Below are 72,089 nucleotides of genomic sequence, written 5' to 3'. Positions count from 1 at the left end.
TCTCATGTGGCTGGCCACTCACAAGGCAGCTACTCACTGGCTCTCCCTCTTACATTCTGAGAACTAACTCTTAATCTCTGTGGGAGGGACTCCAAGGATTGCAGAGATATGGCTGGAGATTTGGTTGAAGACCAGCTGGACTTTCTGCCATGATTACAGGCCTCAAACACTTGGAAGATAGTTTGGTAGATTCTTCTTAAAAAACTAAACATACCACTACCATACAACCCAGCAACTGTGTTGGTATTTACCCAAATGAGCTGAAAACTTATGTTCACACAAAAACCTGCACATGGATGTTTTAGAAGCTTTCTTCACAATTTCCCACACTTGGAAGGAACAAAGATGTCCTTCAGCAGGTGAATGTGTAAACTGTGCTATATCCAGATGGTGGAATACTATATAGCACTGAAAAGAAATGAGCTATCTGGAGCACCTGGCTGGCTCAGTTTTCTGACTGCCCAACTTCGGCTCGGGTCACGATCTCACGGTTTGTGGGTTTGAGCCCCATATCCAGCTGGCTGCTGTCAGCCTGTCAGCGCAGAGCCCATTTCAGATCCTCTGTCCCCCTCTCTGCCCCTCCCCCACTTTCACTCTCTCAAAAAGAAATAAACATTTTTTAAAAAAAGGAAACGAGCTATCAAGCCATGAAAAGACACGGAGGAAACTTACGTACATATTAAGTGAAAGAAACCAATGTGAGAAGGCTATGTACTGTTTGATTCGAATTATATGACATTATAGAAAAGCCCAAACTGAAGACAGTAAAAAGATCAGTGGTGGCCAGGGATTGGGAGGAGGGAGAGATGAATGGGCAGAATACAGAGGATTTTTAGGGCAGTGAAAATACTCCGGTGGACACATGTCATTACAAACATTTGTCAAAACCGATAGAATGCACGATGCTGAGAGTGAACCCTAAGGTAAAGTGTGGACTTCGGGCGATTGTGACGTGTCAGTATAGGTTCATCTCTTTTAGCAAGCGTACCACCCAGGCAGGGGGTGTTGATAGTGGGGGAAGCCTGCGCATGGGTAGGGGCAGGAGGTATATGGGAAATCTCTGTATCTTGCACTCAGTTTTACAGTGAACCTAAAACTGTCTAAAACTAAAAACTATTAGAAAACATACTCAAACGATCCTTAAGCAAAGGCTAAGCCAGAGCCCCCAGGCTGGGCTGGAGCCAGGGCTGGGAGGGCTGGGGAGGTTTGATTCTCACTGGGCCTGGAGACCCGGAGGGAGATATCACCCAGACAGTCTGGGGTCTTCGTGCGTGGAAATTGCTCTCCTCTATCTTTCATTTGTGAGCGGAGTTGACCAACTCTGGATGGAGGACGTAGGGTCCACCCTCTCAGTGGGGGGGCATTGGAATGGGAAGCACACACTGGACCAGATAGATTTATAAGCAGAGAATGTGGCGGGAGAACTGGCTTTTGAGATTTTACTTTGCGGCTCCCCCCTGTTGCCTTCTTTTTCTGATTCCCCCGGATGCAGGCAGGCATTTTGGATTCCCATACCCCAAAATGTTTTGCAGGGGAGAATGCAGGAGCTGGCGAAGTCAGGATTCTGTTAGTTTTGTCAACTGCGGTTACTTAGTGAAGCCTGTGAAGTGTCCCGAGCAGAAGGGAAATTAGGGCAGAGCATGCAAGAACCAGCTGCACATGTGACCCCTGATTCTCGAAGGCAAAAGTCGCACCCACCTCGTGACAGCATCCGGGGCTGCCAGCTTGGGCACCATGGTGGTCCCTGGGTGCAGGGCGAGGCCCCCAAGGGATCACTGCATGGCATGCCTCAGAAAGCTGAGCTCTGCGTGGGGAAGAGCCCTCCACCCCAGTATGGGATGCGGGCAGCCGAGCCAGTAGACGTGAAGAGTCCAGGTGGGAATGGGACAAAGAATGCACGTTAGTCGTGCCCAGGGAGGAGTGCCTGAAATTCTAGGCCTTCTGTCGCACCCACTAGTAGCTGAGATTAAATAGACTCCACGTCAGATTTGCATAAACACACCGTTGACAGCACCCTAGAGGTTCTGTTTGCAGATTCCTGCTCACAACATCTGCCCATACCTTGGACAACCTTTTGTGAAGTGTGACACAGGGCAGTTCCCGAGCACGGCAGCCCTCAAATATCTCCATCGCAAGTGATGGTCTTTGCTAAGCACGCATAACCAACAGGCCCATTTCACTGGTTTGTTCAAGAAAAGGAACACCAAAGACCAGGTCTCCACGGCTTGCCATCGAGAAAACCGTTTTCAGCTTCTGCATGGGTTTTTCTTGCAAGTTTCTATTTTTCCCAACAAAGTTTTGAAGTCTTAGAGTATCGGCGCCGTCCGGAAATAATGACGTTAATCGTCACCGCGGTTACGCTCACGCGGCCGCCGTCTCATAAAACAAACACAACATAATAGAAGAGACGCGTCTCTCGTGCAGAGGAAGTCCCAATCATTTATGTGAACACATGGCCCTTAAGGAGGGGGAACATGATCCCCTACCCCTTAAATGTCCACAGTGGCTTCCTTTCAGGAAGCAAGGCTTTGAAAGGGGGAAAGAGAGTGACTTTCCAACGGTGAAAGTGGACAAGCACTATGTCAGCCATGTGAGCAGGTTAACATTAATACGGATAAATCACATCAATAGTATATACCCGTGGTATGGTGTGCTAACAATGTGACTTTACCTCTGTAATCTTCCTCCTAAAATCCTGTAACCCCAGTCTAATCGTGAGAAAAACATCAGCCAAATCCCAATTGAGGGACGTTCTACAAAATACCCGACCAGGCTTCCTCAAAACTGTCCAGGTCAACAAAAACAAGGAAAGACCGAGAAACTCACAGCCAAGAGGAGCCTAAAGAGACATGGGACTAACTGGATTTCAGGGGTTTCTTTCGCCGTTGTTGTTCACCCTCGTCTGCTATATCCTCAGCGCCCTGCACAGAGCTTCAGTATACTTAGCCCTCAAATCATGATCGAATACGTGAAAGAATAAAGAAAGGAAAGACTATAATGGCCTTTGAACTGGCCCTTCAGATATCTCTATATGTTTGGGTGATGACAAGTATATGAAAAATAGCAAAGTCCTCCTAGGAAAAAGTGACCTAACCAGTATCTGTATTAAAAAAAAAAAAAAATAGCAGAAATGGGGCATCCGGGTGGCTCAGTTGGTTAAGCATCTGACTCTCGATTTAGGCTCAGGTTATGATCTCAAGGTTCATGAGTCTGAGCCCCAGACGGGGCTCTCTACTGTCACCTGCTTCAGATCCTCGGCCCCCTGGCTCTCTGCCCCTCCCCCGCTCTCTCTCTGTCACAAAATAAATAAACATCGAAAACAAAAACAGTAGGAGAAATGGAAGGAGGAGTTATCTAAGCCTCAGGTGAAATTATTCCACAAAGGTAAAGAAAAATTTCCTTCCGCCGGCAGGGAAGAAAGCTGATCACCGTCTCCTAAAATGGGTGTTAGCCCACATTACGGCTGGACAAAGTAAGGCTCAGATAACTGTTTTGACAACAGTTAGGAAATGGCAGCACTGGAATGTGAGTCCCCATGTTTTCATCTGTAACAAATATTTTTGAGGCTCCATTCTGTGCCAGTGGGGTGCCAAGGCACTGCCGTGTACCCAACTGATGCCTTTTTCTCCAGGGCTAGACCCTCTAAACAGCACAAGCATTTGGGGACTATATCGCTTAAACTCATGTAGCATGGGGTGCCTGAGAAGAGGAAAGCTAAAATCGAATATTGGCATTTATTGCAAACCTGAGGAGTAACAATAGACCTGAAATGCAGTGATAGTGGAAGAAATGGGAAGGCCCGATAAGGGGGCCCTGCCATTCTAGGGAGGGCCTTCCCCACACCCTGTTGTGGAAGTCCTTTCTTCCGTAGGGAGCTCAGCAGCGTCTGGGGGCACATAAAAGCCGTTAAGAAGTATTAAGAAATGACAACTGTGTGAATGGTGTTTCACTGCATACTTTCCAGGTTTATTTGCTCACAGAATTCCTTAGCTTATTTACAGATCGCAATTTACCTTGCATAGCAAGAGTGATTTGTAGAGCACACTCTGGAAAGCATTCTTTGATCAAGGGGTTGCCAAATGCAGTTAGAATGGAGAGCGCGAACAGTGTTTCCAGCGCCTGGAACAGATGTCTGTGCACAGAGCTCAGGCACTAGTGAATAAATAAATGAATGAATGAATGTAAGAATTGTGAACACCTTGGCAGAGCTAATGGATGTAAGTGGCTCTGTTTTTGTTGCTTTGTTTGCTTATTTTGAAAGGGTCGGGAGCTCTCACAGAGCCCTTAAAATGACAATTACGCGGGATGCTTACTTTTCCTAGCGCCAGGACTCCTAGCGAACGAGATTAAATACCCCTTTGTTTAGTCACTTTTTTTTCTCAGACCTCAGAGGTGATTTCAGTTACCAAAATAAATAGGGACTTCTCTTTCCTTACCAAAAGATATTATGGGTTATCTGATTCTTACAACACTGCTTTTAAAAGTAGCTATCCCAAATGGATCAAATTTGGAAGGTGTTTTGTTTATCTGGCACGCGGAGCAGTGGCAGTCAGCAAGCCCATATAGCAGAAGATGAAGATCCCTTATCTGGATGGAATTTAATTAAAAATAAACAAGAAGATGGCTACTATTTTAGGAGAGCAGAGCCTCTTCCTATAATTTAATTTCCTTCCAAGAGAGAAGATGATGTGAAATCTTTTCGGATTCCAATGTATTAAGGCGTATTCTACATCACATTATTCCCAAGGGTAGTTTTTTTTTTTTCTTCCTCCCCAACCTTCAATTCTTTTTTTGTCAAGTAATTTTTCTTCAACACATGAGTTCCATTAGCTGATTCAGTTACATCCTGCCCAGTATCTCTATCTACTTAATTTTGACAACACCAAGAGCTGGAACTCTAAACCAACAATTCCAAAAATAGGTTCTTTGAAAACAAAGATGCAATCGCAAATAGATTGGATTGAAAAGTTCCCTGGATAATGTCTTATACGGTTCCTTTAAAAAAACAAATGTGACGAGCCGACTCATCCTACTGGAGGTCTCAAGAAGTAAACCACAAAAATGCATTTATCTCTTTTGTTGTATACTTAATGGAAGTTCTTAGCAGGGAGGCTTCATTTGGGTCTGCCTGTGTTGTGCATCTTGCCTGTCTTAGTAACGTTGGACTTAAAGGCGGTCTCCCAAAGGATAGTTTTCTCATTTCACGTCACTATATGAGTGATAAGTAACAGCCTTCTTTGAGAATAGGGCCTTTTGATCAAAGAAGGTTCTGTATGAATGTGAGAAGATACATGGCTGCTTTGTGGTCATCTTGAAAGCATTTGGGGGCACCCTCCTTTCTCCCTGTCAGTAATAATAGCAGACATTTACCTATTTGTGGAGTGTTTACTATGTGACAGGTATTGTGCTATGCATCTAACTTGTAGTGTATCATTTAGTCTTGGCTATGATCCTGTGAGGTAAGTGCTATCGTGTCCACTATTTTACAAATACAGAAGTGGTGTATGGAGGGATCATTGCCCAAGGTCATGGAGTCAGGGTTAGGGTTAGGAGTTAGGTGGCAAACTAAGATGAAACACTATCATAGAAAACAGAGCTGGACTCTAGAATTCAAGCCCCAGCTCTTCATGTAATACTGCTTTTATTCACCCTAGCGTTTGGGAGGAAACTTCTGCTCTCACTCCCTCCAATTTTTCTCTCTGATCCATACCCTCCACCATTCATACCTGTCCTTATCCCTGAACAAACCCTGATCGCAAGAAGCAAGAAAGTTCTCAATATCAAACCAAACAGAAGCCACAAATTAGATGTCATTTTGTGAAAGTGCCATTAGCCCCACCCCCAGCCGCCCAGAAGCACATGCGTTACATGCAAAATCACAACAAAAAAATCTCATCTATTTCCTAACATTAAACTAGGTTTTCATGAATAACTAGCATACAGGGAAAAAATTTAAACTATTTCTTATTTAATTTTGTTCTTGCCTAAGGTTTACTAGTGACACAATAGAAATGCTGCTTGATTTTTCAGTGAAGATGTGGGAACAAGGAGTGGAGAGAAGAAGTCCAGCAGGACAGGTTGGGATCACAATGTGTAGAACCTTGAATTCAGATTATCTGGTTAGACTTAACATTCACCGGCTAGCAAGACCACTAGCAGAAAATATGAATTAACTGACCTAATCCAGTTCCTGGTTGAAGAGAGGATACATTTTTCTTATCTGAAATTTCTTTTCAACATGATCATTTTTTTTGTATTTACTACTCAACTTTATAAAGAGTTTCCGAGGAAATAGGTAGGCTCGTCTCATTTGATGTAATAGGTGTGTTCTTGGAAAAGAAGCAATGGCCAACTGAAAATTTTGCTGAGGGCGATTTTCACATCAGAGAAAGTTAAACAGAAAAATGGTACAATATTGCATTATTTTCTATGAAAATAAATTAGTTAATAAAAACGATTCCTCTCACGAAGTGAATGTGAGAGGCTACTGGATGTCTATCAAAACAGTTGGGCTGCACGTCCCAGACTCCCTTATAGGTAGGTCTGGACTGGGACAGTTCCGGTTAATGGACTGAGACCTGAAGGGGTGTGTGCTACTGTGGGGTCTGGCTTCTAGAGACCTCCCATGCTCAGCGTTCGTGCTCTTTCCCCTTCTGCTGGCTGGAAGCAGATGACGATGAAGCCTGATGTCAGCAGAGCCACACTACTGAGGAGCTTAAGTCCTCAAAGAACAGGAAAGGAGAGAACCAACTCACTAAGCAGAACCAAATGAACAAGAAGCAAACTTCAGTCTGTGTGTAGGCTCAACTGGCACAGCACTTAGTCTACCTGAATCAGTAAAGCGTAAATTCATCCCCTTTCCAGTCACTCAGGTTCAAAATCCCGGTATGGTTATTTCTCTCCTTTTTTACTCTTACTTTTTCTGAAAAGTTTGTTTCTTTGTACTATTGCTCATTATGCTTTCCTCCTTTATATTCCCATTGCCGCCCCCAAATTCAGATGTTTACTCCCAATACTTTAAGTATTAAAGGGTATTTCCAAGCCATCTCTGTGCTTTAAGTTTCTTTAATCTACTCCATCCATCATCCTACAGGCACATGAAGCATTACTTTCCTCATTTCTTTTTTTTTTTTTTAATTTTTTTAAAAGTTTATTTATTTTTGAGCCAGAGAGAGACAGAGCATGTACGGGGGAGGGTCAGAGAGAGAGGGAGACACAGAATCTGAAACAGGCTCCAGGGTCTGAGCGGTCAGCCCAGAGCCCGATGCGGGGCTCAAACTCACGGACCGCGAGATCATGACCTGAGCCGAAGTTGGACGCTTAACCGACTGAGCCACCCAGGTGCCCCTCCTCATTTCTTATTGAGGTTCAGAATCTTCAAGGATTTCCTTTTTTTTTTTTTTATGTCCATTTGTTTTTGAGAAAGACAGAGAAAGAGACAGTGAGTGAGCAGGGCAGGTGCAGAGAGAGAGAGAGAGAGACAGAGGATCTTAAGGGGGCTCTGAGGTGACAGCAGAGAGCCGAATGCAGGACTCAAACCCACAAACAGCGAGATCATGACCTGAGCCAAAGTCGGACACTTAACCGACTGAGCCACTCAGGCACCACTTCAAGGATTTCCTTTTGTTGAAGGGACAAAAATTCAAATTCTTCAGTTAGAGACTTCATTTCCTAGAGCCAGCCCACCTTTCCAAACAGTTCCCATCAATCTCTAACAGAATCCTTCTGGTGCAGACACCGTTTTCCTCATGTGACAGACTTCTCCGCAACCACCTGTTTGTCCATACATTGTTGCTTCTACCTGAAAATTAATTTTCTTCTTTCACTTCTGAGAATCTTAGCTATCACTTACATTTCATCCCAGACCTGTGTTTTCCCATAGACTCTTTAAGCTGTCCCTTCTGGAAAATTATTTTTGCCCACTGAGCTCCCATGGGACAGATTATTTACACAGCCACAGTGTATTTGTAAAACATTCCCTTGGCTTGCTAATTTATCTTTCCTTTATTGTGAAAATAGGATTCAGTCTTCAAGGTAGGACTTTTTTTTTTTTTTTTTTTTGAGAGAGAGTATAAGTGAGGGAGGGGCAGAGAGAGAGAGAGAGAGAGAGACAGAGTCAGAGAGAGAGAATCTTAAGCAGGCTCCAAGCCCAGCAAGGAGCCCCAGGTGGGGCTCAGTCTCACCATTGTGAGATCATAACCTGAGCCAAAATCAAGAGTCAAATGCTTAACTGACTGAACCACTCAGGAGTCCCTTGGACTTTTGTTTTTTTTTTTAATTCTTTTTTTTTTTAATGTTTATTTATTTTTGAGACAGAGAGAGACAAAGCATGAACAGGGGAGGTTCAGGGAGAGGGAGACACAGAATCTGAAACAGGCTCCAGGCTCTGAGCTGTCAGCACAGAGGCCAACGCGGGGCTCAAACTCACGGACCGCGAGATCATGACCTGAGCCAAAGTTGGCCGCTCAACCAACTGAGCCACCCAGGCGCCCCTGTTCTTTTTTTTTTTTTTCTTTAACAGTGTAACTTATATACTTCAAGACAAACTCTCAATGTGCTTGAAGCTCATGAGTATAGTCATTTTCTCCAAGGTCCTCACAGTTGGCTTCTAAATGGCTGTTTTAAAAGGGATCCTAATATTAGTCCAAAGTTACTTCTCTCTCAGATAACCTAGATGTTGGGGTTGACTCTAGCCTACTTGTCCAAGATGCAGTAGTCAATGTGACATTTTCATTAACTCTCAGCATCAAAGAGAAAGCCTGAGTATAAATCCCTCTGGTTTTCCAAGACAATTTGTTGATTTCTCTTCATCGAACTCCAAGATAATATACTCAGAGCTCTGTGGGTGTGACAACAGGACCCCATCTGCCTAGGGAGTCTCGCTTCCCCATAATAATAGGTGTAAAAATTTAACATGTATGTATTCATTCATTTATATTTTCCCAAAATTAATGAAGTTGGCTCCAAAGAGATGGATGCTAGTATGTTTTTTAAGTAACATTTTCACAAATAAAACAAAACTTTCGTATCCACACTACATAAATCCACACACTCACAAACTCATTTAGATTTCATGCTTACTATCTACTTATTACTTTAAATTTATTAGTATCACATAAATCATACCTCCTCCTGTTTATTGAGCTCTGTTCCCCAGTTAGTTATATTTTATATATATGGTCTTTAATGTTTATTAAAACCCCTATAGGAGACACCATTATGTTCTTACTCAACAGCTATTTTCTAACCCACTTTTTCCTGACGATGAGACGCCAAATTTGTTTGGAGAGAAACTGTGGCCAAGTCCAGACAGTGAATCACCATTTCTTTGAACCCTCATAAGGATATAGTCAGTTTCTTTCTTTCCTAGTCTCCCTTCTTTCCAGAGGTGGCTTTCTAACACGGTTCTGGCTGAGAGGACAGCAACCGAAGTCTGCTGAGCATTTCTGGAAAAGGTTTTGGTTTACTGATAAAAGGGTACAGACCCTCTTTGCCTTCCTCTTCCCTTTTGGTTGACTTGAATGGAAATATAGTGGCCATTTTCCAACTGTGAGGCAACCTCATTAAGAAAAGATCAAAATAGGTGCAGAACTGTTAGCTATTGTGTCCTTGAATTCATGCCCATAGCCATCAACCTCCAGATTTGGAATGCTTCTTTAAACTAAGATCACTCAGGTTGTGTTACTTGCTGCTGAAAGCATTCCCCACTGATTCACCTTGTAAGGTGAATGCCGTTATCCCCTTTCACTGATGAGGAAACAGTGGTTCAGTGAACATTTTGTGAGAGTAAGATTTTGTTTTGTTTTTTTCATTTAAGATATAGACTTATAGGTCTACTGTGTTCTTGACGTTGTACCAGTTGCTAGGAACAGAAAAATAAGACCAAATCCCTACAAGCATGTAGATTTGAAATTTCACTTTCCCTCTTTTCACATCTTGCCAACCTAAAAATATCAGAATCGTCATTTCGTGTGACTTTAGAAGAGCAAAAGTTCCGAGGAAAATGAAACATTGAATATTTCTTTAAAAAAAATTTTTTTTTAATATATGAAGTTTATTGTCAAATTGGTTTCCATACAACATCCAGTGCTCATCCCAACAGGTGCCCTCCTCAATACTCATCACCCACCCTCCCCTCCCTCCCACCCCCCATCAACCCTCAGTTTGTTCTCAGTTTTTAAGAGTAAACATTGAGTATTTCTAAAAGTAAGGACCGCCTGGTTGGAAAGCGAGGTCATACAAGCGCGTTTAGTTGTAAAGCTTGTTAACCTAATTAGTGACACACTCTACTCCAAATTAAGGAAAGCAGTGGAGTTGTTTGACTTTGCTGGGTACCTACTTAAGCCACACAGATAAACTTGCTTCAAATCCTGTGTGATATGTTTTCTAGGCATAAGTGCCAAGCATGATGGCTCATATTTCTGAGTTTCAAAGCTTCCCTTTCTTGAACAGGAGACAAGCTGTTGCTTTATTTTTTAGCAAAGTAAAATCAGGTAAGAGTGTCTGGTCCCAACACAGAGAAAATGGTGTCCATAATCACAACTTATTTCCCCCTTTAAAAGGTGGACTTCTGGGGCACCTGGATGGCTCAGTCGGTTGAGCGTCCGACTTCGGCTCAGGTCATGATCTCGCAGTCCAGTGAGTTCAAGCCCCGTGTGGGGCTCTGTGCCGACAGCTCAGAGCCTGCTTCGGATTCTGTGTCTCCCTCTCTCTCTGCGCCTTCCCCACTCATGCTCTGTCTCTCTCTCTGTCAAAGATAAACATTAAGAAAACATTTAAAAGGTGGACTTCTGCCTGATATCTAAATGCTTTTATAACCTTTTAAGAAAATGGAGTTCTCAAAACTCAAGCTCATTGCAACTGGCATCTGAAGCTGGGGGCACTCACAGAGCTGGTTAATGTCAGCAGCCCTAGGATTGTCAGGAAAAATAGGCTGAAGCGACGCTGTTTCATTTTAAGTAGACTTGTAAGACATTCCAATTTTCAGCTCCTCAACCCAATGGACCAAACACCTCTGACTACCTCAAATGTGGCCTCGCTGAGTGCTTCCATATTCAGGGGTTATTAGAAAGGATTGAGCAAGTGACCTGTAACTGGGAAGGAATCAGGGCAGCCTCTGAACCTCTTCGGAGAGGTACTGTAATGAACTGGCCTCAGAAGGTCTTTGATGCTGCCTTTGCATCCTGTGTAGGAGCTTTCGGCTCAGTCATTTCCTCTGCACTTTGGTAGCACAGCATGAAGCCTGCTATTAGAAACAAGGTTTATTGCTGCCTTGCAAACATTTATTGGGTAGTATCTACAACATGGTGTCAAGTTATAGTAATGTGCTGTTCCGGGAACCTTTCTGAGAATTTTTAGTGTTTCAGAAAACGGTCCTCTGAGATTTCTTCTGTTTCAGAAATGAAAAGTAGTAGAGACTATACACACGCCTGCACACACACACACACACACACACTCACATACCCTCTGGTTTCATGGTGGAGAGGTACCATTTTTCTTTCAAGAGAAACATCTATTCCTAAAATAGATCATTCCTGGACTCTTTAAGTCGTGTGCCTCCGAGAGCAGATAACCAGATTTACCATTTGCCTGGAGATATTCTTTGCCTGTATTTATACAAGGTCAACAACATGACGCACAGTTTAATCCCCAAGAGGATTTATTCCGTGTTGCTACCTACTCAATCAAGCTCAAGCTTCTCTAGTTCATAAGAAAATAGTCGGATAGGAACTCAATGCAGATGGTTTTCGTGCTGCAAGAGAGGAAGAGTATGCACCTTTAATCATGGTGATGGAAATGTGTACTGTGACATCCAGCTGTGGCTGTGTGAGTCCTCTTTTCCTCCCCACAACATCTGGAGAGTGCGTTATATACAGGGTGCTGCTCAGGAAATGTCTGTTGATTGAATGGGAGATCATTAAAACAGGTGAATAAAAGGTAAAACGTGGTATTCATTTATGTATTTCCTGTTTGATGTTCAAAGATTTCCCCAACTGACATGAAGCTGTTTTCTATAAGCTATTTATAAAGCTCCATACTGGACGAAGTGGTGAAAAAGAACCGAAGGACTTATTCCCTGATGTCAAGGAGGACCTGTCGGAGTTAGGCTGAAAAACGAACAACCTAGGGAAGTGAATGCCATTCCAGCCCTTTTCCGATGTGGTAGCCCCTCCTCGACTTTCCCACTTGATCTGTCTCTCTGCCGAGAACCGCTCCATCTTTCTACCGCACGCTTGCTCCTGCCCACTCCTGTCACCCTCTCCCCCAGGCTCAGACTGCACCTGTTGTGGCCGTATTTACCTCCTCTTTCTCTTCCTTTCTTCTTTTCCCATCTTACCTTCCTAATTCCAGATTCTCAATTATCCTTCAGATCCCAACACCCAGATTTGGCTTTAATGTCCATTTTTTTTTCTTTTTTGGCGTCTTATCCGTAGTGCCCTATATTTATCTCTACTCAGGATCAGAACATTGTAAGGCTCCAGGGAAGTTGACTGTTATTATTATTATTATTATTATGCACATTATTATTCTCTACTATAAAAAATAAGTGGCTGTTTGAAGAGACCATCTTCCAGCACCAAAACATTTAAAGGTGATGAGGAATAAGACAGCGTTCTCTTTATTTACGAATGATATAGTTGAAAGGCCTATATTAACTCCATCCAGCCCTACCCCACCACCAAAAGGGATTGCTTGCTTGGACATTAGTTATATAATTAATATCTCAACTAAGTGTTATGGACCGAATTGGGTCCTTCAGACATTCATATGTTGAAGACCGCCCCGCCCCCCACCCCCGCCCCGTGTAATGGTATTTGGAGGTGGGGCTTTTGGCAGATCATTAGATTTAGATGAGGTGATAAGATGAGGTGATAGGATGGGGCTCTCATGATGCTGTACCGGACAACTCTCTCTCTTTCTGTGCTGTGTGAAGACAGAGGGAGAAGGCAACCACCTACAGGTGAGAAACCAATCATGTTGGTATCTTGATATTGGACTTCTAGCCTGTAGAACTGTAAGGAAATACATTTCTGTTACACCTCCCAGTCTAGGGTATTTTGTTATAGCAGCCCACACTGACTGAGACCTAGAGCTAAACAGATTCCTTTAAAGGTGTTTCCTGGTGGGCAGAGAGATTGTATTTTCAAATGAAAGACCTCATTTCATGGGAGAAACCCCATATTGAGGTTCTTAAATTTCAGACACCAGAAATAAAGGAATTAATTCAACACCCTCCTACCATCTCTGTGCTCCAGCTTGGCTATTTTCAACTATTCTCCGTGCATTATATGCAGAGGCATGTGCTGAATGGTAAATTTAGATGATATATATTCTACTTAAAACCCTTCACTTGTAATCAATTGCCTACAGTAATCCTTTTTTCCTCTGGACCATCAGATAGGTTATTTATTCCTCTTGGAATTCCAGTTCTCTGTTCCTCCTTCTCCTCCATACTTTTCTTTTTTAATGTTTTTTTTTTTTTTACTTTTTTTATTTTTTTATTTTTATTTTTTTAATATATGAAATTTGTTGTCAAATTGGTTTCCATACAACACCCAGTGCTCATCCCCAAAGGTGCCCTCTTCAATACCCATCACCCACCCTATATTTTTTAATGTTTATCTATCTTTGAGAGAGAGAGAGAGAGAGAGAGAGAGAGAACAAGGAAGGAGCAGAGAGAGGGAGACACAGAATCTGAAGCAGGCCCCAGGCTCTGAGCTGTCAGCACAGAGCCTGAAGCAGGGCTCAAACTCAGGAACCACAAGATCATGACCTGAGCCCAAGTCAGACACTTACCTAGTTGAGCCACCCAGGTGTCCCTCCTTCTTAACTAAATACTACTCAGTCCTCAGAATTCAATCAGTACATCACCTCTCCTTTGGGAAACTTCCCTTGGTCTTCTCAAAGCTGGGAAAATGTCTCCTGTGATCCTAATTCATTATAAACATCCTCTTTTGGTCCTTATGTTGTAAGTGGACGTTTTCTTGTCTCTCTCGGGCAACATATTATAATCTCTTAAAAGACAAAGACTATTTCTTCTCTCCAGTGTGTACTAGAGCTGAACTCAGTAACTGGCGTGAGTACACACTCAAGTTTTTATTGAAAAAATGATTCAATGAGTTATTTACTTTCCGGGTCTTTCTGACAACTATGATTACAGGACTCATGGTCATAAGCCCAAGAATGGCCCCACACCTGAGGACTGTATTTCTCCAGTGTTTAGGACCCTTAGATTTCAGTTCCCCTTTGCTCTCTCCTGATTCTTGAGTTCCACCTATTCTCTAGCTTTCAGATCTAATCACAGTGTGAGGAGATATTTATTCTGACATAAGTTTGAGGCAAAAAAAGGAAAAGATTCCAGGGAACATCTTTGTTTTTTCTAACTCTATCTTCCATTTCCAGAACAGGAGAACCCTTTTCTTGGGTTTTATTCGCTCTCTGTTTTGCTTCTTTCCCCTCATTGTAACCAAATGAGATTAATATAAGTTAACTTAGATTAATATAAGTTAATTTGCCTTAGTTAATTTGGATTCAGACAACAAAAAATATCTCTTTCAGCGCTTTTTTTTTTTTTAAATGTAATGTTTATTTATTTCTGAGAAAGAGGGACAGAGTGAAAGCTGGGGAGGGGTAGAGAGGAAGAGGCACAGAATCCAAAGCAGGCTCCGGGCTCTGAGCTGTCAGCACAAACCCTGACACGGGGTTTGAACCCACGAACCATGAGATCATAGTCTGAGCCGAAGTTGGACGCTTAACCAACTGAGCCACCCAGGTGCCCCTCTCTTCTGGCACTTCTTAATCTTACCAGATGATGCCCACTATGTGATAGAAACTTGAGGATGTTTCTACTTTATTGCTCCTAATAGAGTTTTCCTTTAGATGGCACTGTAGCAGTTAAGGCAAGCCAGCTCTTTTCAGAGCAATATTGGGAGAAACTCACTAGAAGTCAGTCTACTCAGCCAAGATTGATTGACTTATTTTCTTTAATGTTCATAAAATTTGGTAATGGTATGTTTGATGTGAAGGCACATCTCAGAAGAAACTGAACTTTTCAAAAAAACAGATCGTGTTTAGACAAAGTAGTTCTAGTTTCAAATATGGTGCTAAAAAGAAATCAAAACAAAGCATTCGGTTTTTATTTGAGATGGTGAGCAATTTACTTTTTTTTTTTTCTTTTTGGTCTGGAATCTGATTCAAGTGCCTCGATTCAGCTTCTTGCAGAACTAAAACTCAAAAGAAAAATTTTAAAGATGATTTTTATAGCAATGACATCATTATATAAAATGTTGGCATTTCATATTTTCCAAACAGAAACTTGGAAATAACAGAATACAAGTTAAATAAAAAAGTTGAAACTAATCCAATTCTCTATTTTTCTTTCCATTTCTTTTTCTAACCGAGCTTTTTATTGCCAGCTTTTACTTTGCATAATAATATATGATGAATTGTCCAGGAAAGACCCAGTGGGTACATTTCTCTTAGAAATAAGCCTCACTGTGCAATAGGAGGCCAAGTTCTAGGGCAGCATGCTTATATAATCATGTAAGATTTTCCTTATTGCTGAACAATTGACCACCCTGGGCATTTGTCAAGTAGGTAAATACACGGAGGCGCGGGTCACCAGAAGACTGAAAACACAAATCACTTTATTCAAATCCATCCCTATTTGTAGAGAAACAATCCCAACTCAAAACATATACCCTACTGGTAATAGTCCTAGCAATATTATCTTGGTATATTGAACTACATATTAAACATTTTAGTGCTTATTTGTTTAATGACTCTGAATCATTAGGCACATGGGCGAGAACCATGGCCTTTAAAATATTTTGCTGGCACATCTTCTAAAAGAATTTTGAAAAAGTATTGATCCTCTTGTAATTTTTGTTTGACTTGTAAAATATTTCATTGTAATTTGAAAGAATTGCCAAAGATATAATTCTTTTCTTTTTTAAATGTTTATGATTTTGAGACAGAGAGACAGAGCATAAGTGGGGAGGGGCAGAGAGAGGGAGACACAGGATCTAAAGCAGGCTCTAGGCTCTGACCTGTCAGCAAGAGCCAGAAACCAGGCTTGAACTCATGAACAGCAAGATCATGATCTCAGCCGAAGTTGGATGCTTAACCAACTAAACCACCCAGGCCCTCCACCAAAGATATAATTCTTATTGTGAATATCACTATTATAAAATAATTCTATGCAATTGATCACAAAAATTAAAAAATATTTTTATTAGTAATGATCAAATATAAAAAGAAGAAATGATCAGAAATGCATTTTCTGATAGATGTATTGGGATTCCATTCCCTTAACTGTTTCATGGATACAGGAGTGGATATGATTATTGTCAGAAGGAGGTAGAGTTAAGTGGAAGTCAATAACAAAAAGAAGCCATTGGGCCACTGAAATGTGTGGGGCTTCATAAAAGATAATTAATTGTTTTTTGTTAAGAGTATTATATAGGAGAATCTGTAAGTTATGCCAAATCTAATAAATATATATTTGTTATGAAAGTTGATAAGTGAGAGGGATTTTTGGAAAGTCAATGAAAATGTTTTTCAGTCTGAATAAGTGGTTAAGAGATAAAAAGTAAACTAACTCGAATATTAATTTCTTTTATTTCAAAATATAGTGTTGATATGTAAGAAATGATTATGAAATTTTTATTTCCTCCTTAAAATCATGCAAAATATGTAACTGAGACATGAGATAAATAAAAGTATTCACCAAGTTGTTTCTTCATATCAGGAATGGGGAAAATGAAGAGAGGGTATGTCTTCAAGTTGAATGGAATTTCCCAGCATACTTTTTATGAACCTGGACTACTTGAATTTTAAAATAAAGAGAGAGAGAGGAAGTGTGTGTGTGTGTGTGTGTGTGTGTGTGTGTGCGTGTGTGTGAGAGAGAGAGAGAACATAGAACCTTGCCCTGAGTTTGCTGCCTGATGAAATGAGGCATTGCAAGCTTGAGCAATTCTTATTGATGACATTTATTTTGGTTCCATAAGACCATCCTGGGTGATGCACTTTTTGACAATATTTGTGAAACTGAGGAGGGAATCTTTAGACAAGAATTAACATCATTGTGACCCTAGTCACAATGCAAATATTCTGCACATATAGGATTCTGCAAATATTCTGAATTCAGAATATTTCAACAAGTGCTCCGATAACCCCAATTCTTAAGCACGGGCTTTGTCCTTAGCAGAAATAAATTTTAGACAAGGAAAGATATGAACCTTTAATGTGAGTTTATAGTGCCTCATTAAAAGAGTTTGTCAGATACAAATATTTCATAACGCTCCTGTTTCCTGCTCTGAAGAGTTTTACACCCAGTATAATGTACCGCAATGTGATTCATGATGGATGAGAATTACACTTTTCTTCGGTACACAAGGAAAATAACGATTCTGTAAGGGGACCTGGGAATAAGAGAACCTGGCTGATATGAACACAGGCAAGTTCTCAGGCATCAGTTTTAAGGAACAGTAAACATATGGAATGTCAGAATCTAGAAATTGTTTCCCTGAACACCATCCATCATTATATACCTTGTTGCAAAGTCTCTCTGGACCCCTCAGGGTAAAAACAGAATTTATTGATCCATAGAGCCAAGAAAGTTTGTAGGTAGAGCAGGAGTCAGGTCTGATTTGAGTGAATGACAGCTAGGTTTGGGAAACCACCAAGTGGAGAACTTGGAAACCCCAATTGTCTCCTATTCTGGGGATGCAATCATCCTTAGGATAGGGCTGGTCCTTCCATCAAAGTGTCAGGCCCCAACTCCTCCCCCAAGCTGGGAAAACAAGGCTCAATTTGGAAGGGTGGTTGCCTTGAGGGTAGTTCTAACCCCTTCAGTCTTCCATCACTCCACAGGAGAACAGAATCTCTTCTATTCACAAAGGGCTTCAGGGAAGTCATATAGAGGGTAAAAAGACAACTTACTTTTCAAAATGCATCATCTTGTTATATTAAGACTTTCACTTTTACAGTTTTCCTATCATGATTAATTGTGATCCAATTTCAAAACCCTTGGCCAAGGAGCCATTAACTCTCATGTAGATCTTCTCCCTGACCAGTGTGGAGTCACCTTTCCTAATGGTGGTTGAGAGGACCACCTATCCCTGGAGATACTCATACACTGGCTCACATCTGGTGTCACCACAAAGGGATTTCAGCAGTGTCACCTTAGGTGGAACACATCAAAATACATATTAAAATGAAAGACGAAAAAGCCCCCACAAAACATGGACCATTTGAGTGTAAGTAAAGGGAACTTGTTGGAAAAGATAAAGTACCTATGAATGTCTTATTTTTTGTAGATAGAAGTGAGTTTAATGTGTTTAAGTAGCTATAAAGTTCATTGTCTTTTATATTTGATGCTGGCTATGGTGTCATCCAAAGGTACAGTGTGGCTGAAAATCTCCAGGTGTAACCCACTGCTGTTTCTACTCTCTGTGATAAGACCCTTGGAGTTGATCCTCTCTGCTCCTCAAAGAGTCTTTGTTATTGGACACTTGGGGTCAGGAAACTTTTATGAGAAGAAGAAGAAGAAGAAGAAGAAGAAGAAGAAGACGAAGAAGAAGAAGAAGAAGAAGAAGACGAAGAAGAAGAAGAAGACGAAGAAGAAGAAGAAGATGAAGAAGAAGAAGAAAAAGAAGAAGAAGAAGAAGAAGAAGAAGAAGAAAGAAGAAGAAGAAGAAGAAAAAGAAGAAGAAGAAGAAGAAGAATGTTGATTGCTGAAATCTACCCAGTTGACACATTTTAGAAGCTAAGCGTTATGCTTGAATACAAAAGAGAGAAAAATCCACCCTCTATCCTCAAAAATTCCCCTTTAATTGAGGAGACCGATTCTGTACCCATGAGACAATAGGTGATCAGTCAACCCAGGATAGGAGGGACTGGGAGGGTCTTGTTAAGCCAGGGCAGGTGCTTTACATATACACATGTCTCATTCAATCCTGCCATAAACCTGGGAGACACATATTTCTGTTTTATGTTACAGAAATAAAAATGGAAGCTTAGGTAGCTAACTCCTGTGGCAAAGATGACCCAACTGGTAGGTGAAGGATTTGAGATTTAAGTCCAGGTCTATTTTGAGAAAATAACTTCACTGCTGTGTCCTGGTAGCCAACACCTATGCCCTCTGGAGACTCTGAATTGATTGCTCTTAACCTTGGGACAAAGAGCTATTGTGCAGTAAGTGTCGAGATATGAGCTCCAGCTGCATGAATTTTGAAAATCCTTTAACCTTCCTGTAGCCTACTTTTATCATTTATAAAATGTAGACAATCTCCTGTTTATCTTCTAGTCTTATTGAGCAAAGAAAATAAAGGCTAGAGACTAGAAAGTGTTTTATGACACAGAGCAAGAAACAATCTTAGACATTGTCTAATCCAATACTTAAGAGATTACTGATAAGGAAATGGAGAATTCGGCGAATTAACTAAATAAAATAATAAATTAAACCCTAAGGGTTACCTAGTCCTTGTAACGTCTACTGTGCTCCTTTACAGTCTATGCAAATATGGCATTGTATAGTGGAGAAGGTGGCTATTAATTTTATTAGAGATGTTACATCTTTCACTCATTCTTTTTATTTTTTTATTTAATTTTTTAAAATTGGCATCCAAGTTAGTTAGCATATAGTGCAACAATGACTTCAGGAGTAGATTCCTTAATGCCCCTTAATTCCTTAATTCCCTCCCCCGCTCCCCCAACCCCTCTGGTAACCCTCTGTTTGTTCTCCCCATTTAAGAGTCTCTTATGTTTTGTCCCCCTCCTTGTTTTTAGATAGTTTTTGCTCCCCTATCACTCATTCTTGATACACCAATTCAGAGAGGTTGTGTGTAGCAAACATCAGTTTTATATGGTAGATTACTCTTTGCCATTTGATAATAGCCTAGCTTCTATATTAGACTTTGAGTTTAGGTTAAGAGTTTAGACTAACTTGGTGTTGATGAGTATTTCCTAACAGTTAGACCAGTTTCCTTGAGGTAGCTTGAGGAGTCCTTCATAACCCAAGGTCAGGGTTTAGTAATGTCTTTCACAAGTGTGACTTTAATGTAACAAATTGAATTCACAATTGTGGGAAATTCTATATACTGAGTTGCCCAGGAAATAAAAATGGTAATAATAATATATGCACACTACCTATAGCTTATAAAGTATTTTTACAATAAGATCTCATTTCATTCTTTTCCTTATTCATGCTTTCAAAATATTCTTTAGTAGTCAAACATGCCCTAGGTCTAGGAACACAAAGATGAATATCACACAATCTGTTGCTTGAGAGCTTACAGTCTATTGCACATGTTTAGAACCTTTTGGTTTATGGGTCTGTTTGAGACGCAGATGTTCCATGAAAACCTTTTACATTCATGTATATAGAATTTTCCCCTAGGGGGTGCATTGGTCAAATTTAGTGGTAATAAGGATTATGGGCCTCTGGTCTCTTACTTCTGAAGAGCAGCACTGTACTGTAAGAGGAAGACCAGGTGTTATGACTATCACTATTTTTATAGAAGAATAAATTAAAGTTCACAAAGGTTAAGCAACTCATTTTGGGGCTGGTAAGTGGTGAAGTGAGAATCTATTCTCTATTTTCATGGTTAAATAATAAGAGTAGAGTGTGCTCATAAAAAATACATGTATCAAATAGCTCAGAAAGATGCAAAATAGAAAACACTAGTTTTCAGTTTTGACTCCACTATCTAAACAGCTGCTTCCACATCTAACTCACTTGTCGAGAGGCAAGTTTTAAAATCGATCTTTGTCAACTGGATATTAAATGAACTCCAGGTACAAGCATTGCCTTTAATGAGACTCACTGCAAACGACACAGTCTCCATATCTGCTAGCTCCAAAGATGACATTCTTGGGCAAGGACGTCCAATTACTCTGGAGCTCACTTTGGACCAGCCAATTTTGTCCAGGTGATGGGAACACGTTGTCCAAACGTGGAGCTTCGTGTTTCAACCAGGGAGCAGAGGCATGGGGTAAGGGCGGCAGGTGCCACGTGCAGGAGACTTGGCTGATTCAAATCATATGCGTGCACTGCCTTGTACTCTGGGAACAGGCGGTACAGCGAGTGCAGAAATAGTTCAGGGCTGTCATTCCAACCAAGGTGGATGGTGATCTTCATTTTCTCAATTTTAACATTGTGTGTTAATGATGCAAGATTTGGTGTTCGTTTCTTATTTGCATAATAAGCTATTGTGCTTGTCAGCAAAGTGATCTAAAAATGAGGATTCTAATTAGCTACTAGAGGAATGGTCACCAAAGATTTCCTCCCTCTAGGGTCACTACGATGATACATTTCACCTGTTTGCTGCTGGTTTTCTTGTAGATCAACATCACCTCTAATGGCAAGTACAGATTTTTTTGTTCTCTTAGTGACTATACGTAAACCTCAGAAAAAAGGATAAAGTTCATGAGAATAGTTATTATGAAATTCCTCCGTGCAATAAGTTTTAATAAAAATGAACCTGTTGGTTATTTTTGAAAATGAGTTAAATGATATTTGACAAATAAAGTTGTGGCATTAAACTTTTATTTGAGGACATTGAAAAAATATTTCATTTTGTCCTTAGCTACTCAGGTCCTTGGACATAATCACAAAGATTAAAGAAAACGATAAAGTAGCTAGAAATACTTAGATGAGAGAATTTGATTTGAAAATTCAGGCTAGAAATTGCTACATAAAACGTGCTGCACATTACTTTTGGAAAGGGGTATAGAGTGGCTAAGAGCACACGCTCTTTCGAGCGAAGGTAAATGTTTCAAATCCCGGTTCTGCCTCATATGAGCTGTGTGACCCTGACAAATTATGTAATTACAGATTATTACCTGCCTTGCAGTTTATATGTAAATAGAGATGATAATAATAGTATCTACTTTATAGGGTTGTTGTAAGGATTAAATAATACCTGATAGATATATAAATATTCGAAATTAGTGGTGGTAGTTAGTATATTCGACCTATCCTATTTTCCTTCATTTACCAAAAGGATAAGGAACATAAAGCTTTTTTTTTTAATGTTTATTTATTTGAAAGAGAGAGAGAGAGAGAGTGCGTGCCTACACACAGGAGCAGAGGAAGGGGAGAGAGAGAGAGAGAGAGAGAGAGAGAGAAATCTCAAGCAAGCTCCATGCCATCAGCACAGAGCCCAATTCAGGACTTGATCCCTTGAGTGCCAGATCATGACCTAAGCTGAAATCAAGAGTCAGAGGGTTAACCAGCTGAACCACCCAGGTGCCCCAGGGAAGGTAGTTTTATCTAAAATGCTTGGAATTCCATATTTTTGTATTGGATTTCAAAAATTGTTTTCACAGTTCACTTTTGCTTAGAGACCCTATCTTGGCCCAGAACTTGACAGTTTTTTTATAACATGATTCACAATATTAAGCTATAAAGTGATTTTGTAGATATTCCAGTTCAGTGATGAATAAACTGATGTTCTCTGACTATGGCTGGCTCTTCAGAGTTTTAAATGTGGCTTTTGGGTTAACAATTATTAAAAATATATATATTGACCTTATAATTAAGGCACATCATGTAATTTGTAAGACAGAAACTCCTAAACATATATGTCAGTCTAGAATTTGGAGAATTCATTTCAAAAATAATCGTCATAAAGTTTATATTATATTTTCCTATAGTCTTTTCCTATGACAGAAAGCTAAGCTTTAGCTTTGAAAATATGTTCAGTGTTTGGGATAAATTCTTCTAAATTGAATTTAGAATAAATTCTCTCTCTTTTAAAAATTATTATCATTTTAAAAATTAAAATTTCAAAACACTTAATTATGTTTTCAAAATTTTAAAATTCTTCGAGATTTTGCTCTGAAGGCCTTTTTGAAATTTTAAGCTTTCTTATAAGTAAATATACTCTATTTGTCAGTTCTATTAGCATGAATTATTGAGGTATTGACATGGAATTTTAAGAATTACATCCTAGCCATTTTCCAAAGACATTGAGCAATAGTGGTGCCAAATTTATTCAGGTCATTTATTTTCAAGTTTATTTTGGGTTGAAAATAAACAGTGCTTTTGAAAATTTGTGCCAAAATTATTTCATCTTACCTGACTTTAGCAAGTATAATTGAGTCTTTGAAGCTAGAGAGAAATGCACCGAATGAGGGACTTCATGTATTTTTCAAGCGAAGTTTAATAAGTTCATGTTAAGAGTGATCTAAAAACCCACCCCTCACGGGGGCACCTGGGTGGCTCCGTTGGTTAAACGACCAACTCTTGATTTTGGCTCAGGTTATGATCTCACAGTTCCTGAGATGGGGCCCTTGCATCGAGCTTTGTGCTGACAACGTGGAGCCTGTTTGGGATTCTCTCTCTCTCCCTCATTCTCTGCCCCTCCCCTGCTCGCACCCACTTCCGTCTCTCTCTCAAAATAAATATACAAACATTGAAAAAATCACCTTCATATATCTTTCACATATATGAATGAAAATACATGCGGGATGAAAAAAATAAGCAAGATATAAATTTCAAGTATATTATTTGAGAATGGTAAAGAAATTCTTTCTCCTGGATAATTTCAAAAGAAGTAGTGAGGAGTAGGGGACATGTATGAATCCTACAGTCAATTAGAGTTGGACAAGGTCGAGGAAAATCAATTCTACCACTTTATGATGAAGAGAATTAGCACCAAAATCTTAACATCTGTTGCATAAACTCTTGGAAAGTGTCCCTCCATAAATTGCCTATAATCTGTCCACTGGAAGGCATGTTGAGAAATTAGACTGATAAATAAAAATTAATTTCTACATGGCTTAAAAGGGTTAACAATATTTTGCAAGTATTGTGTAGCTGGATATAATAGTGCATAATACCATTAAAACATTACAAGCCACAAAACAAGTTGAGAGAAAACTACAAAAAAGTAGATTTTTTTAAATAAAAGAGTAATAGCAAGTGATAATGAAAATATTCCATATTCGACAGAAAGGAAACATTTGTCAATACAGCCCTGTAACGTGTATGTTTTCCTCTAAGTTTTATTAACACCTGCAGGGAGCCAATGAAATTTCACATCTTTTTATTTCATTAATATTGTCATTTATGATTTGACGTTCCAGAAGCCTTCAAGCATTCGTACACATGGTGTGGTAGAGACAACTTGGGAGGTATTTATCATTTTCAGTGCCTCTTCTACAACCCACACATACACACAGGGACCCCTGAAATCATGTTTGTTTCAGAGACTATGTTTCCAGCCATAGCTGATGGAAGAGGAATTCCACTGGTTCTAAGCCATTCTAGATTCACTCTCTCCTTTGAGTTTGAAACTGGGATAAAGAGTACTAGACTCTACCAGTGTTTTGAACTGAGAGCACATAAATCCTAGCGCTATGAGATAACACCCTATACCTCACACCAGGAGAGGCAGAAGAATAAGTCTATAGAGACATATGGGTGAAGCACAAGTATGGAGAGAAGCAAAATCAGAGACTGAGAGAGAAAGAGAGTCTAAGACAGGGCTTGTCATGATTCATGGTGGTATTTCTGTTACTTTTCTTGCCATTTCTCAGGCTTGACAACACCCCCTGTGTTTGGAATCTGTGAGAAACACTGCATTCTTACAATGATTTTCTTCTCTTATTGCATGGTCTTGTCAGGAGACCACTGTCCACATGAGGAAACACTGCATTTGTTTCACTCAACAAATATTTCCTGAATGCTTACTATGTCCAGAGTACTGTGTTTTGTGCAGGGTGTAAACAAGTGAGCAAAATAGACATGATGTGGAGCTCATCATCCGAAAGACAGAAATTAATCACGGTGGTTAGTAGAGGATATACAACCCTCGCCGTGGGCATAATGAAACACCTGACCTGGTCTCAAGGTATTGGAGGAAGCATTCCATGAGAAAGTGATGTTTCGGCTTAAGCTGTTGGGTGAAAAGTATGGAAGTAACAGGCTTCACCTGTGTGTGAATTAGAACCCAGCCAACCTTGCTTCCCAATAAAAATAGCAAATACTGCTGGTAAGGAAGCATATTAAACTGGTTTTCCTCAGATATTTTCACAGGTAATTTGTACAGTTTGAAGAACCAAAAAATAAAACTAAATGTGGAAATATCATTTAAAATGAAAGCAACGAGCATTTGACCTATTTCCCACCTCCTCTCCCAGGGATTCATGATTCCAAGCACCCAAGAATTCCTTACAAACCCAGAGGTTAAAGTAACCTGAAAGGTGTTTAAGACAACTTATTTAGTAAAAACAATTTGACCTAAGCAGAGTTAGTATCTCTTTATGTAGGATGAAAGGAAATCATAGAAAACTGAAGCTTGCCACATGGGACGTAGAGTAAGAATTAGATAGATTTTGTGTTTAAGGGAATTGGCTTCAACTTGATTAATCAGCTAATCAAATGTCTTTGTTTCATTTTAGTTTCCTTATCAACTCAAAGAAAAACTTTCAGAGGACATCATCTGTGTAAACACAGCAGTTCCAGGTGAGGAGAGAGCCTCCTCTCTGTGCATGACTCTTTGCTTAATTTTTTCCTTTTAATTATGGTTCAGCTAAAGGATCTATGCACATAATATTGTAATGAAACAGACTTAAATGCTAAGTAAGTATTATAATGAGCTAGGTAAGTGCAGGCAGAGAGTACGTCAGGCAGGAATAGCACAATGAAGGAGCCAAGACAGGAAGGAATGTCAAAGGTTGTTATATTCGGACAGAAAAGCATGAGGAGGAAGGGAAGAGAAATTGGAGAGATATGCAGAGGCCAGATTATGCAGGGTTTGAGGGCCATAATAAGACTCTGGAAATTTATCATAAAAGCTGTCCAAAGGCTTAAAGCGGGGAAATGATACAATCAGATGTTCATTTTAAGTCAACAAATTAGATGGAGCAGCTATAAAAGTTTTTGTTAGAAAGTGACTGTGTTAGTGTGTGTGGACTAAGCTAGTCATGATGGCTAAAATAGAGAAAGGGGGAATGGATTTGAAAGAGATTTAAGAGGTATAATTTGTCGGTTTGGTGATTAATGTGCCCCCAAGAAAAGAGGAAAACTCAAAAAAGATGGTCGTATTGTAGGTGGTACCATTTGCTTTGATAGGAAACACTGGAGAGGGAGCAGGTTTGAGTCAAATTCACTTTTGTTCATACTGAGCTTGAAGTTCTTGTGAGATATCCAAAAGGAGGGGCTAAGTAGGTAGGTCAGGAACTCAAAAAACATATCTGGGTACAATTTTTAAATTTAATGCTTACTGGTGCATAGGTGATACTTGAAATAATGGATATATTTGAGATTCTTCAGATTGTACAAAGTCAGAAGAGAGGAAGCCTGAAATAGAGTCCCAGGTTGCTCCAAGTTTCAAGGGTCCAGGATAGAAGGAAGCTAATAAAGGAGCCCAAAAGTGAAATAATCACAGAATGGGCAAAAATCCAGTGGAGAACCCTGGTTGTTATGTCCAAAAATATTTTGTGAAACACATTTCCAAATAATCCCTGAGACTTTCTGAGGAATCTCAAGTTTCTCTTCCAACTACAGGGAAATACATGGATTGCGACAGATCAGCCGCCAGTCACCCACACGGCTAACTTTGTGGAAGAGTTGTGCTAGAACACAGCTCTGCTTTCTTTCAGTGGGGAGCTCTTTCTTTACAAACCACTCTTTAGTGGTTCTACTCAAAACTCTGTCAGAGTCAGTGAAAGAGGGTAACACTTTGGAAGAATGGAAATGCTAAATGCCAACTGGCAGAGAAGGTAGGCTTCAGAATTCCCAGTTTACGTTTGAGCTGTAGAGGGGTGTCCAGGAGGCTCTACAAGCTTCCCATGGTTGCCCAATGGCAGTGGAAGATTCAATTACTCCAGGAGCCAAGTTTAGGAAACCATGTGCCTGCAGTCCACCTGGCCACTAGAGGGCTCCAACCACACAGGTGATTGTTGCAGAGTTCCCAGGGCTTACAACAGTATGTTCAAAGGCTATCTGTGAAACTAATACACTTTTGTACATTTCAGTCATACAATAGAGTTAGTGTTAGAAACACTGACTGAGGGGAAAAAAATAGATGAAGTGATTATATTTCCCTCTGCTTGGAGGTCTTTTCCCAACTGCACATAATTTACATAGGTTGGCAACCTACAAAATTCTTTGTTAGCAAATTACAGTGTACAATTACTTCTTAATTCTGTTTGTCTTTGTTTCTTTATTCTCTTGTTCTTGTGAACGATTTCATCTTTCCTTCTTCATGAAGTTTGCAAAGAGAAAAAAAGAAATGAAGCTAAAGCAGAATACGGGAAATTCTGCACTTTTCCGACCCTGTCCTACTGGTCTATCACAAACACTTTCCCAAATGCTTCTTAACAAATATAATCATAATGTCAAGTTATTTTCAGAGTCCCGAATCAGGACTCATGCTTTAATAATGGATCACAAGTTTTTATTAAAGTGTGGTGTATGTCACCATACATTGCCCCCAAATTCCTCAAGGATAGGGCAACCACTTCAGAATGCACTAGAGTCAGAACTCATCTATTGTAGGCTTTAGAATAATTTTTTGAACGGCCTTGGGGCAAACTCAGGAGTGGGACTTCAGGAATTGTGACAGACAGCCCCGTCCTCTCCACCTCTGGCTATACCTACTGGCCTGACACCATGGGATTCCTGGGTTTAGAAGTTTGACTCTGGCTGCATATTCTTCTTTGCGCTCAGAAAGGTGGGTTCTCTAGGCTTGGCGTGAGATGAGTGTTTTCTGCTTTCTTTCACAATGAGTTGGTTCTACTTTGGAGCGAGAGTGTTTAAAATCCCCAGCAGACCTCCAGAGGGTTTACTCAGTATCAACTCACAGCTTCACGGACCCTTTTACCTTCAGGGAATTGCAGAGGGCACCCCTCAAGACGACAGCTTTGTCTTATGTCCTGGACGATGCAAAATAAGTCGAATCCCATTTGGACTTGTATCACCAGCAGTGTGTAGGTGTAGAGAGTTACTATGTAGTCTCTTCCTTCATCTTTCGTGATGAAACGGAATCATAATAGTCACATCAGACTACGATCTAGTGTCTGGATGAGCTCTATGTGTTCCTATCTGATGGATTTCTCCTTATTTTACCAACGTCGGGTCACTTAGGAGTACCATGTAGGACTTCCATATATGTCATTTTTGAACATATGTTATGGTACAAAGATAAATCATAAATACAAATGAATATATTACAGGGCTCGAACTGATTCATTGTATTAAGCTCCTCCCTAAACATGGTATTACACTACATTTGAGGCCATTTACAACATTTATAAAATGTATTTCACATCATTTTTTTGGCCAAAGATTAATCAGGCAGTTTACCTGATTTGTGGATCTAACTCTCCACAGTTTGCCTTTATCACTTGACACCACCTTTGGTCTGAGAAGTTTTGAAATAAACTGGAATACATAATCAGAGGAATCAAATATCTTCTAAAAGCCACTGCTGGGATACCTCCCAAGTGCTTCTCGATTGCCAACCGGAGCATTGTTCAAACAGTTGGAGGAACACCGAGGAGAAGAGTATTTTGTATAATTGTAACAGCAGGTGGATATCGCTTTACTAATTATAGTACAAAAACAGAATTTTAAAAACCGGCAAGAGCATCATGTCTTAAATATTTTTTATCTATTAAGAACTTTGCCGTTGGAATAATGGCATTCTAAGGGAGATTTCTCTGCACTCTCCTGTCTGTTTTACTTTCTTCTATCTTTTCCATCAATTCATCACAAACAAGTTCCAGAGTCACCGGTAAAGATGAAAATCGATGTTTTCGTTTATAACTCTGGTCTCACTTCTTCATAGAGTTATTGTTGGTTTTCAAGTGCAATTTGTTCGTGTAAGATGTGTAGGCTGTGAAGGAGAGGGAAACAGTGGGGAAGGAGAGAGGAAAGTTGGCAGGAAAGAGGAGGGGGTGGCAAGATACCAACCCAAGAAGCTTTTCTACTTGAAGAAAATGCTGTAGTCCTAACAGAAAATGAATCATATGTAAACAGGAATGACATCATAAATCATGTCTCTTCTTACTAATATCCAAAGCCACAGGGTCTGTCTGCTGCTGTATCTATTCTAAATCAAGCTCACGTGGAATATTCCACTGGCTTACTGTGCCAAAGAGTAAGAGAGAATCTGACAATAAGTACACATTGATTTGGTCAGTGGAATATATGCTCCCACAAAAATTGAGACAAATTGGTTGGTAATAAACTCTGGAATTATGCCATCTATAATTCTTTATGTTTCTATTAAATATTATGCATGGGTCCTTATGTTAGTTTCAATTCAATGTTATGGTGAACTACTGACTGTGTAGATCTGTTTGCCATGTGGGTTAAAGCCATCTGTTGAATATCAGGGATTATAATCAAGTGATTTGCCAAGAACTCCATCAGAGATGTGTCCTGCGCATTTTTCTGAGTTGAGAACACCACCTAAAGTATACTGACCTATAGTAGTATGTACAATAATGCATTTGAACTGGGGAACACAACGACCAGCCCTCCAAATTAAAGTGTCAGAAATATACAGCTATATTTCTCCTTTGTCATAATTTCAAATACAACTTCTCACATGCCGCTTTCAGGACTTGGAAATCCCAGCTCAAACTACCCATGGATTTGATTCCTTCATATTGCAGAACTCAAAGGGATGACTTAAGTTTTGGGTAGAGTATAAAGTGAGGAAGTATATATTCTTTAAAGACAAGTGAATACACTTTAGTGGGAATACTTTATAATTCAAAATTTTCCTGGACTAGAAAGCAATAGTATGACAGTTGAGATTGAGACTCAGTTTATATGGGACCAAGAACTGCTGTTTAATTTAGTCAGTAGTCCAGATGGTCCTTCTAGATATAAAATTTAGGAAACATATGTGATTTGCTATTTTTTTAAACCAATGTTTCACAATGCCATCATCTTGATGCAGCATGTGATCTGGACAGCAAAAATATTGTACTGAATAAGGCATTTTTGTGCCATGTTTGTTTAGAGTTGGCCACATGAAAAAAAATCTATTTCCTGCATGTAAATTTCTTGTATTTCTCTGATGTGCAACTGGGGTGTAATCATCTAGTCACATAATCATGTTTTAAAAATGAAATTTCATTGCACATACAGTTGTATGTCTGACTGGTTACTTAAGCATTATGTGGAGTGAGGAAGTTACTAGTTTTAAGTACACATTTTCTTGTTTTTACAGAAAGCAACTTGATGCGGTCTGAAATGAGGAAGAACTTTCTTTCAGCACAATCCTGAGCCTGTCATGAGGCGTGGCCATCCATCGCAGGGGGGTCTTGCAACAGGTTATGGTTCTCCTGAATTTTGTCTTCTGTTCAAAGGGAACACATACAGGTGATGTAAAGGCAGATTCTCCACCCAGCGAAGACAACCTTCTGCAAAACTGTCAAGGGGGTCACATGCCTTGAGACCACCCACCACCTTCTTTCCAGTGCGTCTTCTGTGCATCACCAGCTGAGCAACAGGCTCCTCATGGGCCACGATAGGATAGTCAGAAAGGAAAGGTGATCTAAGAACCCGCTCCTAGACAGGCTGGTGGAGGTTAGATCCGTTTGTTCCCAGAGGGAATAAGAGCTGTCTGGGAGAGGGCTATCCAAGACATGGATTCATGGAGGGCATGTACCTTCTTATATTACAGCTCCTGTTGTACTCTATCATCTTGTCCCCCAGCGGGCTATGATCTCACCACTGGCAGGGCCCATGTTTAGTCTTCTTGACATTTCTAGTATCAGCACAGGGTCAAGATTAAAGTGGGGGCTTCACTGGTATTTAACTCCATGAATGAATGAATGATCTCTCACCAGTTTCAGATAGAGATCTTAGTAATACCACCCTCTTATTTCGTGTTTCGCATCTGCTCCCTACTGTCATCCCAGTGTGAGCGCTTGGCAGAATCCATATCGCTATGTCACCCAAGGCTCACTTTGGCTATTTTCCTGGCCTGGGAAAGAATATGTCAGGAATGTGAAAAGGATGTTTTCTATTTCGTTGTCATTAGGAGTATACAGGCTAGTTTCCTTTTGAAAAGGAAAGAGAGATTGTACATGAATCTACATAACGGCCAAAAAAGTGTCGTGAAGGAAACGAGCTGTTATATTTGTAAGTTTCTGACTTAATCTTCTTCATCTTACTACCCTTTGTTTTCTTTTTGATTCGATTTTTTTTTTTTTTTTGGTCATATAAAGTAGAAGTTGGCAAATTATGGCTCTTGGGCCAAATCTAACTTGGTGTCTGTTTTGTCAATAAAGTTTTATTGGAACACAACCACTCCCATTTGTTTTCTCCCTACAATAGCAAATCTGGGTAGTTACCATGGAGACCCTAAATGCCTCCAGAGCCTAAAATATTTCCTATTTGGCCCTTTAAAAGACATGTTTGCCAACCCCTGATATACAGTAAATACAGTGTCAAACGTCATCTAAAATATAAAAGCATTGCTTTGTTTAATTTCTTTGATCTTTTAAAAAAATTTTTTTCTCAAGTTTTTGTTTAAATTCCAGTAGGTTAAAATACAGTGTAATAGTTGCAGGTGTACAATTTAGTGATTCGACACTCAGGTACAGTACTTGGTGTTCATCACAAGTTCCTGCCTTAACTCCATTAGTTATCCAACATGTACTCCCACCCACTTCCCCTCTAATAAACATCAGTTTATTTTCTGATAGTTAAAGGTTTGTTTTCTGCTCTGCCTCTCATTTTCTGCCCTATTTTCTTTTGTGTTGTTTCTTAAATTCCACAAATGAGTGAAAACATATGGTATTTCCCTTTCTCTGACTGACTTACTTCACTTACCATAATACCCTCTCACTCTATCCACGTTGGTGCAAATGACAAGATTTCATTTTTTATAGCTGAGTAATATTCCACGGTATACTGTGTATATACCACCTCTTATTTTTTTTTATTATTTGTTAAAAATATAATTTATTGTCAAGTTAGCTAACATACAGTGTACACAGTGTGCTCTTGGCTTCAAGAGTAAATCCTGTGATTCTATGCTTACATACAACACCCAGTGCCCTCCTCCATGCCCGGCACCCATTTTCCCCTTCCTCCTCCCCCCTTCCATCAACCCTCAGTTTGTTCTCTGTATTTAAGAGTCTCTTAAGGTTTGGGGCACCTGGGTGGTTCAGTTGGTTAAGCGTCTGACTTCGGCTCGAGTCATATTCTTGTGGTTCGTGAGTTCGAGCCCCTCGTCCAGTTCTGTGCTGACAGCTCAGAGCCTGGGGCCTGCTTTGGATTCTGTGTCTCCGTCTCTCTCTGTCCCTCCCCTGCTCACACTCTGTCTCTCTCTCTCTCTCAAAAATAAATAAACACGAAAAAAAATTTTTTTTAAAAAAAGAGTCTCTTATGGTTTGCCTCCCTCTCTGTTTGAAACTATTTTTTCCCCTTCCCTTCCCCCATGGTCTTCTGTTAAGTTTCTCAAGTTCCACATATGAGTGAAAACATATGATATCTGTCTTTCTCTGACTGGCTTATTTCACTTCTCATAATACCCTCCAGTTCCATCCACGTTGTTGCAAATGGCAGGATTGCATTCTTTCTCATTGCCAAGTAGTATTCCTTTGTATATATAAACCACATATTCTTTATCCATTCATCAGTTGATGGACATTTGGGCCCTTTCCATAATTTGGCTATTGTTGATATCATCTTTGATCTTTTCAAGGAAGGTTTCACACCAAAGTGAAATGTTTATTGAGTGAAGGCTCAGGTAGCCCATGATCAAATCTTTAAAAAAAATTTTTTTTTAACATTTATTTATTTTTGAGAGACACAGAGAGACAGAGCATGAGCAGGGGAGGGACAGAGAGAGAGGGAGACACTTAGAATATGGAAGCAGACAGCAGGCTCTGAGCTGTCAGCACCAAGCCCAAAGCTGGGCTCTAACTCAGGAATCGTGAGACCGTGACCTAGGCCGGAAGTCGGACGCTTGACCGACCGGGCCACCCAGGCGCCCCAGCCCATGATCAAATCTTAATCCCACTTCTTGTAATCTTTATGACCTCACACAGACAGCAATGTCTGCTCAGCCCTCTTCTGAGGGAACCCGCTGCAGGCAGCATCACTGGCTGGCGGCCTCCACATACTGTGCCTTTGGATCTAGCACCACACTGGTACCGAGGGGGCACTTCCCTCAGGTGGCTCCCAGCCAACAACTGTACATGACAGGGTAACGGTGCCTGACCCAGGAATCTTCCAGTGAACATGTTTACTTGGGGGCATCCCGCTGGTCTGGTAGAAGCTTTCCAAACTCTGTTGTAGCTTGGGTTCTTCCCACTCAGTCTCACCCTTCTTCTCTTCTTTCTCACTGTCCAGCCCACGTTGTGAACTGAAGATTCTCCATGGCCGCTCTGGCTCTTTTCTTGTTGTTTCTCACAGGCATTTCCTCAATAAATCATTTGCACATCTAAGCCTGTCTCAGCCTCTGCTTTTTGGAGAACCCAAACAGAAACATGACCCCCCCCCACCCCACCCGGGGCTTTAATTTCCTCATTTATTAATGAAGGCTAAAAATGATAACTACATCACAGAATTTTCATAACGATTAAGTAAATAATGTAAGCAACATTTTGGGCACAGGTTGGGTGCAGTTCTTGGCGCCCATGCACGTATAGCTTCTACAACCATGGGCTTGGGGATGGCCACTGGCCAGTTCCGACTGCTTGGCCCCTCCTTGCCTCTTTTCCACCATGTGGTGACTGCTCTCTGAACCTTGTGGGCATGGACATTCTTTCCTCTCTCTCAAAGTCCTTTCAAAATTAACAATGAGTCTTTTCAGTGAGCACAGCACCCTGACACAACTGACATGCATGAAATGTTTTCTGACTTACATGGCACACACTTCCATTAATCTGGTCGCAGATACTTGTGTGTCTAAACAAACAATAAATAGGAATTCAAGGAAACTTCTCATCTCACCCCCTATATGTGTGTGTGTGTGTGTGTGTGTGTGTGTATACATATACATATATATATATATATATATATATATATTGTTGTTGTTGTTGTTTAATTACTTTTTCTTTTTTAAGCAGTAGAACTAACAACATGGAGGGTGGAGTAATTTAGGACTGAAAATGCAGTCCTGTCCTGGAACTAACTCCTGATAGTAACTTTGATGACACATTTCCTGAGACCCAACAGCGACACTCTTGGGCCTACCAAGAACATCCTTAAGCTTGTAGTTTTAAACCGTGAAATCCCATGCCCCCTTTACAGTTAATCATAGCAAAAAAAAAAAATGTTTGAAGCCTTGACAAAGGGTGGTTGAATATCCCAGGTAAATGAAGGGAAAATTTGCTTTTCTCCACACCAGGACAGCGTACTGGAGAGGTACCCTGCTCCAGGAATCTCTGCCCCCCCCCTATTTTCCCTTCTTCACACTCAGGTTGGAATAAAACCCAAGGATTGTGCCTTACTACCCTATCCTTTGCCAAAGGCAACTCAGCAATCAAGTAGGGGCAGTAGCATTGCTGAGAATTGACAAGAAATTTGGAATAATGTGACCTAGAGGTTAAAGGAAGTCACCAAAATATGCCTCATGACATTTTTTTTTACAGAAGAACTTATGTCATTAACTGGTAAATGTTATAGTCAGGCTGATAGTATAGAACAGACATACCAACTGTATAATACATAGTATATATACTGAGATGTTAAAATGTATTCTATGTTCCTAGCTCACCTCTAAGCAAAAATAGAAATGGTCATAATTAAGAATTTGTGTCTGTTTCCCTTCCATAGATCAGTATCTCATGGTAGACCTTATTTTTGGTAAGGTGGTTCACCAGGCATTTGTTTGTCGGAACTGCTTATTACATTTGTTTAAAATTCAAAAGCTCTTTTAAAGTTCTGATTTAAAACAGATTGTCCAGCTTTACCTCCCCCAGCCTCCCTTAGCCCTTATAACCCTTTGGATCTATCTCAGTTGGCTGAAAGTTCCTTGCATATACTCCTAAATGTTCCAACTCCATCATCTCATCTCTCACCATGGCCTCCATGAGTTCCAGGAGCAGCAGTATGCTTCATCGAACATGCCAGGAACTATTTACTTCTGGGGCTCACATGTGAAGCTTTCTCTGCTGGAGAACCCTTTGTCTCTCCCATTCTTTTTCACTCTTATCCCCACACCTCCCCACCACCTCTGGCTGAATAACATTTCCTTATTTCCTTGTCCTTCCTGACTCCATTCAGTTATCACTTCCTTTGAACAGCTTTTTCCAACCCTCTACAATGAATCAGAGTTTACTTGGTCAGCAAACTCTGGCTAAATCCCATTTGCCACTTGTTTTTGTAAAGAGAGTTTTATTAGAACACAACTGTCACCATTAGTTTATATATTGTTTATTTCTGCTTTTTTGCTACAGTGATAGAGTTGAATAGTTAAGACAGAGACCATATGGTTAGCAAAGCTGAAATATTCATTCTCTGGCCCTTTACAGAAAATGGTTGCCAATCTGTGGTTCATACCTTTTGGAAGCTAGGTGTCTTTGAGTTGGAAACATGCAAAAATATGAACCTGTACATTCTTATTGTGATAATAATTATATAACATAATATAAAATTTGGCATTTTAACTATTTTTGAATGTACAGTTCTGTGACATTAAGTATTTTCACATATTTGTGCAGCTATCACTGCCATCAATATTCAGAACTTTCTCCTTTCTTAAAATTGAAACCCCTTACTCATTAACCCTGGCAATTATTGTTCTGCTATGTTTATGAGTTTGACTATTTTATATACTTCATAGAAGTAAAATCATATAACAGTTTTCCCTCTGTGACTAACTTTTCATTTAGCATAGTGCCCTCAGGGTTCACTCATGTCATAGAATATGACAGAATTCCTTCCTTTTTTTAGGCTGACCAATATTCCACCATCTGTAAATACCACATTTTCTTATCCATTAATCCACCAATTAACAGTTTGGTTGCTTACACCTTCAGGCAATTGTGAATGATGCCGCTATGAAAATGGGTGTACAAGTGTCTATGTCTGTCTGATTGTTTTGAGTAGTTACCTAGAAGTAGAATTGCCGATACATATGGTAATTATATTATTAATTTTTTAAAGAATTTCCATACGATTTTCCATAATGGCTACATGAGTTTACATTCCCACCAACAGTGCATAGTTTTCCAATTTCTCTACATCCTTGCCAGTACTAACTTTCTTTCTTTCTTTCTTTCTTTCTTTCTTTCTTTCTTTCTTTTTCATAATAGTCATCCTAATGGGTATGAAGTGGTATGTTATTGTGGTTTTGAAATGCATTTTCCCAAAGATCAGTAATGTTGAACATCTTTTCATATGCTCATTGGCCATTTGTTTATCTTTTTGGGGGGAAATGTTTATTCATGCTCTTTGCCCAATTTTTACCTGGGTTGTTGTTGTTGAGTTGTGAAGTTCTTTATATATTTTGGATAACAGCCCCTTATTAGATATATGACTTGCAAATCTTCTCTCCTATGCTGAGGGCTGCCTTTTCATTCTGTTGATAGTCTCCAAAATCTCTTAATGTAGTTCAGTTTATCAATTTTCTTTCATCTTTTTGGTGTCATTCCCAAGAAATAATCGCCAAATCCAACATCATAAAGCTTTCTCTCTCTGTAAGAGTTTTATAGTTTTTGCTCTTGCATTTAGGACTTTGATCCAGTTTGAGTTAATTTTTGTATATGATACAAGGTAAGGGTCCAACTTCATTCTTTTGCCAAATGGATACCTAGTTTTCCCAGCACAATTTGTTGAAAAGACCATCCTTTCCCCATTGTATGTCAAGACTCTCTTGGCACCCTTATCAAAAATCATTTGACCATATACGTGAGAGCTTATTTCTGGGTCCTGTGTTCAAGTCCATTGGTCCTTATGGCTGTCTTTACACCAGTATGACACTGTTTTTTCTTACTTTAGTTTATAGTAAGTTTTGAAATCAGGAAGTTGTGGTGAGACCTCCAATTTGGGTCTTCTTCTTAAAGATGGTTTGGGGTGTTTGGGGTCTCTTGAGATTCCTTATGAATTTTAGGATGGATTTTTCTATTTCTGTAAAAAAAAAATGGCTTTGGATCCAATGTACTTTTCTGAGAGATCATCTACTACATAAACCAAAATCTTTCCTCTTTTCTTGCCTGCTGTTGTAACTTGAATGTTTTCTTTTGTTCTGCTTCTTTCTTGCCCTATCAGAGTAAAGATCTTTTTATTTGCATACAGTGTATTCCCTGTGCCTTACCTTGTCTAAATTAGAGGGGTGAACACAAGAAATAAGGTTGGCATCACTTACCTTGGGCAGCTACTTAGTGGGGTCAGTATTACTCTTTGGAAGCTTTTGCCTTCTTTCTGTGCAGAGAGACCATAAGCCTGAGCACCCCACATTTCTGTGTGCTCCTGGATGGGTCATGAGAAATTCTCACTCATGGCTCATATAAACATGGTCATATGGCTAATAATGCTTATGTGTGGCTGGTAGGAACACAGCTGGAAAACATAAAGATTCAGCCTTTCTCTGCCAACTGGATTTTAATGACCAAACCACAGAGGTTTGGACCATTTAAATAAAATAGGACAAATGGAAGAAAAATCTAATATCCTTACAAAAAAAACCCACCAAACAACAACAACAAAAAAAACCCCCACGTGATTTGTAATCTGCAGGACTGTAAAACCAGTGTTATATTTGAGAGGAAAAAAGTGGAAACTTTTCTTGGATATGCACAGCAGCCACTATTTGGAGTTTCAGCGTTTGACCCAATAAACTGCATTATTAAAAATTTGCAGGCAGAAATCTCTTCCTTTTTCCTTTTGGAGGTTTGGTTTGGTTTTATTTTTTTAGCTGCCTTCCAAAAGGAATTCCAGAATTTTTTTTTTTGACAATTTTATCATTTCTGACTTAAGCCTGTTGCAAATCTCTTTGAAACAACTAGGCCCAAGGGTGGCTGAGGCAGCTGCCTGAATTCCACGCAAATGTAAAAAGTCTCTTCCATTTTAAGTGCTATACTTTGGCGTAATAGAATCCAGATGCTTAAACCATTCAAAGATTACCTTTTACAGTGTGAACAGAAGCATGAATGTAAGTGTTATGTTAGAATGTAGTTAGATTCCAATTGTTACTAAGCTTTTTGAGTGCAACCTCTGAAGGAGAGTTGAGGCAGAGAAGCCTAGGAAAAAGGGTACTAAAAAAGTGGGTCCAGGGATGTCTTATGCAATCACTGGAGAGTCATAATTAGATTAAAGGCTGCACAATGTATATAATTAACAGCAAGAGAGACCAGGAGACTCCTTCTGAGAGAGCTAGAATAACTGAGCAAGCGGGAGCCAGATTTCTTCTCTCATGGAATTCAACTAATTCCCATTATGAGGTGAAACTGAGTCCCCACAACTCAAGACGCTGTCAGCTACTGTAACTTATCTTTACTTCCCAGTGGAGTGATGAGGGAGGTGTCCTATTTTTTCTCACATGCCCTACATGGTGTGCAGAGGAGCTCTCAAAGTCTTGCAACCTACCATTTAATTTATCCTTGATATGCTTGTGCATGCCCTGGCTTCATATCCATGTTCGGTGATGTCTGCACACACGCCAATGTTCAACAGCACCCAACTGTCATGTCAGAATGAGTGACTCACTTTTCAGCCATCAGAATGCCTGATGGTTAAACAATAGGTGAACCCGAAGTATAGCCAATGTAAATGTTTGCATGGCACAAATTGCCTAATTATTTTTGCATTTAGGACAATGTTCGGGGCACAGCTTGCCAATTCTTGGTGATCAGTCCATGAAGGGTAGAGCTGATTACTTTTCTGAACAAATATGGATAGGAATCATTTTGGTTATTTTATATTTTCAGGCATCATCAAAGGGCATTTACTATGCAACCACTGCATGTGAAATTCCTTTGGATATCTCAGAATCGAGAGCTCATACGGGAAACTAAAGAAGACAAATTCTACTAATGGCCAAAGAAGGTGGCCTTCTGAGCTGAGAGATTTCTGTTGAGATCCTAGTGACTTCACCTGGGGATCTAGGTTTCCTTATTTGGAAAGTGAGAAAGTTGGACAAGATTTCTAGGTTCTCATCTAATATTTTATGTTTCTGAAATCCTCAAATCAGGACAGACTTTCTGTATAAGAAGTGTTTCTTTTATAAATATGATTACAAAGTTTCCCTGTCCCAGAACCTTTATGCTCTTACCATTTGACCTGTTGTGCTGCTTGAAATTTGGTCAGGAGAGTAGTTCTTTGGAATAAAATAGGTATTGTGTCTTCAGAAGTTTTGATTGAAAATGCAATTGTGCTATGCAGGTAGGGTAGCAGAATCATTATCTCCTACTAAAATGTTAATATGGAACTGGATTTTCAGAGACTGGAACTTAGGAACCATGTGTAGGGGTATTCAAAGAACAGGGATATTGATGGGAAGACCAGATAGTTAGCTTCAGAGAGAGGGGTGGGAGGAGCCTGGGAAAGTGGGAGTACATTAAAATTATTTATTATTATTACTGTTGTTGAGAAATTTGTTGTGAATTAAATAGTACCCATCCAAAGACACACAAAAAGTTACTGATAGAATGTTTGGTTTTTTTTTTAATTTTTTTTTCAACGTTTATTTATTTTTGGGACAGAGAGAGACAGAGCATGAACGGGGGAGGGGCAGAGAGAGAGGGAGACACAGAATCGGAAACAGGCTCCAGGCTCTGAGCCATCAGCCCAGAGCCCGACGCGGGGCTCGAACTCAGGGACCGCGAGATCGTGACCTGGCTGAAGTCGGACGCTTAACCGACTGTGCCACCCAGGCGCCCCTAGAATGTTTTTCACTAGTCAGTGACTTTGTTTTGTTCTCAGGAATAGCAGTAGAAATTTACATCCCTCAGACCTTGAAGACGGCAGTCCTTCCTTCTATATGATGATTTCTGTACTATCTGAGGAAGGCTATTCTTTCCTAAGGGATGCCAAGGGCAAGTGCTTGGTGGAGACCAAAAACTGGTAGGGAGACAAACAGTGAGGGTCCATGAATCCTGCCTCTTTTTGGTGCCCTTGAGTTGTGGCTCCAGGTAATGCATATCCACAGTTCAGTCCTGCAAAAAAAGACAGAGGTAAGGGAACACATGTTACACCTTTTGGTTGACCAACGCTTTTCTGCCCAGAACTGTTCTAGGTGTTTTGCAGTATGTTTTTAAGGTCCAGAAAAATGAAGTAATCTGTCTAGGATGATAGAGCCAGGAGCTGATAGAATCATTAATTGACCATGTTATTACTTACGCATATGAAAGTTAGATTGTATGGGAAGAAATTGTATTCTATACTTCTCATTACTAGAAGCCTGAGAGAGAGAGAGGCCAGGACGTTAGAGTGGACACCTGTCTTAGTTGAAACCTAATTTATTGGCCCTTTATTTTAAGTGCTTGGAAAAGTTAGCAAGGACATCCTTCATTAGTGAAGAAGTCCGTCTGCTGGGAGTTAATCCCTATGGAGAAGCTCAGAAGGATGGGTGTTGGAAATTATTGCTTCCCTGAACTCCAAATAGCCATGGCATTATTTCTTTAAAGCACAGATCTAAGAGGCTGGTCACTTTCACAGAAGTGTGTTACTGACTTTCGACTCAAGACTCTTCACAATTTGACCCCAAAGCAATTTCCAAATCTCATTTCCAGGTTTCCCTCTGACGGTACTTCTTGATGGTGCTTGGTATTTTCAAGCTCCCTTATGTGATGGGACAAAAAGGTTTAATTTGTGGGAGTCCACAGCCTTCCTGCAGAGAACAGACTTAATACCACTTCCTTCCCCCAATTTTGGAGGATTACTCTGTTTCTGAATTTGTGGAATGCAGAATTGGGATATAGGGCAATAAACAATTGCATCAAAGTGGTTGGAAGAAAGGAGGGTGGAGAGAAAGGTCCAAGTCACCCGAGTCAGGTCTGAGGAGAAAAGGAACCAGAGCTAAAGAGAGTCAACATTCACAAGTCTTCGAGTGAGGTGGAGTGAAGAAAATGAAATAGTGAGGGTGGGGTGGAATGGATGAGAGAGACAGAATGCTTCTCAGGAGGAGAATGGGAGCTTCTTCAAGCGTAAGGAGCTGGACAACGGGGCAACCCAGCGATGGTTGCTGTGGCCAAGCACTTCGATCTCCTTTAAGGTTCATTTAGAACTGCAAGCCAAGATGAAAATTGCTACTCCTAGCATGCCCTTCTGAATGTGACTCCTCCCGGGACCGGGCCACTGAGTCATAGCTGCAATAGAACCACACTTGCCATTGCTTATGCCTTTGCTTGGCATGAAATACCTTTTTTTCCCCACACAATAGTTTGCTTTCCCTTCATGAAAATGTTCAAATGTTCATTCTCTTCATGGCGTAGTTCGCATTATGCATTGTTCTTCCTCAGTCCAAGCGATCCCTCTTTCCTGAGCACTCTAGATGCACTTTTTTAAATGTTTTTTTTTGACAGAGAGATCGTGTGTGCACTTCTGCACATGCACAAGTGGGGGAGGGGCAGAAAGAGAGGGAGACAGGATCCCAATGGCTTTGTGTTGAGAGCGGAGAGCCGGATGGGGGGGCTGAACTCCCAAACCCCCAAGATCATGACCTGAGCCGAAGTTGGATGCTTAACCAACTGGGCCACCGAGGTGCACCAAAAAGTACTTTCTAAAGTACTTACTGCAGTTTGGTTATATGTGGGGGATATATTTGTCTTCTTCTTATGCCTTGGTTTGATCAGGTTTCTGTCCCTAATACTTCGCAAGGGGCTGTTAATTTTGCATGTGACTGGGATATCCGTCACCAAATTAAATAAATCTGCATTCAGTCTGGTCCCAATCAATGCAGATATTCAAGTTTGTCCTGTACACTGGTTTTGATGTACTCACATTCGTATACAAGGTTTAAGACATTTTACACAACTGGAATAAAAAGCGTTAGTAGAATTCTACTTTCATTGATTTTTTCATTCTATACACAAGCAGATAGAATGCTGATGTGACAATTTATAAGTCCGAAGCAGTCTTTTTATTTTCTCTGTTTCATACGTGTCTGAGTCTGTCATTTGGGAAGGTTATGTAAAAGAAACAAAAAAGGATGTTTAAAAAATATTGTCAATATTGTCTCATTTTATTTGGTTTCATTATTAAGGAGATTTGTCTGCCCACTCTTGTTCAAAGTTAAATGAGCCTGCTCAAATTCTTTTGGGGCTTAAGTGGAATATAAAGAAAGAAAGAAAGAGCACACTCTCTGTTCTTGCTTGGAAAAATATTTGTGTGGTACCAGGTTTGTGATAGTAAACTGAAGTGATTCACCAGATCATTATAGTTTCTGCTATCCAAACTCTGCTTTTCCTTTAATGATGCAAATACTTCAGGATTGTTACAGTTTGAATTATACACATGATTGTTTCCATTCTACTCTTTATTTGGAATGATTGAAAATCTCGTCTTTGGGATGACAGCAAACATGGTGGTTTAGCCAACAACCTTAATCCCACTTTTTCTTGCTGACAAAGCCCTCCAACTCCCCATCCCCACCCCATGTTTTTACTTGGCAATCTACCCCTTTCCCACTAGACTTACAACGAGCAGCTCTCTCCAGATTAAGGGGTGAAGCTAAATTGGATATGCCGATAATAATTGACCTCAATATGAGTATGGGTCAGAGATAAAACTCTGGTCAAGGGGACACGGGGAGAGTGTTCCGGAGGGCATTTGGGAAGGGTTTCCCTTACCTCCAAGTAAAGGGAAGAAAGGGAAGAATCCATCTCTACACATCATAGTGCCTGTTTTTGACACTGGGAATAGCCAAAGAATAAAGCTGATATGCTGAGGATTTCAGAACAAAAATAAGGAAAGAACTTGCATCCTTGGTATTGTCTTTGATCACCAAATTATGCAGTCCTAGGGTCGTCCCACCTTAGCACTTACTGCTAGGTGGAATGAAGAACGTACTTTATTATCTAAGGCAGATAGACTTCTTATGTTTCTATTATTTACTGCCCAAGGTACGTTAACTGACCTAGAAAAAGAAGGATATAGAAGAAGAAGAAAGATATAGTTCATATTTCAGCTTGTAATTTAATAAGAGAGAGTAAATCCAAAAAGGAAATGAAAGAAGAAAAAACATGAAGTCATAGATCAAGTAGAGGATCTTAGCTATTTTCGTCCATCTTTGTCTGTCTGGTGAAGTTTATGTCCTTTTCATACAAATACTTTTAAATAAAATAATAGGCCCCCCAAAATATTATATCTTAAAAGTTCTTCAGATTCAGAACCCTAGAAGGATATGACACTTAGCATTCTTTTCCGTGGAATTAGGCTCTCAGAATCAGCATGTCTTATGTACTCAGCCCCAGCGCCAACTAGTTCAACGGATACAAATGAAAAGTTCAGTCAAACCAATGATCTTGTATTTCAACCTTATAATAAATTTAACTTTAAAAAAATGAACTGTGGGGCTCCTGGGTGGCTCAGTTGGTTAAGTGTCCGACTTTGGCTCAGGTCATGATCTCACGGTTCGTGGGTTTGAGTCCCGTGACAGGCTCCACTCTGACAGCACAGAGCCTGCTTGAGACTCTCTTTCTCCCTCTCTCTCTGCCCCTCCCCTACTCATACTTTCTCTCTCTCTCAAAAAAAAAAAAAAAAAAAAAAAAACTTAAAAAAAATGAACTGAATTTAAAGAAGTTGTTTTCCTATACACACATTACCAAAGTCATCACTAAGTGACACAAAGTCATTTTATTTTCCAATTTTTGTGGATATAACATTCACAAAGGAAGGGTCCTATCCTCCACTTTAACTTGAAGAGCTGGGTATAGTGTGTATTATTGGTTCCAAGTATATGCTATCTGTCCTCCTGTATTCATGAGACCCATCCACGCAGGTTCCTTCCCTGGTCCTCTTTCTGTGGTGACGTTGTACTTCCTGCCCGGTGATATCAAGCTTGGTCATATGACTTGATTTGGCCAACAGAACATGAGCAGGACTGATGCCTACCATCTCCCAGCTGATGCTTTAGAGTACCATGGTTACACCATTATTTTTTTCCTCTGTTGTGAGAATGTGGTATACCAGATGGCATCACTCCTTTAGCCTGGGTCCTAGAATGATGAAAACACATAAAACAGAAACCGGTCCAAGGATGAAAGGTCACATGAGCAAGAAATACACTTTTGTGGTTGTAAGTTACTTAGATTTCAGAGTTATTGCCAAAACGAAACTTCATGAAAAGTAATTAATACAAGTTGATGTTTACGGGGAGTCTTTCTGATTTCTTTACAGTGGTCCTCTTTTTTATTATATTTGGAACTTTGTCATATTTATAACTCCTTTTTAATATCAGATTTATTGTTTATCAAACTACAACACATGGCAAACATTTATACATTCATTATCATTTGCAAATTTTTTGGGTAAGATTTCTTTTCTTCTTGCTGGCACGTTAGCGAGATGTGCAGGTATTGCTTTTATTAGATAGGATATGAGTGAGTAAGTTATACTGTTAGATAGATCACTCCCACTACAGCAACCTAATATGGACTCAGCCTGAGGCCAAAATGTCTAGATGAGGCCTTTTCAGTTGGAGGAAAGACTAACAGAATTGAGAGAAAGCCATATGCATAGACTTAAAAATCTGGATTAAAACTTAAAATGTAGTCAATCATCCTAATTTTCTTTTTTATTATTGTCAACCCACCCAACGTCCAGGTATTGAAGTCTAAAGTTATCGTCATGGATGGTCTCAGCCACATTGGTTGAAAGCTTGCAGTTTCACTAGATCAAAGCTGAGGCTTCCAGAGATGCTATCAAAACAAAGATAACAATTTTTTAAGAATAGGGAGAAAAATTTAAGTCAAGATTTCACTGCTGTCCTGGAGGGTGCTGGCTGTGTTTCCCATTTACCATGGCCACATTTGTGCTTCTCACTTATTTGATAACCCTTCTTTTATGACTAAACATGGAAAGAATTTTGGTTTTGTGGAGTGCCGTCAAGAAAAGAGAAGAGAGGGCCTGTTTGGGCACCGTTCCCAGGTCTAAACTTTGTGGAGGCATCCAGGGAAGAGTTGTTATTAATTGACATTGACAGTCAAATGAAACAGGTCAGCTCCTGGTGATCCAAGGTGGTTTCTTCAAGTCCCAGGCAACTCAGGTTCTTTTCCTCCTCTTGTTCAATGCTCCCTTGTGTCATTTGCTCTTTATTAGCACTTCTACTAGAAAAGCAGAAAGTGTATGACCAGTTGCCAAATAACTCAGGCAACAAATTAGCATAATGGAGCATAAATCACTGAGATCTGAAAGGTATAAATTAATCACATAATTTCATGCATGAAAGTGTGCTGATCATTAAGAACTGACTGGCAATCACTTATATAGAGACCCAACTGGCCTCCTTACTCATCCTTCAAGACAAGATTCCAAGATCACCTTTCTGTGAATTCTTTCCAAATTCTTAGTGAATTGATGGATCTTTCTTTTGGGTTGTTTTGGAGCCTTGTACATACCTTCATCATACTCTTATTACAGCACTGTTGTATTGTGCTGTTTGTGTTCAAATATAGGCTACAACAGTACTGTGGCAAAATGGTAAAAATAAATCTGATATCTGATGCAACTATTCGATTTTTCACCAAACTATTAGATTTTTCACATGGAAAAGAACTCAATTTTTAAAAAAATCTTTTAAACACTTATTTATTTTGGGAAGACAGAAAGAGACAGAGCACGGGCATGGAAGGGTCAGAGAGAGAGACACACACAGAATCCGAAACAGGCTCCAGGCTTTGAACTGTCAGCACAGAGCCCAACGCAGGGCTCGAACCCACAAACCGTGAGTTCATGACCTGAGCGGAAGTTGGCCGCTTAACTGACTGAGCCACCCAGGTGCACCCTCCCCTAAATTTGTTTTTTAAACACACTTTGAGTACAGAAGCACACAGTTTAACTGAATTTTCCAACTTCTTGTCAATTGGTTGTGCTGGTTTCGTATAGATGTAGCTTAAATAGGCAACTTGACTCTTGGTGGAATTTGCAAAAATGATATCCCAATTAGCCCAGAAACCTAAATTTAAAAACTCAACATATTCTATGTGGTTCCAGTACAAATTTGTATATGAATAAATCCAAATAGAGACTATTTGATTATGTTCGCTCATGAAAGGTAAGAATGATTCTTCTGCAAAAGTGCTTTCTTATGTTTAAATTTCAGTTTGTTTGTTTGTTAAGCAAATATTAATGAATCTCTTCTCTGTGCCTGGCAAGTTATTGGGCTTACATTTTATTGAGGGAAAACAAACTAAAAAGTAATCACAAAATCAAGATCAGATGCTACTAATATCTCTGAAAACAATGCAAAGAGCAAGAGGAGGTAAAGACAGCCTGGGAAACTGTGGCTACTTTAGAGAGACTGATCAGGGAAGGCATAGTTGATCCTAGAACGATACAAAGGAGCTAGCTACAGAAAGCCAAGACCAGAGGCCAGGGTGCAAAGATCAAAAAGTGGGAATGAGAATGTATTATGGAATAGAGACTAGGCGTTACTACAGGAACTGAGGTGTTTTGGCTGCAAGTAATAACACTCAATTCAAACCCTAAGGAGTATTTATTATCACCCTGGAGAAGATAGAATTAGAGTTGAGCTATTCAGTTGTTCAATGACACGATCAAGAACCTCGGTTAGTCTGCCATCTGTGTTCTTCAGCAAGGCCCCTTTGTGGGCTAAGTGAAATAAGCTTGCAGGATAAAGACAAAGAATTCATAGCTATCACTTAAATGTGGAATCTAAAAAGTAGAATATAAAAAGTCAAACTCTTAGAAATAAAGAGTAGAAAAGTGGTTCCCAGGGACTTGGGGATGAAGGAAATTAGATGAGATTGGGAAAGAGTATAACCATTCTGGGGCTGCTGGATGGCTCAGTCAGTTGAGCGCCCAACTCTTTCTTGATTTCAGCTCAAGTCATGATCTCCTAGTTGTAAGATTGAGTCCCAAGTTGGGCTCTGCATTGGGTGTGGAGCTTGCTTAAGATTTTTTTCTCTCCCTCTCCCTTTGTCCCTCCCTTGCTCGTGCTTTCTCTCTCTCTCTCTCTCAAAAAAAAAAAAAAAAGTATAAACTTCAGTTATAAGATGAGTAAGGTCTGAGGATGTAATGGTGACCATGGCTGGTACACTGTATTTTATCATTGAAACTTGCTAAGAGAGCAGAGCTTAAATGTTATCACCAAGAAATAATAATAAACAAACAAAGCTGTGAGGTGATAGATATGTTATTCACGTCTCAAATCACCACAAGGTACCCTTTAAATATCTTATAATTATATTTGTTAATTAGAATTCAATAAAACTAAAAGACTAAACGATGCAGAAAAAAATTATCAATTAAATATTTCACAGACTTTTTTTGGTGTTAAGTCTTCAAAATGTAGTGCGCACTGGCTACATTTCAAATGCTTAATAGCTACGTGTGACTAGTGGCTACTGTATTGAAAGGCACAGGTGTAGACAATGAAATATGAAGAGGCAAGAGAGGAAGCAGGGAGGAGACAATCCTGGCAATATTCCCAGGCAGAGACAGTGGAGTCTTGGACTGTGACAGCACCGATGAATACGGAGTCCATGACTTTGATGTATATACATTTGGACACAAAGGCAATTAGGCTTGCTCCGATTTCTGCCATTTCCTAGCTGTGCAATCTTAGACAAATAACCCCTCGAACACCAGTTTGCTCTTTTGTCAAGTGAGAATAATATAGTACCCTTCCCCTACAGTTGAGGGAATGGGATGACATAATCCATGGAAAGCTCTTATCACAGTTCCTGGAACAGATTCAGCTCCTTAAGACACACAAGTGGTGTAAATGAAGAACTGTAAGACCTCAGAGGAGGCAGAGAGTATTTCTGAAGGTAGTAACCAGTGAAAGTCACTTTTCTTTGAGTATATGCAAGTCATCTTTTTTCTCCATTTTCCTTCTCAACATTCACTTTTTAAAAATGTAGTTTATACCTTTTGAGCCACTTTGCCTATTTTGCCCACGCCCCTCCCCCCCCCCCGGCATCTTGGCAACCACCAGCATGTATTTATGAATCCAGAACAAAGAAAGTCACAGATCCATGAGGAATAAGTAGACTTGAGCCAGGCAGACGTCATAGAAGTAGGTGCCCTAGAAGGAGGTACGGAAGTAGCAAATCTCAAGGTACACGTAGGAAATGGCAGGTAGTAAGATTTGGACCAAATGAAGGTTGGGTACAAAGGGAACAGTGGAAGATATGGTTGGAGTGTGATATGGTATAGAATATTTGGAATCTCAGGCAAGAAGTTAAATTTTAGTTTACCAGTAGTGAGCTTTGTTCTGATTCAATCAGAGGAGTGACATCAGAATGGCATTTTAATAACATCATCAAGTTCAGTTGTGGCCAGGAGATGTTCCAGAAAGGAAACAGCAGACACGGAAGAACTAGCCAAGACGCTGCTGTGATTGTCCAGGCCTGAGCCACTACCAGGATGGGGTGGAGAGCTGAGTGCAAAAAGTATGGCAGATAAACATTTTATTGCTATGTTGTGTTTCACTCCTTTGTCCAAACTTCTTTGTAGAATTCCAACCTGTTTATATAACACCAAGTTCTTCACTGTTCTCAAAAGTTAAAGGCTACACAGGCTAACAAAATACACATATCTAACACAAGTATTAAATGCATAAGTATCAAAATGCATAAGTATGAAATGCATAAGCATTAAAAACATTTAAATAAGATGTATTCTGCACTGTTGGGAAATCAATTCTCTATACATGTTCATCTTTCAGCCACTGGAACTTTCCCTTTGGATCACCAAATACTTTAACAGTTGTACCTATTTTTGGTTGTCTGCGTGTCTAGTTTGACTTATCATGTAACAATTGGCTATTAAGTGCGTGTGGGGTGGGGAGAGTGACTTAACAGAAGGAGCAAGCGACTTGGATTAGAAATATACACACTATTTCCTTGCTGTGTGATCTTGGACAAATCACTTCACATCTCTGGGTATCAGAATGAGGAGACGGAAGTAACAGATCAAAGTCCTCCTCTCACCATACGATTCTATTCGTCTATCAAAACTGAGAAGTGGAGAGGTTTCAAAGGGATTAACATTCCATTTTCGTATCCTTCAGTATGTTACTGGTTTGAGAAAACTGGCCAAAATGGGGGGACCAAGCCTGAATGCTCATCTCTCTAAATGAAGGAGAGATTAACTGTTTTAGGAAGATATGATTTACTTCTCAGAAATATAAAAATGGACACGGAAAGATCACATTTGCCAAAACAGAATGTTTTTAAAATCGAAGATTCTCGCCAAGCTCAATCCCTCTAAGATTCGAGTTTCTTGTTTCCCCTCACCGTTGTCGTAAATAATGTGAATAACAATGTTCTTGTAATAACACCTTTTTCTTTCTGGAGCCATTGCATGTTACTATTGGAAGAGCAACTTTTCCTATTTCTAAGAAATGAGGCTTTACTGAGAAAGCTCCTTGGACTTCTGAGATGTCAAACCAACCCTTTTTGCGCATGTATTTTACAAGTTTGCTGCTAAGTTGAGTGTGAAGGACACCCACGCCTGGATTTAAGAGTTGAAGAGAAGTGCGTGGTAAAGCACATTCCTGCCTTCTCTGAGCTCTCAGCACCGAGAAAGGGCTTGAGATGTATTGCAACTGGAAACACGAAGATGCACATACTCCCTAACAAATAAAGCCATTTGGTGAGGTGGTTTGAAAAAAAAAAAAAAGTCAGTTTTAACATTTCTTCCCAGTTAGGCTCTTGCAGTGAAAGAAGAAATAAGTCATACTCCTAGAGACCTGGACGAGGTGAAGTTCAGGCAGTCCATTCTCCCCACGTGGCTCAAACCTCCTCAGTCCTCGTGTGAAAGGAGAGGGCATCAGCAGCCTAACAGCTGGTCCTCCAACTTAGAGACTGGAGGGCTGATGGCTGTAAACCAGTGCAAAGTGGACCTTCTGCTGGCTGACATCCGCACCAGGGAATGAGGATTGCTGTGACCCCTGTGCACATGCACACACGCACACACACTTTGCACACTTTGAACTTGCCCGAGTTCAGCTGTTATGAGAGACACGTTCTTGTTTGAGGACTCTGCTGACTAGGCAGAAAGGGAAGAAACTGGGATTTTAGTTTTTCAGGAGTCTTCAGGAGTTATTAGAACATTTTCTTTTACCAAAACTTCGCATTTTCTAATTTCATCACCTTTTGCTTCTTTTCCACTCACAGGGCAGAAAGAACAAAGTAACAGTGGCTGATCCCCAGTGGAGAGGTCTGCCCAGACACGGCGATGGTGTGTTCTTTTTCTACGAAAGCCCTCTCCTCTGGCTCCCATGGAGCCTGCTCTTGAAAACAGGCTTATCGTGGCCTTATGTGGAAATAAGGAGTCTGTGGATCTTGTTCTATTAGATGTGATATGAATCTGTGAGGAAAATGTCTTCTTGGGTTTCCCTTTCCGATTCTGAAATATATGTTGCGTGAGCATATACGCATGTATGAATGTGCATACGCAGATCCTTTGCTTATCACTTCCATTTATTTCACAAACATACTAGAGAGTTCATTCTCTGCCTGGGACTTTTCTGGGAGCTGGACTACGGGGAAGGATGAGAATAATTATGATCTTGTCTCTCATGGAGCTTATGTTTTTACATGCAGGCAGGGTTTGTCGGAGGACTACACCAATGTCCATCCATACAAAATGCAATAACTGTTTTGAAGGCAAGCCTCACGGTGCCATGAATCTAAAGAGAAAAATGAGAAGCTCTAAGGAGAGATGGTCTAATGAAGACATTTAGCTCGAAGAAGAAACAGGGAGAACTAAAATTTATCACCAAGAAAGTCTCGTCATGCAGGTTTTCTGGCTCGATTCTGAAAGTTCACTAAGTGGGGAAGGGCTTTAGATAAGCTTTCGAGATTCTGAACTTGAAGGTGGTATGGTTTGCGGTTTCCCTGTCGCTATGCAAAGCTCTTGCTGGCAACAGCCCATTATCAACAATGCCCTCTTGGAATTTCTTACGTGTGGAGAGACAGGTTGACAACCCCGACTGGCTTTTCCAAAGAGATTGTCTTGCGTTGTTCGGGATGCCATGAAAGTTCTGATTGAGTCTCGCAAGGCCCTGGGCCAATGGGGATGTCTAGTCTCAGGGGAGGAACTCTTTATGCAGTCGCTCTGGGGAGGTGCCCACACACTTACCTTTCCTTGCATTACACAACCGGATAGCATGCCAGCTCCAGGCTTGTGGCCGTTTCATAACCAGCCCTTTCATGTGTTATGTGTGAAGTTTGAAATAAAGCCGTCTTTGACCACCACGCTACAGAAACGATGGTTTTGATTCCAGGTGAGTCAGGTAATAGAACATTTGGACTCGCATTTTTTCTTTACAATCAGTTTATATCCCTACGGTGACATTTTCATTACTTTTGTGTGTCTGTTTGTCGGGTTTTTTTTCCCCCCTCTCCATAAGTACACGGGATGTTATTTGTTATGCACTCCATGTTTATTTTAAGAAACCAGATCATTAAATCCACATCCCATGATTTAGCAAATGACCTTCAAGCATAAAATGAGGTGAGGGGTGTTATTTTCAAGAAGAAAGGAAAGCTTTGTGAAAGCTCACACTGGGTATCTGCTGCTGCTCTTTCCATTGTTCACAAGAATAATACTGCTTGTCGAATCTCCAAAGCAATGGTTGTTTTATGCTCTGCAAGAGCCCAATCCTCCAAATAATGAGGCTGATGTAACTCTGGGGATAGTTAAAAGGGGATAAATCCCAATGTAAGAAAACACAGTTTACTTTGTATATCCTTTAAGAGGTTAAGACCATGGTGATGCTCAGAGGTATTGCCACACTGCTGAGGTAAGCACGATGATCTTGTGACACCGTGGCGTGATTACTAATTAGTCACAAATGTAAATGGTAGCCAGCAAATCTCTTTATTACATTAAAAGTGAGTTTACTTGCCAGGAGTTTGCTTTTTTTTTTTTTTTTTTTTTCCTTTCTTAAGTGTGATGTAAGATTTCTCTAGTTGGAAAATCCCTTATTTGCTGATTTATATGGAATTAGTGTTGCCTGATCTTTAGCCTTGTTTCCTAGTTTAGTTTAGTGCCACTGATAAATGGCCTTGATCAATAAAGTCCTCATTTTGACCTACTGAGAAGATCCAGTGTGGTCCTTCTTGGTATAGCTGAAGTAAGGTCACTTGTGGTCCCTCTCGGTACAGCTGAAGTAAGGTCAACTGGATGACTGTCAACATCTCACAGGACGTGAAGGATCTGGTTGCTGATGATTGTGTTCTCTGCTGTTCTCTTGAGCAACCGAGGATGTTAATACAATAGCTGTTATTTCACCGTCAGGCTTTAATGGTATGCATTTTACCCCTTCTAGTGGATTATTTCATTCTCTCTGTCCACATATACAGGTGGAATTAGTAGGAGACCATTTTAAAAATCAAAAACTATCATAACTGATCAAATCTATGGATTAAAGTTGCACTTTCTGGTCTCTTCACATCCAGGGCAAGCCTTTCTCATCTGTAGGAATATGCTTTTCCTTGGGACATTAAGCAGGTTGCTACTGTTTGCTTTGGGAGGCCATAGTCCCAATTTTCAGTAGGAGAGAAAGAGCATGCTATACCCAGTGAAGAAACAAGCACATCTTTCTGGTTGGACAGAGTGAGGTTCACTCCTAAAGAGGCCCTGTGGAATCCCCAAACTCCCGTGACATTCATGATTCACGCGCCAACTTGGAAAATACATATTGAAATACAGCACTCGGGAAGTGCCCCCTGTGTGTGAAACCAAACATGAGCACGCGTGTGTATGAAAGAATGCTAAAAATCCCACAAAACCCTTACAGTCTATTTGATGCCACAAAGTCTCCATAAAAGTGAAAGACATATAAGTGTCAGTACAACGAAAACATGAAGAAAGCAAACTAGTTTAATAGTGTAGTGGGAGAGAAAAAAATGAACTGGCAAGAGTGAACTGTCTTAAAATTCTGCTGAAAATTCCCATCCTCTCCACTCTCCCTTGGTTTGCACTGGCTGTAAAGGTATGGGAAGACCCATAAAAATAAACTCAGGTCACGAACAACTTCGCCAAAAGTGCAGCACATGCGTTTGTCTAGGGCATTACATCCTGTGGGCGGGGGCAGGGATCAGGGGGAACCAGCTTTATGGTATCTCCTCAAGCACTGCCTTTGGCGTAACTCCTGACCCAGGGCACACCCAGTGGACACACACTCTGCTCAGGACTCTCAGCGATACTAAGTGTCCGTTGGGGGGCTTATTGTGAATTTTAAGGGGTCTGGAAGCGAAATAATTAGTATTCTTTGCCTTCAACTGGCTTGCAGTCTAGATTGGATTACCTGGAAGACAGAATCTGAGATGTGGGCAGGAAGTTTACCAGAGAGAGCCCTGGAGAACACCACCTTTGTAGAAGAGTAGAAAGCAGGATCTGAACGGGACAGAGGGAGAGGATGAATTGACATGAGTTGCAATACAGGTTTCAGCCAATTAGTAGTAGCGTGGGGAGCTCTGGAGCTGGGATGGCCATGCAAGGTTGTCTCATACTGGGGATGAGAGACAGTACCAGAGCTTTATGCTTGCAAATCAACCCACTCTCTGGGCCGGGTTGTCTCCAGAAAGGGGCCTGACCTTGGGCAAGGCAAGCTTCTTCAGCCAAAAGAAGTCCCAGAGGGAAACTGGCTGAGAGTTGAGAGACCCACCAGAAAAGTAAATAAATGAATAAATAAGAGAGAGAGAGAGAGAGAGAGAGACCCTCCGGCTGGGCGAATGAGGGCTCAGGTCCTGGAGGAGGGAGGCGGGACATGCATGAGTACAAATCACACGCAGAGAATAATGGCAACCAGCATGGTACACAGAAGTGGTTTTGGCTGTGGCTCATGTGTATTTGAAGTTTTGTAGAAATTCAGTTACTGAGGAAAAGAATGAAAACAGGAATACTCGGGATTTTTGCATGTGCACCTTGTATTCTGTGACAGTATAAATTTCAGTCGTTTTTTTGTGAATACCTGTAGATTTTCTATGTGTACATCCATGCCTTCTTAAAATGAAGACAGTTTTACTTATTCTTTTTCAATATGGATACTTGTTACTCCTTTTTACTTGCACCATTACATTGTCAAGGACAATGTTGAGGTGAAGTCAGTGACGGCAGACATCCTTGACTTGCTCTTGATCTTAGATTGAAACGTTCAATCGTTCACTAGTAAATGTTAGATGTGGGTTTTACCTCTATTCTAATTTGCTGCAAGGGATTTTTAACATGAATTTGTTTTGTATTTTGTCATACATCTTTTTCTGTATCTACTGAGATGATCATATAATGTCCCAAGGTTTGTTTATTCATTCACCCATCGAAGGATATTTTGGTTCCTTCCAGGTTTGGGTGATTACGAATAAGGCTATAATAAACACTGACAGTCAGGTTTTTGTGTAGACATAAGTTTTGTTTTAATTTTTTTATTTTTTTAATATATGAAATTTATTGTCAAATTGGTTTCCATACAACACCCAGTGCTCATCCCAAAAGGTGCCCACCTCAATACCCATCACCCACCCTCTCCTCCCTCCCACCCCCCATCAACCCTCAGTTTGTTCTCAGTTTTTAACAGTCTCTTATGCTTTGGCTCTCTCCCACTCTAACCTCTTTTTTTTTTTCCTTCCCCTCCCCCATGGGTTTCTGTTAAGTTTCTCAGGATCCACATAAGAGTGAAACCATATGGTATCTGTCTTTCTCTGTATGGCTTATTTCACTTAGCATCACACTGTCCAGTTCCATCCACGTTGCTACAAAAGGCCATATTTCATTTTTTCTCATTGCCACGTAGTATTCCATTGTGTATATAAACCACAATTTCTTTATCCATTCATCAGTTGATGGACATTTAGGCTCTTTCCATAATTTGGCTATTGTTGAGAGTGCTGCTATAAACATTGGGGTACAAGTGCCCCTATGCATCAGTACTCCTGTATCCCTTGGATAAATTCCTAGCAGTGCTATTGCTGGGTCATAGGGTAGGTCTATTTTTAATTTTCTGAGGAACCTCCACACTGGTTTCCAGAGCGGCTGCACCAATTTGCATTCCCACCAACAGTGCAAGAGAGTTCCCTTTTCTCCACATCCTCTCCAGCATCTATAGTCTCCTGATTTGTTCATTTTGGCCACTCTGACTGGCGTGAGGTGATATCTGAGTGTGGTTTTGATTTGTATTTCCCTGATAAGGAGCGACGCTGAACATCTTTTCATGTGCCTGTTGGCCATCCGGATGTCTTCTTTAGAGAAGTGTCTATTCATGTTTTCTGACCATTTCTTCACTGGGTTATTTGTTTTTCGGGTGTGGAGTTTGGTGAGCTCTTTATAGATTTTGGAGACTAGCCCTTTGTCCGATATGTCATTTGCAAATATCTTTTCCCATTCCGTTGGTTGCCTTTTAGTTTTGTTGGTTGTTTCCTTTGCTGTGCAGAAGCTTTTTATCTTCCTAAGGTCCCAGTAATTCACTTTTGCTTTTAATTCTCTTGCCTTTGGGGATGTTAGACATAAGTTTTTAAATCAGTTGGGTAAATAGCTAGAAATGTGATTGCTGGATCATATGATAAAATTGTTCAGCTTTGTAAGACACTTGTCAAACTGTCTGTGAAGTGGCTGTAACAATTTCATCCCCATCAACAATAAACCACACATCAGTTTCTGTTGCTCCATATTTTTGCCAACTTTGGACAATTAGCCATTCCAGTAGTGGGCAATGGTATCTCACGTTGTTTTGGTTTGCATTTCTCTGATGACATACAATGCTGAACATGTTTAATAGGCTCTATTGGCCATCTGTATATCTTCTTAAGTGAGATGTCAGTTCAACTTTTTTGTCCTTTCGAAACTGGGTTGCTTGTTCTCTTAGTGTGTGGTTCAAATCTTTGTAATATTCTTTGAGGTGCGACAGAACGCATGCATAAAAACACTGTTGCTGCATATTGAAGTAGGATGGCCATCTCAAGGCAAAGCACTTGGGCAATTGTTTTAGTTGTGAGCTGAACTAGCTGCTTTTTTTCAGAGAACACCAGTTTCACTTGGGGAAAAATGACTGAGAAAAAATGTGCATAATTGGCAGTCATTATCTCAAAATTAATGGAGAGGACCTGTAACTTCAAGAAATCAACTGCTTTCAACAATTGCCCTAGTACGTATGTATCCAAAGGATACAAAGATGCTGATTTGAAGGAGCCCATGTACCCCAATGTTCATAGAACTGCTATGAACAATAGCTAAATTATGGAAAGAGTCCAAACATCCACCGACTGATCAATGGATAAAGAAAATGTGGCGTATATATACAATGGAATACCACTCAGGGATGATAAAGAATGAAATCTTGCCATTTGCAACAATATGGATGGATCTAGAAGGTATTATGCTAAATGAAATAAGTCACTCAGAGAAAGACAGATTTATCATATAATTTCACTCAAATGTGGAATTTGAGAAACACAACAGATGAACATAGCGGAAGGGAAGGAAAAATAAAATAAAAACAGAGAGGGAGGCAAACCATAAGAGACTCTTCAATACAGAGAACAAACTGAGTTTTGATGGAGGGAGGTGATGGGGGGTGGGCTAGACAGGTGATGGGCATTAAGGAGGGCACTTTTTGGGAGGAGCACTGGGTGTTATATGTAAGAGATGAATCACTGGGTTCTACTCCTGAAGTCAAGACTACACTGTATGTTAACTAATTTGAATTTAAATAAAAAAAAAATCAACTGCTATTTTTGTTGTTGTTGTTGCCAGTGAAAACATTTGAATTTGCAACTGAAACTTAGAATTTTGGACACTTTTATCGGTCATGCAGGGCTTCAAACTTCTCTCTTATGATGACATTGGTAGTGATATTGACAAATGGAATTTTTGATAGCATATAATATGACGCATCAACATTCAGAATAGCTGGTTAATTCAGTGTAGCAAAAATTTCCAACTGACCAATGTATAATTTAACAAAATTATGTAGGGGTAAAATATCCATTCAAAGTGCAAAGTGGCACTTTGATTAAAATCCACATAATGGCTTTTAATGCAGTTAGTGTAAGAAAAGTTCAAGCTGTCACTTTTCAAGTTCTGGCATACTGTCAAAGAAAAATATCCACAATTATCTGTAAAAGCTATTAAAATAGCCCTTCCTTTCCTAACTGCAAGTCTTTGTGAGGCTGGATTTTCTTTATATACTTCAATTAAAGTGGCCTATGGCAACAGATTGAATGCAGAAGCAGATGTGGGAACCGATGTCTTTGAATAAACAAGACATTAAAGAAATTTGTAAGAAGGAAAATAATGCCATTCTCCTTAATTTTTGGAAGATATGGTTATTTTTATAAAAGCATTTCAGTTATGTTAGTAGGCAACAGATTTATTATTTTATTTTACAAGTAATAAATACCTTTAAAAAATTCTCAGTTTTAATTTCTTATGAGGCAAGCATTGATAGATATAATGCACACAAACAAAACTTGCTATAACTGTCAATACTTTTTTAAGAGTGCAAAGGAATCTTGAGAAGAAGTTTGAGAATCATTGTTCTAAACACTACTTTAATATCCCATATATTTTAATATATTTGAATTCTCATTTTCATTCAGTTTAACGTATTTTTCAGTTTGTTTTCTGATTTCTTCTTTGTCCTACATTGATTTAGAAGTATGCAGTTTAACGTCCAAATATCTAGGGATTTTCCAGATATCTTTCTGGTTTTGATTTCTAATTTAATACCACTGTGGTCAAAAAACATACTCTGGTTTCAATCCTTTTAAATTTATTGAGACATATTTTATGGCACACCATATGGTCTATTTTGGTGAATGTTCCATGTGCTTCTATAAGAAGTTATGTTCTGCTGTTTTGCATGCAGTGTTCTACACATCCTCCGTATTGACCCTTTTATTATTATTTAATGTTCTTCCTTATCTCTGGCAATATTCCATTCTCTGATGTCTAGTTTTTTCCAAAAGAATATAGCCAATTCAGTCAGGTCTTGATTTTTCGCTTTTTTAAGAGTCCAACAATCTCTGCCTTTTAATGGAGTGTTTAATCCATTTATATTTAAATAATTGTCAGCATGATGGCTTTATGTGTTTTCTATTACCCTGTTTGTTGTTCTTTTTTTTAATTCTGTATTTTCTCTCCTGTGGGACTACTTGAATTACTTTTGGTATTCCCTTTTATCTCCTTTTGGCTTATTACCTAATAGATTTTTGTATGTTTGTCTTGGTCTGGTTTTCGTGGTTTTCGTAAACTGTGCTGTCCAGTGCAGTAGCCATGAGCCACACCTTTTGTGTTTTTCGGTATAGCTTCTACTTCTGCCTACATCTCAATCCTCAACAACACATTATCATTGTGGTCAATGATAATGGTCAAATCCCTTCTTTAGCAACTAATAAATGAGAAAAGAAATATTCTATTTCATCTACATTTGCCTTATCTATCATTCTTCATTTCTTTGTGGAAATCTGAGTTCTATCTGTAATTGTTTCCTTCAGCCTGCAACCATCCTTTAACATTTCTTGTAGTCTGTGTCTACTGACCTCAAATGATCTCAGATTCGGTTAGTCCAAATAATATGTGTTTATTCTTCTCCTTGTTACCCGGAATATAACATGTCGTTTTCCTCTAGCAATCTTATAAATTTTTCCTTGATATTTGTTTTTTGTCACTTGATTATGATATGCCTTGGTATAGTTTGCTCTGGTTTTTATTCTGCTTTGGGTACATTGATATTCTTGGATCTCTGGTTTCTTGCTTTCATCAAATTTGGAAATTTCTTGCCATTCTTTTTTTCAAAGATCTTTCCCTTCAGTCCTCTGTTTCTGAAACTGTATGATAGACTGCTTGACATTGTTCCATGGGTCACTGATGCCCCATTCATTTCTTTTAAGTCTTCTGTCTCTCTTTTTTTCAGTTCAGTTGGTTTCTTCTGCCATATCTACAAATTCACTGGTCGTTCCTCTTCAGCATCTAATCTATTCTTAGGCCTACACAATGAATTTTTAAATTTCAAATGGTGTTTATTTTGATGCTAGAGATTCTTTTTTTATTCCTATTTTCTCTTTATTTGTGCTTTCCTTTTAACCCTTGAACATATTTATAATACTGGCTTTAAAGCTTTTATTTGCTATTTTTATTTTCTCCCTCTTATCTTGTTCTGTTTCTATTGGGTGATGTTTCTCCTGTTTATGGGTCATATTTTCTTGCTTCTTCAAATGTCTAGTAATCTTTGATTAGGTGCTAGATATACTGATTTTTTGTGTGGTTGAGAGTTTGGATTTCATTTTCTTCCTCTAAAGAGTATTGATTTTTATTTTGGCAGGCAGTTAAGTCACTTGGGGGAGGCCAGTTTATGCTTTCAATGGATATTTTCAAGCTTTGTTTGGGTATGTCCAGTAGAGCATTTACTCTAGAGCTAATTTGGCTTACGCTGAGGCATGATCTTTCCGGAGTTCCTACCAGATGCTGTCAGTGTCCGACAAAATACCTCTCCTGTGGTTTGTTAGAACATAATCATTTCCCAACACCATGCCCCTTTTAGACGTTGCCCAGCTTCCCAACAGCTTCTCTTTCTTTAGTAGTTGATGTTTGCCAGGACTCATGGAGTCTCATTCTGTGCATGACATTCTAGCTTGGTATTCAAACATTGAAAGGCCCCTCTGTGGATTTCAAGGGTTCTATCTCTGCTTAGCTAACTCCTGATACTCTGCTCCACAAATTCCAGTGGCTTCAGCTTCTCTGAACTAATCTTTGTCCTCTCAACTCAGGTGGCTCGCAGTGATCTATTTGGGTTCCCCCTTAAAAATTTTTTTTTCAACGTTTTTATTTATTTTTGGGACAGAGAGAGACAGAGCATGAACGGGGGAGGGGCAGAGAGAGAGGGAGACACAGAATCGGAAGCAGGCTCCAGGCTCCGAGCCATCAGCCCAGAGCCTGACGTGGGGCTCGAACTCACGGACCGCAAGATCGTGACCTGGCTGAAGTCGGACGCTTAACCGACTGCACCACCCAGGCGCCCCTGGGTTCCCCCTTTTATGCCAGGACCTAGTAAATGTCTCCAGGAAAGAAACTCTGGGGTAACAGAAAGGCTTATATTCTTTGTTCACTTCTCTTAGACAATATATGCTTATGCTGATGACTTCTCTATCTCTTAAAACTGTTGTTTCACATATTTGGTCCAGTTTTCTAGCTATGGAAAGCAGGAGGGTTAGTTGGCACCAGTTATTCCAACTCCATCAGTGTTGGAATCAGAAAGCAACACTGGGATGCCTGAGTGGTTCAGTTGGTTGAGTGTCTGACCTCGGCTCAGGTCATGATCTCACAATTCGTGGGTTCGAGTCCTGTGTTGGGTTCTGTGCTGATACCTCAGAGTTTGGAGTCTGCTTTGAATTCTGTCTCTCTGTCTTTCTGTCTCTCTCTCTCTCTCTGCCCCTCCCTGCTTGTGTGCTCTCTCTCTCTCCTTCTCTCAAAAATAAATAAATAAAACTTAAAAAAAGAAATCAACATTTAATTTTGATACTGTATGAAATGAGGAGTAATTGAATGTCTTTGAGAAAGAGAGTGACATGATAAATATTGTGTTTGAGAAAGCTCAATATTGATAAAGAGATGAATTATATGGTGGACAAACTAAGACAAGGAAAACCATTTAGAGAGTGGTAAGTCAAACATAAGATGAGTACAGCTTTAACTGAGGTAATTGTGATGGCAGTGCACCTGTAGGTATAGATAAGAAAACTTGTCTCTAGGGTTGTTGTTCAACAGGGGTTGGACTGGGGATGTACATCTGTTATGTTCCCGGGAGGACACCTGAAGCAAGGGAGTTATTAACAAGCAGTAAAAAAAAAAAAAAAAAATAGGAGTATCTACTTTTTTTCTAGATGCTTTACATATTTTATCTTATTTATTTCTCACAACAACCCTGTGGATGTTATATATCCCAATTTAAAGGTGAAAAGACTGGGGATCAAAAAGATTAAGAAACTGCAGTCAGTCAAATAAGCTGGAAATGATAGCACCCGTCTTCAGCCTCAGATTTGGCTGCAGAACTCAAGCTCTTTCCTCAGTCATACTTCCTCTATAAAGTGAAAGAGAGGTAGCTTTTAGAAGCTATATTTATATTAATAGAGAGATACTAGTAACATTAGGATTATAATTTACTAATACCTAAAGTTTTCTACCCAAGTAAAATTAAAAGTAAAAATTACAAATCTCTGAGAAACACAAACTTTTCAGTTGTGTGAAATTGTACACCAGCTAAAAACGTGATGGCAATAACTGTAAAGAAAGTGGTTTCTTAGGTGTTTGTAACATTCAAATTATAAATTCTCTTTTGAGTTTCAAAAAAAAATTAAAAACTCCTATAAAGCTCCACCCAGGTGGAATTTGGAGGTGACTCTTTGCCAACTGTATGAGAGACTCCTTCACTATAGTACATCAAAACCATCCTCTGATTTGTTTTAAATGCCTCAGAATGACTTTGGGAGTAAAAGAGAAAACAGAGGCATGATTGCTAATTTGCTAGACTCAGCAACAACTTTTTGATATGTTTGTACTTCTTTGCAAGAACATTAACCATCAGTGATGTGGATAGGCTGGGGATAAAGGGACCAATGTGGGCATTCTCTGCAAAACAATTGGTTATTATCAGACATAAACCAGTGGTTTTTATGGCATAGGCTCTGCTATTTTAACACAGGACCAGTAATTAGACTGATCCTCACTTGGGCGCCTAAGTGATACTTTGTAAAGAGGGACTTCCCTCTGGCTTTATACCTTCAGTTGCTCCTTAGCTCTCTCTCTTCTCCATTATTCCCTTTCCTTTCTTCCATTCCACTTGTACTGCTGGATAAGAATGGACCTTCTCATCCCAACAGTTTGCTACTGGTAAGTATTTTCAATATCTGGAGACCCACAAATAAAAAGGTCTTGAGGGAAAATATCTATGTGTAAGTCTGTCTACTACATATGTCTCCTCTAAACCAATAGCTATCAAACATATTCTGTCTGAAAGCACTAACCAGAAGAATTTAGTAAGTACTAGATAACAGTACAAATCAGTGGCTATGATATCTCAGAATCTGTACTACCACATATACAAGGGAGATCTTGAAGGCCTTAGGTAGACACAGTAAAACCTGAACAAAGCTCCTGATCTCTTTTCTTTTCTACCTATGGTTTGTTGTGATAGTTCAGAACAAGGTGGCCAATTACTTCAGAAAATGGCCCTTGACCCACTGGGCTCTTCACGCTCTTGAAAACGCCCCACCAGGAGTCAGTTTCCAAAGCCAATGCCAGAAGATGGGTCAGGCTCATCCCTTTCACCCCACTTAGCAGAACTACAGATGTTATTCATATTCATCACAATGTCCAGCCCCTTGACAAACGTTACAGAGTTCCTTGGCTCAATAAAAATCATGTGTCATCGAGTGGCCTGGGTTAAGTGCATGCTACTTAGAAAAGCATTTCCCTTCGTGTGTTTGTTTCATGAGATGTTTGGAGACCTCCAACATCTGCATTTCAGTTGCAGCCTGTCTTTCCCTGTTCCACGGCTGCCAAATGCCCTTCTCTTGGCTCTATTCCATTCTTCAAGGTGCTCACTCTCTCTGCTCAGCTCTGTACTTTGCTATCTTTCGGCAAGTCTTAACGTTTTCTTGAGCCTGGTGGAATGTTGATATTCTCTACTCAAAATGCAGAATGCTGGGAGCAGAAGGAGGAGGCAGTGTAGCTTCACACAGTTTTATTATTTCCTGCCCTCAGTCTCAATCCCAAAGGCTGAAGATTATTTCCAAATGTGCCCTGCAGCCAATCCCATCATTACACGGATATTAGGTCCTACAACCCAGCATTGTGGCTTAGGCATCTCCATGCCTCATGAGACCGTGTGTGGGTTAAGTTTTGACATTGAAAAAAAAATAACAACCTTGTAGAACTGATTGAAAACATATACAGTGTGGCAGAGCATGCCTGTGGATCTCAGCCTGTGGCTTCACGAATTTGAACAGAAAACATCGGCATCTGGTGCTACAAAATAATTACTTAAAAATAGACATCTCTTTATTTCTTCTACAGCAGCACGAAGGTGTCTCTATCTGCACAAATTAGCTTGAAGGAATGTCATTCTGCATGTAAAAATTCTGGTATGGAAAATTATTCATTTTTGATATACAATGGAATCTGACTCTAACTCTGGCCTTGGGAGTCATTCAGTGACATGGAAGGCATCAGTGGATAATGAAATAACCAATTTTAGTCTTCTCCAGTGAAACTCCAATTTTTGCCTGGACAGAATGGAGGTATTCTAGAATCATGTTATAATTTTTTCCATCTTATTTTAGAGATTAAAACAAAACAAACCTACACAGTGATAGGTTTGAATGAAAACAATAAGAGTAAAAACATACATGGAGGCCTTTTCCTAGTCTAGGTTTAAAATATGCCACTCACGGGGCACCTGGGTGGCTCAGTTGGCTAAGTGTCTGACTCTTGATTTCGACTCAGGTCATGATCTCACAGTTCATGAGTTTGAGCCCCACATTGGGTTCTGTACTGACAGTGTGGAGCCTGCTGGGGATTCTCTCTCCCTCTCTCTCTGCCCCTCCCATGCTCTCTCTCTCTCTTTCTCCAAATAAATAAATAAACTTGAAAAAAAAAGATGCTACTCAAAGTTCCTCAGACATGTCATATTGTCCCAGATCTCTGGGTTATTCCTGGTGTTTCCCATTCTGTCGACTTGACTGTCATGTTACTCTCTCCCTCACCCCCCCCCCCCCCCACACACACTACTTCACTGGTAGTGTCATGTTTGAGGAGCTCTCCTTGAATGTTACAAGATGGGTTCAGTTTTCGCTATTTTATGCTCTGTTAACATTTTGTTCACCCCTCTCTCATAACATTTATACCATCATACTGCCCATATCTCTTCTTGTAATAAAAGTTTCATGAAGCCAGGGGCCACACCTTACTGCCTTTTCAACCCCTAGCTTAGCTCCTAACATACAGTAGGTTTTCAGTCAGAGCTGCACTAAACAAACTATAAAATGATGATAATTCTAAGAAGGATTTCTTTGGGATCACTTTCAGGAGAACTAAGGGTCAAAACCGGGGGACTCTCTAGATCAATGATGTTTGTATATTCAGTCTAGTGGTAATGAGCTAGATAGACCTCTTTCACCTTTGTACAACCTTGGACAAGTTATTTAAAGTCTTTAAACTTTCAGGTTTTTTTTTTTCATTTAGAAAATGTTACCTCCTAAATAAGTTGTTGTGAGGCTAAAATGAAATGATTCTGATATAGTAGCATTCAACATTAGCTGACATGCTGATAGTAAAGACCATTATATTCTTAGAGATGGTGTTTTCTCTCCATCCACCAGGATATGTAAATTTGGCAGAGTGAAGGTTTTTATCTGTTTTTCATTCTCAGCCATTAGAGGCAGTGCCTAGAAAGGGCGTGGCATATCACAGAACCTCAATCAATATGTGCCGAATAAATTTGTGGATACAGGTTGCCTTCCCAGGACAGGTCAATGGATGTCAATGCTTTGCACATACCCTTCCACTCTTCTGAATATCTCTAAGATAGTTGGATGGATGTTTAACACTAAACCATGGTCTGTACGGTAGCCAAAGCTCATTACTTCATTCCCTGAAAGTTTTGGCTTATTGACCTGATTAGTAGAGTATATCAGTACTCAAAAGAAGAATTAAATGGAGAATTTCAGAGATAAAAAAAAAAAAAGAAGGCAAAAATCATGTTCCTTCTTGAAAATCTATCATATCCAGAAGGAAAACCATGTGTTGAAGTGACCCAGGGGAAGAGGAGGGATATATTGAGTGACCTCCAGAGGCTCCTTTCAGCACTAACGATCCATGAAGGAGATTTACAGATCCACAAGAATTGACCCCAACCTAGCCTTGGCTCACTGCTTTTTCCCCATTTTGGCCAATCTTCTCACTCCATTCACGATGGCAGCTCCTTCCAAACCCATCCTTCCCCCATTCCTTTGCTGCTGGAAATTACCCCTGGCCCATGGCCTAGAGGCAGTGGCTGGCCATGGAGGTGGGATGTGCCCAACTTGTACGTAAAGGCAACAGCTGGACAGCACACCCAATATGAGCAAAGCCAAGTTTATTTTACGGACAGGCCTCCTGTCTGAAATTTGACTTTCCCCTCTTTGCTGACTTGGCCAGTTTAACAGTAGTCACCCCTGGATCACAGGAAGCACATATTTGCCTCAAAGTCTTTGGGGAGACCCATATAGCCCTCAGATGTACAATAATCCAGATTTCTTATTTTATTTTTTTCTTTTCCATGGGAATAAGAGCACTTCTCTGCCAAGGAACATATTTCAGGATTTTCTTTTGGCTGCTCCCAGGAGGGGGAAAGTTCAAGGGCTTGATGATTTTTTTTAAAACTATGCATCAAGAGAAAGCTGGACCCTGTTGTGAAAAAAGAAAGAGAAGCAAGGGAAAATATGCCTCATGCACCTTACTGACCTGTCTCCTCCAGTGAACTAGACCTCAGGGGAAAATTGAATCCATTAATGTCTTGGTTGGGGTGGCAGGACATCTGAGAGAAGGTAAGGGGGTTTTTGGATCATTCTTGCCACACCTCTTGCTTAGAAAAAAATAAATTAGGTTCTGCAAATATTTTGTGGATCACATCTATTGGCACCTAGACTCTCTTTTTTACTGTGAGGAAAAGAGGGGGGAAACCCTGGCAGAATCCCAGGGGTGGGTATTTATGTCAGCTCCAATGAGAAGCAGGGGTTGAACTTCTGTCAGTGTTTCAGGGAGGCCCTGGTGACTGTGGAAGCATCAGGACCCGTGCTCACTTCTCTGCAGATGTCAGTGACCAAGAGTGCGTATCAGGGATGCTGACTTGAAGACTATCTGTATTAGATTTTATTTTGCTTTAAGTATGGCCAAAAAGTGGATTAAACAAAAATCCAGGCATACGAGTGTGTCCAGAAATAAGGATGAGAGAAACAGTGGCAACAAGTTCAAGCACCAGGAAAGATTTTTGAAAAAGCTTAAGTCATAAAAATGAAAACAATGATGTCAATTTAAGAGAAATGTTAATGAATGACATAAAGGAGGACAAAAAAGGGAGAGTGGTTAACAAGAAGCAAAGTTAAGGGATTATCTGAGGTGTTCTGTGGTTTACCAACACGTCTTCGCTGAAATAAACATAGCTCGTCGAACCCTAAGTAAGAGAAAGGAAGTAGGAGCCCTGGTGTTTATTTGTTAAAGTAGGTTGCCTTCCCCAGGCCCAGCCCTCTGCTTCCTCCGCCCTGTGTGCTCTCAGTTTCCCTGCTCATCAAGCTTTTCTGGATTGCTATCCGGAGTCTGCTGCTGGTAGTCAACCTTTATTGTCTAGTTTGCAACTTCTCTTCCCTGGCCTTCCTCTACCCAACCACGGGCCCAGGGATACCAATAGGGTCACATGCATTCATCTCAGGGATCCTCTCCCTGTCTGCTTGCCTGCTTTTACAGGTCCTCCTCCAAGTCACAGGGATTTCTTTGAGGGGGGGGGGGGAGTGTCCCAGGGGGTGGGGTCCAACAAGAGGTCTTCCTGATGCCAGTTCTATCCGTTCTCACTCATTTCATATGTACCTGATTGCGTACCCAGTGGCTGCTCAGAGCCACACCCTTCCTGGACCCGCTTCTGTGATTTCCCTGGGGGGCAGCCTTGCCTTGCACAACCCTGCGTTCCAGACTTTTCTTCCTACCCCTACTGGGTTCTTCCGGTGGGCCGGAGGAACTGACACGGATAGACCAAGATGCACGAACCTTCCCAGTGCTGAAGCGGAACAAATAGCATGTGTGTGAGAACACACTTGAGGGGTTGGGGACCCAAAAAGAGTGTGGTGGTGAAATAGTCCAAATTTGTCTTCGAGGCCTGCTGGAGCCATGCCCTCTGAATGTTGTGTTTCTTTTACTTTCCCTTTTTATCTTCCTCTGAACACCAGTGTGTTTGGAGGAAGAGAAGAAGGCAGGCGAAGGGAAATGGATGGGATCTCTCTCTTTTCCTTTCCATCCCGTGCGCGTCCCAACCTAAAGCCAGCTCGCCTAGTGCGGGACGTCAAGCAGAAATCTCTGTTGGTGTTCTCATCCCAACTCACCTTCGGAATGTGTTTTCTAGCGGAAACAGACCCATAAATTCGGAGAATAAACTGATGGCCTCCAGACGGGGGTGGAGTCGGTGAGGGGTGGGGAGTGGGAGATGCAGTCTTCCAGTTATGGGATGAAGAAACCGCAAGATGAAAGGTACAGCATAGGGAGTATGGTCAATGGTGTTGTAATAGTGTTGTGTGGTAACAGATGGTAGTTACCCTTATGCCAAGCATAACATAACCTCTAAACTTGTCGAATCATTGTGTTGTACATCTGACACTAATGTACATTGTGGGTCAACTGCACTTCAATCAAAAATTAATACAATCGTAAAATAACTAAAAATAAGTTTTTCTTTCCTTAAAAAATAAGAAATGCGTTTTCAGCAGCACATATGTACCTAATTTCTCTTGATATTTAATTATAATTTAGAATTCTTCAATTGCATTTTATTTTACTTTTAATTTATTTAATGCTTATTTTTGAGAGAGAGACAGAGCATGAGCAGGGGAGGGGGAGGAGCAGAGAGAGACAGGGAGACACAGAATCCGAAGCAGGCTCCAAGCTCTGAGCTGTCAGCACAGAGCCTGACGCGGGGCTCGAACTCACGGACCGGCCCGTGAGATCATCACTGAGCCGAAGTCAGATGCTTAACTGAGCCGCGCAGGCGCTCAGTCTTCAATTGTATTTTAGAGTGCAAGTCGATTTGTGAGTTAAAACCAAAACCAAACAAAACCCAACTGTCATAAGTGGCAGAAACTGGGTACAGGGAAGGGAAAAAGAGAGCCAGCCTCAGGTTGCCAGTTTTTCAGTGCATGGCTCACTGCCATTTTCTTCATGCATTCACACATTAGATTAATCTTTAGGACACCTACCTGGTGGAAGACACCGTGTGGTACTGTGGGGAGAATTAGAAGGAACCAGTCCTCGTGAGAGTTTACGCTAGAGGCGACTAAACATGCTTACAAATAGCTAATGGTCACAAACGAGGAGGGGGTACCTGATGCATTGTATGTGAGCACACTCGGTAATCTAGGCTGCTATAAATATAAAAGGAAATACAGTACAGCCTTGGATTGTGAGCAACTTGTTCTGTGAGTGTTCCACAAGATGAGCACACAGTTTTAATAAATTCTAACTTGATAAACGAGCAATGTCTTGTAATACAAGCAGTACCTGACGGCGAATGTCACATGGTCACAACCGAGCCAACGGTTCTTGAAATTCACTTTGATATACAAGTGCTTTGGATTGCAAGCCTGTTTCCGGAATGAATTACGCTGGCAAACCACGGTTTTACTGTATTCCCATTCAGTAATTGAAGTTGTATTTTACGATTAAGTGTTGTAAAGAAGGTGGTCACTTCTGACTATTGTGATTAAGGAAAATACTGTGGAGGGGCACCTGGGTCAGCATGGAGCCAGCTTTGGATCCTCTCCCTCTCTCTCTGCCCCTCCCCCGCTGCTCTCTCTCTTTCTCTCTCAAAAATAAATAAACATTAAAGACTTGTTTTAAAAAGATATAAAGAAGAATACTGTGGAAAAAATAGTCTGTGAGTAGAGCTTTGAAGCAAGGACAAGATGAATGAACATGGATTGGAGCACCACGTGAAGGGATGTTATGAAGACGGTGTCTCAGGAAAAAGTCCAGCAATAAAAGACACTGAGGGGGAATGATTTCACTGTAAAGGATACAGGGGGTCTGGAAAGAAAAGACAGAAACATGTCAAAGGAAGGACTGATTGGGTTCATTAATCGATTCATCAGAAGAGGTGAAATAGAAGTCAAGGAGGACCCCAAGGATTTTATTCTGGAAGCTGTGTTACCATTGGGAAGTCTGGCTGGTGTAGGGGATTAACATGATAAATTTGGTGCTACTCACAGAGAGGTGAAGATTAGGATGGGGAATTGAGGCGGTAATATTCAGAAGACAATGGAATTTGGGACTAATACCAAGCTGTTAATGCTGCCCATATTCAGCAGACAGCCACCTGTGCAATGGGCCTATTTAAAGCCCCTAAGAGTAAGAATTCCAATAAAGTGCATTTAAAAGAGATGTAACGTGGGGCACCTGGGTGGCTCAGTCAGTTGATCCGACTTCGGCTTAGGTCATGATCTCGCAGCTGATGAGTTCGAGCCCTGCATTGGGCTCTGTGGTGACAGCTCAGAGCCTGGGGTCTGTTCCAGATTCTGTGTCTCCCTCTCTCTCTGCGTCTCCCCTGCTCACGTTCTGTCTCTCTCTGTCTCAAAAATAATAAATAAATAAATAAACAAATAAATAAATAAATAAAAATTAAAAAAAAATTAAAAGAGATATAATGTACAAAAAGACGAAACCTAGGGTTAGACTCCCAGTTAGTGAATGGAAGAGGACACACAGCCAGGGAAGGAGAGGCTGAATGGGTAGAACCCATGAGGGACCAGAACAGTATTCTTACACACAGGGCAAAGAGGAGACATTTCTAGGAAGGGAGATCCGCTTACAGTTCCGAGTACTATTAAAAAAGTAAAACTGGATGTGGGTTGAGGAAAAAATAGGGGTCCACTGGTTCCCTTTGAGTGAATAGATTCAGGCAAGTATAACAGAAGACTAACTAACAAGTAAGGAAGTGCAGTGGCCAGAGAGAGTCCATCCTGTTAGAAACGTGATTAGAAGAAGGGAATGGATGGGTGTGGTTTTTGAGGGGGTAGCAGATCTCAAAAAACTGCTTTTGCTCCAGACTGACCGGAACAAGTCTTGAGTAGAGGGTCAGCTTTCTGCAGAAAGAGAGAATGTAAGATACTGCAGAATTTGGAGAGGGAGTCACTGGTAATGAAAAAGCATAGAAAGACAAACGTGACTGTAAACAAAATTACCTGCGGAGTTATCAGTGTTAGAAAAGAAGAGAGATTGGTTCTTTTCCTGTTCTAGATGGAAGAAAGAATGGCTCAACGGGTAGGTATATTGAGGCAAAGGCCAGCCAGAAGGAAAATGAGCCAGCTCTCTAACAGGAGGGAGGTGATGTTTAAGATGATTCGTTATTGATTTCCAGACTCAAAGGGAAGAGTGGGAGCTAATAAATATCGCCAAATTTGTTGAACTAGAAGAGAGTATGGATGGCTTGTGACTGTTGCCTGTGCTGATAAAAAAAAAAAAAAAAAAAAGAAATGCATTGAATAAGTGGGAACAAATACAATGTAGACATAAAGAATTTTTTAACAAAAAGTATCAAAAATGGCACTGTTATTTTTCCCCTGCCTGACCTTAATTTAAAACTTTGTTTCAGTAAATCAAATCTACTAGAAAGATGTCAAATGTACCTCATAGAGAAATTGTCAAGGTTCAGATTCAATCAACTTTTTATTGCAATAGTTTATGAATCCACTTAATTTAGATTTTGCTTTAAAATAAATTTTAGTCATTTTTATTATAAATTCTGCATAAATCTAAAGCAACAGCTTGTCATTCATGCTCAGACCTATAAAAACAGGCTCTTGGAAGTCCATCTAATAGAAAAAAAATGAAATGATAAGTGTATTCTCTAACAATGGCTCTTTGTGAACTTTGTTTTCATTAGATTTTTAATAATATAAAGGCCACTTGGTTCAGGAGAGAAGGGTATAATAAATGCAGCACATTAAAACAAAATAAAACATACATTACCCAACTGTCTAATACTGAATCTGACAATTTATCAAGTTGACCCAAAATAATAAACCTTACTTTCAGAAAAAAAAATGAAATAAAATTGGACCCTTTCTGAAAAGAAAGCCATGTCACTTGTGGGGCATGCCACATCAATATAATCTAAGGAAGAAGAAAATTTGTAAAAATTCATAGTTGAAGGAATTTCTGATTGAGGACAAACCTCAGGCATGTGCACTATAGAATTAGCATATATAATATGTTGTTAAAAGAAGTAGAATCTGGATCACACAGGGACTAGAGTCAATAATATTGTAATAAATTTGTATGGTGACAGATGGAGGCAGATGTCCACCACACTTATTGTAGTGAGCATTTTAACAAGAATATAATTATCAAATCACTATGCTGTATACCTGAAGCTAATATAATATATTATATTAATTAATTAATATATATCTAATTAATATATAATTAATATATAAATATATAAATATATAATATATAAATATAAATATATAATATAATTAATTAATTAATAAAATATATATAATATATAATAAAAAATTATAGCAAAGTGACTCGAGGGAAATTGCACTTCTTAGGTCCTTCAAACATCCAAAGATGAAAATATAACATAACATAATGTAATCAAATTAACAAATTGTATAAGGCAATCATATATTATTTAAAAAGTTGTGGAATCTAGGAATATATATTCAAATTATTAACTTTAAACTCTGTATGAAGTATCGAATCTATTTGGTGGAAAATATATCAGACAAGCTGGCTATCCAAAAACCAATGGAATAATGATAATTTAAAAAGCTGTATCCCAAATGCACTCATGTGCATTGTTTGTGCGTTTTGTGATTCATATACAGTTTCTGTCCTTGGAATATCCAACTGGGTGGCCAGATTGGGCAGATGCTTACATATGGAACATTAGTGAGGAGCGCCCTGCAGGTTAAGATAAATGCTAAATGAGTTCACCCAAGAGCTACTGCAGTTCAGAGGAAGCCCTGGGAGCCGGAGGGGATAGAGAATGCTTTACCAGGTAGTATGTTAGATGAATTCATTACCTCATCCTGTTACACAATAGAGTTTCCCATTTATATAAATAAAGGTGCACGTAGAAAGATCTAAGTTTTAGTTGCAGTTTCAGTGATGATTTTCAGGCCAGTGATCAATGGCGATCCTTTTTCCCTTATCTCAGCTTAGCCACCCCAATGGTACTTACAATTTTATTTTTTTATTTTTTAGAAAAAGAGTGGGGGTGGGGGAAGAG

This window comes from Prionailurus bengalensis, chromosome E4 (genome assembly GCF_016509475.1).
Source record: "Prionailurus bengalensis isolate Pbe53 chromosome E4, Fcat_Pben_1.1_paternal_pri, whole genome shotgun sequence".
Taxonomy (NCBI): Eukaryota; Metazoa; Chordata; class Mammalia; order Carnivora; family Felidae; genus Prionailurus; species Prionailurus bengalensis.
The sequence above is the reverse complement of the archived record's forward strand: the minus strand, read 5'-3'. Positions refer to the sequence as shown.